The following is a 68,671-nucleotide window of genomic DNA, read 5'->3' on the forward strand; positions in this document are numbered from 1 at the left end:
ACACTGGGAGAAAAACAAAGTATGGCTTAGTCTTGGCAATTTATTTGAATTTATTCCAATTAATATGTACCACACTACAAATGCATATCTATAGTGATTAATATTACTTACCATTAAATAAATACAGATATTAACATGGCATTCTCAGTAGAATGCCATGTTGGCTGTAACAACGACAAGCTGTCAGCTAAAGAAGACGATCAAGCCTCCTCCTTACGTTTATACTGTTGGTTCCTCCTCTTCAAACACCACTGGTGTTTTCACGGCTGTTTCATAATCATAAAGCTCTCCTCTTTGGTACAGGGTGTGTGTGTTTCCTGTCACTGTGGGCTGCAGTGCACAGTAGTACAGAGCAGAGTCTGTCAGTGCAGCAGAGGAGATCTTCAGGTGAAATATTGTCAAGTCTTTCTCATGGTCTACTGAGTGCCGTGATGTATTCCCAAAGAAATCCGAGATTAGAACCTGTGGAGAGGATTTGGGGTGCTGTTGATACCAGTAGAGGCTTGTTACTCTCTCAGAGTATTTACAGGAGAGAGTAACACTGTTTCCTTCTAAAGCCAGGACTGCATCAGACAATGGAGAGATGGATTCCTCAAAGCTTCCTTTATAAAGCAAACCCATGAGAATCATCCACAGCCAATGTTCCATCTCTACAACAGGTTGAAATCAACAGAGAAACTAAGTGATGATCAATATTCAGTCTGCCAGTAGTTTTAAATGACACAATGATCAGTGCATAAACGTGTAATGTCTACTGGATAATGCTGCCCTCTGCTGATGCTAGGAACAGGCTGCCAGCAGTGTACTGGTACTGTATGTCAGCTTAGAAATAAATAGCAGTGTGTAGGTTTTTGTACAGTGTGCGTGTGTTTCCTGTCACTGTGGGCTGCAGGGCACAGTAGTACAGAGCAGAGTCTGTCAGTGCAGCAGAGGAGATCTCCAGATCCACATGTGATTTATTGAAGCTAATGTTCAATCTAAGATCTTCAGGCTGTGCTCTCATGACATGCTCAGTGTTGGGGGCAGAAAGTAGGAGGAATCGAGGTGTTGACCCGGGATACTGACGGTACCACTGGAGGTTGTACACAATGTACAGAGAGCTGGAGCTGGAATATGTACAAGAAAGGATAACTCGGGATCCATCCACACTTTGAACTGAGGTTGTTGTGGGTTGGATCATGTCCACCTGTGAATTGACACCTGGAAAAGATTTTAAAAAGACACATTATTTGTAAAAAAGAAAAAGAAGAAAAAAAAGAAAAAAGAAATGTGTTCTGTACGTGATGTTCTTCGTTTTTAGTACAACAGACTCACCCGTTAGAGCAGAAAGGAACAACATTAGCACGAGGAACATGGTGCTGTTAGCACAATATGATTAGGCTCTCAGTTTGACTATGCAGATGGTGACACTGGTTGATGATAACATCCTCCTTTCAAATTGTGTTGAACTCCTCCTCTTATGTTGCTGTCAAAATTGCATGCACTATATGAACATATTGAACAACAAAACAAATACATTGAAAGAACTATCAAAAATAATTCATCTATATCATTATGATATTATTATGGAGGTTAAAATGTTCATGTTCACCTGGACAGTAATTACAGAGACTTTATGAATAAAAAGGAACATTAATGACATCAGGATGAGAATAGGGGATGAGAATAATATATTATCTTGAAATAACCATCATGTTTGCTCTCTGATGACAAACAATCATTACACCTGGGACATTTTTAATTCATTGTTGGGGTCCAAAAACAACATTAGGAAGTCTACAGACTTATGATCGGAGTTGGTGACAATGCAATTCCAAGTAGATAAGAGGTTACCCATTGGTTTGGATAACAATCCAATGGATAAAAATAAAAAACATTTTTGTGCAGGGTCTCCTCTTTTATCAAAAAGAGTGCACTATTAAGGCTACTAAAAGACCTCGCCGCCATGACTCTTTCTGGTGTGGATTGGCTAAGGTGTTGACCCGGAGTACTGGTGTGCCCACTGCCCAGTATACCTGTGAAACTACTTCTCTAGATTGAGTGATGCCCGTGGGCATAAAACCAGAGGGAGCTCATCTGACTTTGTTCCCCAAAAATCTGGCTCAAACATTCTACTATGCTGCCACCAGCCCACCACACTGTGGAATGCATTACCAAAAGATATTGATGCTACCCATTCTAAAAATCTATAACCTAAAAGAATGGCTGACCTCAAAATACAATTGATTTTAGTTTTCTCAAGCGGCTGCTTGAGAAAACCACCTGAGCGACTGAAACCAGTTCTCTTCATCTCTACATTCAGTTTATAATGACATGATGACCATAAAGTGCATTGTACTATAATTAGCATCTTTGGTGATGCTGTCCTGTCCTATAGGTTACAAGTTTAATTCAGTGATGGTTTTAGGAAAACCCTTCCAGCAGTGCACTGGTATGTCAGCTTATGTTTTTGTATGTGTGTGTGTATGGTTCCTGTCACTGTGGGCCTCAGAGCACAGTAGTACACAGCAGAGTCAGACAGCTGCAATTTCTGAATCCTCAGAGGAACTGATCTTTTGGTGGAATCCAGATTGGAGTTGAATCTTTCCTTGAACTGGTCTGCTATTTTTCCAGATTCATTATTAAAAGAAAAGCGACTTAATACGAATTCAGGGCTGCCATTTGTCTCCTGCTTGTACCAAAATAGATATGCATTTGTAGAGCTGGTGTTATATTCACAGCCGAGTGTTACAGCGTCTCCTTTAGCAGCTGTCACATCTCCTCCAGGTTGAAGCACATTGTCTTTCTGTGCACCGCATTCTGTAGAATGACAACAAATTAATCAATATACTTTTTTTTTTTAAATTGTCTTTTATATTGTTCTGTCTGTTGAGATCTATTGATATTCAGTAGAATAAATCAGTAGTTTCATACCAAAGCACATAGCTGTCATCATTAGTGAAATGAGCAGAAACATCCTAGTTGTACTGTAGGTGACTGTGAACTACTGTAGGTGACTGAGTGTCACTGTTCTACTTGAGTGTAGCTCACTGACTGGATCCATTTGAAGGAGGAGCTTGTTGATTAAGTTTTATATTATATTATTTATATGCGTACCACTAATTTTGAACACACACACACACACACACACACACACACACACACACACACACACACACACACACACACACACACACACACACACACACACACACACACACACACACCCTCACTGAGTGTCCCTACCCCTTGCAGCTCAAAGTAGGCTGCTTCTTCGCCTGGAAAGGAGCCAGCCTAGGTGGTTCGAGTATCTGGTTAGAATGCCTCTTGGGCGTCTCCCTATAAAGGTCCTTGAGGCACGTCTTTTCAGGACTAGAAAGCCTGCAGTATCTATTAGCTTGGATTCCCCATCGATGCCACTGGTGGACGGGTTTCTGAACTGCTCACAGCCCTCCTATGAGACACAGACTGAGTAGGATTTTCTCAAGATCAAGATTATTAGTGAGGACCTATTATATGAAGATAGGTTAAAAAGTGGTGAAGTGGTCCATTAACACATGAGACCGATTCAAAATGTCTTGACAGTTTTCTGAATAATCCATGTTACTGTATATCGTTGCTGTCAGGCAGAAACCTCTTATTTCCATATTTAACATCTGCTATGCTGATATACTTGATCATACATAAAAGTAGCAAATCCACAATCTCGAAATGTGGTGTGTAAAGCGATGCGTTTTGAGCTTATAGGTCTTATACATTTTCTACTTTTCAATTTGAATTCCGACAGATGATCAAATCTAACATGATGTAATTCGCAACACACCTGAAAATATATATTTCTGTTTATTAAAGAGCTGGAGAGACGGGGAGACCACTGTTATTGTTATTGTTACATACAATAAACACTCTAGCGACAATTACTTTCAATATAGGCTAAGGCTTAAATTAAAGCCTCCTCCTTACGTTTATACTGTTGGTTCCTCCTCTTCAAACACCACTGGTGTTTTCACGGCTGTTTCATAATCATAAAGCTCTCCTCACTGTGGGCTGCAGGGCACAGTAGTACAGAGCAGAGTCTGTCAGTGCAGCAGAGGAGATCTTCAGGTGAAATATTGTCAAGTCTTTCTCATGGTCTACTGAGTGCCGTGATGTATTCCCAGAGAAATCCGAGATTAGAACCTGTGGAGAGGATTTGGGGTGCTGTTGATACCAGTAGAGGCTTGTTACTCTCTCAGAGTATTTACAGGAGAGAGTAACACTGTTTCCTTCTAAAGCCAGGACTGCATCAGACAATGGAGAGATGGATTCCTCACAGCTTCCTTTATAAAGCAAACCCATGAGAATCATCCACAGCCAATGTTCCATCTCTACAACAGGTTGAAATCAACAGAGAAACTAAGTGATGATCAACATTCAGTCTGCCAGTAGTTAAATGACACAATGATCAGTGCATAAACGTGTAATGTCTACTGGATAATGCTGCCCTCTGCTGATGCTAGGAACAGGCTGCCAGCAGTGTAATGGTACTGTATGTCAGCTTAGAAATAAATAGCAGTGTGTAGGTTTTTGTACAGTGTGCGTGTGTTTTGTGTTACTGTGGGCTGCAGGGCACAGTAGTACAGAGCAGAGTCTGTCAGTGCAGCAGAGGAGATCTCCAGATCCACATGTGATTTATTGAAGCTAATGTTCAATCTAAGATCTTCAGGCTGTGCTCTCATGACTTGGCCTACAAGCGTAGTGTAGCTGTAGGGGACAGAAAGTAGGAGGAATCGAGGTGTTGACCCGGGATACTGACGGTACCACTGGAGGTTGTACACAGAGCTGGAATATGTACAAGAAAGGATAACTCGGGATCCATCCACACTTTGAACTGAGGTTGTTGTGGGTTGGATCATGTCCACCTGTGAATTGACACCTGGAAAATATTTTAAAAAGACACATTATTTGTAAAAAAAAAAAAGAAATAAAAAAAAGAAAAAGAAATGTGTTCTGTACGTGATGTTCTTCGTTTTTAGTACAACAGACTCACCCGTTAGAGCAGAAAGGAGCAACATTAGCACGAGGAACATGGTGCTGTTAGCACAATATGATTAGGCTCTCAGTTTGACTATGCAGATGGTGACACTGGTTGATGATAACATCCTCCCTTCAAATTGTGTTGAACTCCTCCTCTTATGTTGCTGTCAAAATTGCATGCACTATGAACATATTGAACAACAAAACAAATACATTGAAAGAACTATCAAAAATAATTAATCTATATCATTATGATATTATTATGGAGGTTAAAATGTTCATGTTCACCTAGACAGTAATTACAGACACTTTATGAATAAAAAGGAACATTAATGACATCAGGATGAGAATAGGGGATGAGAATAATATATTATCTTGAAATAACCATCACGTTTGCTCTCTGATGACAAACAATCATTACACCTGGGACATTTTTAATTCATTTTTGGGGTCCAAAAACAACCTTAGGAAGTCTACAGACTTATGATCGGAGTTGGTGACAATGCAATTCCAAGTAGAGAAGAGGTTACCCATTGGTTTGGATAACAATCCAATGGATAAAAATAAAAAACATTTTTGTGCAGGGTCTCCTCTTTTATCAAAAAGAGTGCACTAATAAGGCTACTAAAAGACCTCACCGCCATGACTCTTTCTGGTGTGGATTGGCTAAGGTGTTGACCCGGAGTACTGGTGTGCCCACTGCCCAGTATACCTGTGAAACTACTTCTCTAGATTGAGTGATGCCCGTGGGCATAAAACCAGAGGGAGCTCATCTGACTTTGTTCCCCAAAAATCTGGCTCAAACATTCTACTATGCTGCCACCAGCCCACCACACTGTGGAATGCATTACCAAAAGATATTGATGCTACCCATTCTAAAAATCTATAACCTAAAAGAATGGCTGACCTCAAAATACAATTGATTTTAGTTTTCTCAAGCGGCTGCTTGAGAAAACCACCTGAGCGACTGAAACCAGTTCTCTTCATCTCTACATTCAGTTTATAATGACATGATGATCATTTTTGTTATTCATGTCCTCACTGTATTGCATTACTGCTCTTGTTTTTTTAATGTTTATGCCTTGCTTTTCTTTTTTTTTCTCCATTGCTCTGTAAAGCACTTTGAGCTGCATTTCATGTCATGAAAGGTGCTATACAAATAAAGTTTTATTATTATTATTATTATAAAGTGCATCATTGTACTATAATTAGCATCTTTGGTGATGCTGTCCTGTCCTATAGGTTACAAGTTTTATTCAGTGATGGTTTTAGGAAAACCCTTCCAGCAGTGCACTGGTATGTCAGCTTATGTTTTTGTACAGTGTGTGTGTATGGTTCCTGTCACTGTGGGCCTCAGAGCACAGTAGTACACAGCAGAGTCAGACAGCTGCAATTTCTGAATCCTCAGAGGAACCGATCTTTTGGTGGAATCCAGATTGGAGTTGAATCTTTCCTTGAACTGGTCTGCTATAAATTGCCAAGACTTTTCATATGAAGAAAAGCGAATTAATACGAATTCAGGTCTGCCATTTGCCTCCTGCTTGTACCAAAATAGATCTGGAGATTTATATTCACAGCCGAGTGTTACAGCGTCTCCTTTAGCAGCTGTCACATCTCCTCCAGGTTGAAGCACATTGTCTTTCTGTGCACCGCATTCTGTAGAATGACAACAAATTAATCAATATACTTTTTTTTTAAATTTTGTCTTTTATATTGTTCTGTCTGTGGAGATCTATTGATATTCAGTAGAATAAATCTGTAGTTTCATACCGAAGCACACAGCTGTCATCATTAGTGAAATGAGAAGAAACATCCTAGTTGTACTGTAGGTGACTGTGAACTACTTAGGCTTCGTACACACCTTTCGGACACACAGATCTGTCCGACCGACCACTGATTACATTTTTATGATTTGATGCCTCCATGTCCCACAATGCTTTGCGCGATTTGGGCGGTGCTACGACACGCGGAAATAGATGCACATATGTCCAGTGTAGTTTTCTTGACTGCAGCAGCAGCTAGCGGTAGTTTGTCGAGGCCGTTTTTCACACTCAAAGTTCACTTGAAGGTCCGGATCAAGGACCAAGGACCAAATATTTGCATTTTGATTTTGGTCCGTTTGGTGTTCACACTGGACTTTGTAAAGCGTACCAAATATGTAAACAAATGACACGTGGACATGTTAAGCGAACCAAATAGTGAAAAAAAGAAAAGAGACGGAGGGGAAAATAACATGAGGGGGTTCGGGGAAATCACTGTCTACAATTTTTGGGCGCAACCTTCAGTCACACAGAGAGAAGAGAACAGCAACATGAATCATGATTGCAGGCAGCAACAACTTGAAATTGCATTAATTCTTAATAATTATTTTATTAGCCAAATAAGACAACAGATGAACAGAGGAGCAGGTGTTTGAACAATAATGTGCTTGCTGCTGGTGCATACAATTCACCGGAGACGTATAGCCTACAACAAAGTATCCCCGAATCCCGATAAAAAGGACTTTTCTTCCATGTGTGCACCTTAACCTGATTCGATATAGGCCTATGTTATTTCTGCGCATCAAATCGACGGGCATTTCCATGCCATCTTATGGTTGCATGTCGAACCAATGCTCCGTCGGACCATAGTATGCCTCCCCAGCTGCGCTGCAGTTGACCTATAACACGTCTTTTGCTATAGTGATGTAATCAATTCATCATTTAGGACCACCTGTGTAGCTTATTTAACATTTGCTCCATTGGCTCTTTATGCGTGCGGCCGTGCGCTAGTAGCCTGGTTAATAAACCAGACCGAATCAGCCGTTGGCAAAAAAAAGTTGCTACCGCGACAGTGTTGTGTGATATTAGTCTGGCTTATTAGCCAGGCTAGTGCGCTAGAGCGAGACAGGATGATTTTAAATATTTCTCTGTCTGCGTCTCTCCCATAGAGCTATAAAATATATCGGGTCTCTCCCCCCACATGTGCGCGCGTCATAACTTTGCGTGGTGGCGGTGGCGCATGCTTAAAATAAACAGATCTACAAGCTTACATCGTGTAGCATACCATAAGTACCATTCGTGTCGATAACTTGTACATCTGTTATATTTGCGCATGTGAACCTCGTACGCTGCCATTACATTTCTACTCTAGGCTACTCATAGACATATATGCGTCTACTATTAAAATCAATAGTGATCCCCGTAAAAAAGACTTGCTTTTAGAACTAATTATTAATGCAGCCTCACAACTGCCGAGGCCCGACGGCTATTTTGGCTATCGTCCTGTATTTCTGTATATAGAATAGAACTTAGTACCAGACTGGACTCTCACTGGAGACAGCCCTGCGCAACTTGGACTCTCCAAGTTACGCACGGCCATAGCCAAAAGAAGACATACAAACAAGCGATATAGTCTGTGTCACGTAACTCAGAAGACTACAGCCTAAACCCCACCCAGTGCTGTCAAGAACGGAAGTTCTCTCCTATTAGTTGGCGGTTAAAAACCACCCTTCTGTCCGATCTGAAGTCCCACCCTGTTCGTTGGCTGTTTTGACTACAAGGTGTCCGATGTGTTTGTTGTGCCCTCCGCCCCCACATCGGACAGGTTTGTCCGATCAAACGACGTGACTCCCATTGAAAATGAATTGGAGCAGCAATCAAATAGCAATCAGGCATCGCACACGGACCAAACATTTGTTCTTTAGGTGTGTACGCAGCCTCAGTGTCACTGTTCTACTTGAGTGTAGCTCACTGACTGGATCCATTTGAAGGAGGAGCTTGTTGATTAAGTTAAATCACAAACCTCTTCAAGTTCACTCTGTTAAACACTAAAAACATTTACTTACCTGTGTGAAACTGTGTGAAGATTACGATGATAGAATAATAATGAGAGCATGTCAATTAGCACTCAATGTTTTGTTAAAACCCAAACAAAATGTCTTAAGAGCAAACAACAGTTTTCAAATTGATGTGAAAGTATTTTAAGTATTGGGAATGGGACACTCTTTATATTTATTTTGGATGTGCAGCAACTAGCATCTTTCGAATAAAAGTGACAAGTGATGCAAGAAGAGATTGATGAAATACTTTATTAGTCACAAAATATAAACAACATATATGGTGGTAGATATTAAAACTAAAAGGGGTCCTGGTGAGAGAAGTGATAAGGGGAGGTGGAGTATGTGTGAAGAGGTGAGTGCTAGGACATGAGAGGGATTCTGAAGAGATGAGTGTTAAGCCCAAACCACACCAGTACTCCCGTTTAAATGTCATCCACACCATTGCAACTCAATGAGTTGCATTTGTGTGGTTGACCTTAAAAACTGTCTCGTCCTGTCTCAACCCTTTAGTGTGGTTTGGGCTTAAGGGGCAATAAGGTGGCTTCAGAAGAGATTAGTAATAGCAATACCTCTGAATCGGTGCACCCAGGGCACACCGTGGATTTGTCTATGTCGAATTTGAGTTCTACCTGTATATCACCGTTTCTGGTGCGGAAACCACCATGGGTCTGTAACTCTGAGCATGTACAAATGGAACCAAATGGACCCGCTACGGTTCCATTTGGTAAGTAATCAACAGACTACAGTCGACCCCTATAAAAACTGGTCAAACATTGTCCATGCAGATTGTCAATATTATAAGAAATAGGCAAACAAAATGAAAGAGTTTGACTCCGTGGAACTGAGTCAAACAAAATGTAATGCCTCAACAACTACAATTCCAAGTGCTTAACACACGTGTTTTCTCTTTATTGAAGCCGATATTCAGTCTAAGATCTTCAGATGGTGCTCTGACTACATGCTCAGTGTTGTGGTCAGATAGCAGGAGGAATTTAGGTGTTGATCCAGGGTACTGACGATACCACTGGAGGTTGTACATATACAAGTAACTGCTATAATTACAGGATAAGATAACTAGAGTTCCATCCACACTTTGAACTATGGCTCTTGTGGGTTGGATCATGTCCACCTGCAAGCTGACACCTGAAAAAGATAAAGATGTATGTCAATGTTTTCATCATGAAATGTTCTTCATCAGAATGTATACTGTGTGTGTAGTTTATGACAACAGACTCACCTGTTAGAGCAGAAAGGAACATTAGCTGGAGAAACATGGTGATGTTAGCACAGCTAGGTTCTCAGTCTGACAGCAGAAACATGGTGATGTTAGCACAGCTAGGTTCTCAGTCTGACAGCAGAAACATGGTGATGTTAGCACAGCTAGGTTCTCAGTCTGACAGCAGAAACATGGTGATGTTAGCACAGCTAGGTTCTCAGTCTGACAGCAGATGGTGACACTCTCTTCAACCTGTGTTAAGCTCCTCCTATTATATATCTGTCGATGGAAGTTGCTCAGTGGGATGGATGACCCACATTACACACATGACGTCACTGAACGTCGTCCACCTCCATTAACGTGCTGCAGTTCCACTTTTTTCCAGTAGTGGCAGCTTCAACGTTGGATAGCCTTACTGAGGGCTTGGTCCTGAGTTGACCCACTATTTGGGAAACAGTGTCCTAGTCTAGTTGATTTTGATTCTGCCTAAAATAAATTAGGATAGGCTTCCAGGTAAACAATGAATAAACAACATGTTATCTATAACATTTGGTACATTTGTGGTAAAGAAAATAAATCTACATTAAGAAAAATATCAGGAAAAAGTGATCAAGATACATCTGCATATAGTAAACTAGAAACTAATCAATCGAATAAAGGTGACGAAGGGATTCAAGAAGAGGAAGTGTTAGGAGGTGAAATGTAGTCTGAAGAGGTCAGTCTTCAGACTGGAAACTTTGGAGTGATGTCTGCAATTCTGACCACAGTGGGGAATTTGTTCGATCAAGATTTTGAGAGCCGGGAGGAAAAACAGTTTTGGATGGGTGGAGCTAGCCTGATTATCAGACTGTAGCAAGAGACTCAGTCCACTCAGAGAGTGGGCGGGGTCTTTGGGCTGGATCCAGGCTAGGGTGGAGCATTGTCATGGGAGTTTTAGGAGGATGAGGAGTATAGGATGTGTGGAACGTTGTCCAGGGTAGTTTTAGGGAAGCCTCGCACAGCATTCCTAGGTTAGATGATCTATAGTTAATGTACTGGGTGACGTGAAGCACACAGACAAGTGGGGAGACATGAATGTTTTTGGGAGGTTGAATATTCTTCATGCTATAGTTTTTTTAATGACACAGTGATTACCTTAAAAGGTGAGCGACACCTACAGCCACAATACTAGAGGGAGCGAGAACAACGATCTGGTACCACCCACTTTTAAAACAAACATGGGTAATTTCTCCTTCTACAGCACTGCCACCATGTGCGTGGAATGCCCTGACCCCTTCCCTCAAAAATGCAGATCACTGGCATCCTTTAAAACAGGTCTGAAAATCTATTTTGTGCTATCCAGTGACTCTGTACCGTTTATATTTCTGTCTAATAATGTAATCAATCAGTCAGTCAATCAATCAATCAATCAATCAATCAATCATCTGCACCCAGTTAAATTGCAAGAGACTGGGCTACACCTCAAGACTCCCTCTGAGTTGAGCGCGCCTTCTCCTGACGGACTTGATCCGGTAGGAGAGTTGGAGTCGCCTTGAGCATGTATGTAGGAGCATATCCTACTAATCTATCTGCAACAACATGGGAGTTGCAGAGAATGTTTGTACGGTGTGTGTGTTTTTCCTGTCACTGTGGGCCTCACAGCACAGTAGTACACAGCAGAGTCTGTCAGTACAGCAGAGGAGATCTCCAGATCCACACGAGCCTTCTCTTTAATCACGGTAGCAGAGAGTTGCCAGTTGAGATCTCCTTTAGATGACAACCCATTGCCTGTGATTAAAAGGAGGAACTCTGGGGACTTTCCTGGATACTGGCGATACCAGAAGAAATACTCGTCACCAGTAAGAGTTTGTGAAGATGTGTAGGACAGAGTGACAGAGCTGCTTTCTAACCAGGACTCTTCATTTTTAACTGGAGTCAAGTCTTCACATTGAACACCTGTGATGGATTGATGGGGAAATTCATCTCAGTTAACAGCAGTTGATATGTATTATTTTATGTTAGAACAGAACTCATACAAATTTAACAACTGATTAGATGCAGTACCTGTTGTGAATAAAAGTACAGTAATGAAAAGCATCTCAACAGTAGGAACATACACTGTTGTCACAGTCTGAAGGAGATGTATCTGTGAATGTCTTATCAGCAAATCATTTCATTTCCTTTTCACATTATGCAGAAACCCAATCCTCACCACAAACAGCCTGTTGTATAATCTGAAACTCCTCCCCTAAAAGCCTATTGGATAGATAAATGGTAAGAAGGCCCTACGCTAAAAGCCTATTGGATGTAGTCAGAGCAACCATTCTCTGGACGGACGGATGGACAGACAGACAGACAGACAGACAGACAGACAGACAGACAGACAGACAGACAGACAGACACACACACACACACACACACACACACACACACACACACACACACACACACACACACACACACACACACACACACACAGCGTGCGTTCACATGCACGCGTTCACATGCTCACACACAGAATCAGGATTACTACATTAATGTATTTGAACAACACAGTTTACAGGTGTAAAGCGTTGGGTCTCATTGCAGTGATGCCACAGTGTTAATAGACCCTGTCTGCTTCAACTGTTGATTTATTAAATTGTTTATTGTAGAGTGGAGCACCTTGTTCATATATCACCTATTCCTTTATAGGGATATCACCTTTACTTGGACTAAAACATTACACCAACTTTGGGATGTGTTTGTCTCCCTCTCGTGGACGTTGGTGAATATTGCGTTGTCTGGATTGTTCCTACATAAAGCAAAGGTTTTTGTACAGACTTTAGTGGGTCTCCGTGTGCCTCAGAGCATAGTAGTACACACCCGAGTCCCACAGCTGCAGCCTCTGAATATTCAGAGGAGCTGAATGTGTTGTTGTATTTAAAAAGTGATCAAACATATGTGAACTGCAGGTTGAAAATGCCCTCAGCTCTGAACTCGGTAGAATCTGCACCTGGCTCGCTGATAACAAACTATCTTTACACCTGGGAAAAACTGAATCCATTCTCTTTGGCTCTATTAGTAATCTCAGCAAGGCAAATGGCTTCTTGGTTAGAGTGGGTGACAATGTTATCACACGTAAAGATGAAATTACCTACCTAGGTTCCATCCTGGAGGCTAATCTTTCCGGTGATAAAATGGCCACCAACGTAATCAAAAAAGTCAACCATAGAACAAGATTCCTCTACAGGATCTCCTCACTGGTCAACAAAAACACCTTGAAGACCTTAACAGGAGCCCTTGTACAGGGTTTCTTTGACTATGCATGCACCTCCTGGTACCACAGCACCTCAAAGGCCCTTAAAACCAGGCTCCAGACTTCCCAAAACAAACTGGTCAGGCTCCTACTTGATCTAGCCCCCCGAACCCACCTCACCCCTGCCCACTTCGACAGGCTGGAATGGCTTAGGGTCGACGACAGAGTACAGCATCTTGCAATGGGTCTGGTCCACAAGATTCGATACACCACCAAGATACCCATGTACCTGTCTAGATACTTCCTTAATGTTAACGAAGTCCACACCCACAACACCAGAGGGAGTGCAACGAACCATGTACAACCCAGATTCGGCACAAACAAGGGACTAAATTATTTTCGCTCCTATGCCACCAAAATGTGGAACGCCCTACCAACTGTCATTAAGACATGCGAATCCCTTGACTCCTTCAAAACCGCTCTCAAAGGGCACCTACGGATGGCTGCAATTCGAAACTGGCCCCCGTAAAATCTGAATCCCCCCCCCCCCACCCCCCCCTTTTTTCCCCTCACTGTATATATTTATTTTCCCTTTTTACCTCCTTTATGATGAATTCCTGTTCTGTCTATAGAAGTGTCTATTTGTACGTCTCTAAATGTTTTGATGATTTGAACATGGTGGACCCTATTGGAAACAAGTGTAATGCTTAATTGGGTCGTCCACTCACAGTTAACAGCCTTTGTATTGAGTTTGTGCTTGAAATGTACTGTAATTCTGCAAACTGTTAATAAATTCTTCAATCAATCAATCAATCAAACTCGGCTCCATTCATGCCTGAATCAAATATCCCTCTTCTGAGCACAAACTGAGGATGGCATGGGTTTTAGTTTGTACCAGAAGATGTTTGGTGATGGATCAATGGTCTCATATGAACAGTCGAGTGTTATCTGATCTCTCTCTGAGGCTGAAACGGTTCCCGTTGGCTGGACCACACGATCCTCTGCTCTGCACACTGAGAGAAAAACAAAGTATGGCTTAGTCTTGGCAATTTATTTGAATTTATTCAAATTAATATGTACCACACTACAAATGCATATATATAGTGATTCATATTACTTACCATTAAATAAATACAGATATTAACATGGCATTCTCAGTAGAATGCCATGTTGGATGTAACAACGACAAGCTGTCAGCTAAAGAAGACGATCAAGCCTCCTCCTTACGTTTATACTGTTGGTTCCTCCTCTTCAAACACCACTGGTGTTTTCACGGCTGTTTCATAATCATAAAGCTCTCCTCGGGTTTCTGTACAGGGTGTGTGTGTGTTTCTTGTCACTGTGGGCTGCAGTGCACAGTAGTACAGAGCAGAGTCTGTCAGTGCAGCAGAGGAGATCTTCAGGTGAAATATTGTCAAGTCTTTCTCATGGTCTACTGAGTGCCGTGATGTATTCCCCGAGAAATCCGAGATTAGAAACTGTGGAGAGGATTTGGGGTGCTGTTGATACCAGTAGAGGCTTGTTACTCTCTCAGAGTATTTACAGGAGAGAGTAACACTGTTTCCTTCTAAAGCCAGACAACCATCAGACAATGGAGAGATGGATTCCTCACAGCTTCCTTTATAAAGCAAACCCATGAGAATCATCCACAGCCAATGTTCCATCTCTACAACAGGTTGAAATCAACAGAGAAACTAAGTGATGATCAACATTCAGTCTGCCAGTAGTTTTAAATAACACAATGATCAGTGCATAAACGTGTAATGTCTACTGGATAATGCTGCCCTCTGCTGATGCTAGGAACAGGCTGCCAGCAGTGTACTGGTACTGTATGTCAGCTTAGAAATAAATAGCAGTGTGTAGGTTTTTGTACAGTGTGCGTGTGTTTCCTGTCACTGTGGGCTGCAGGGCACAGTAGTACAGAGCAGAGTCTGTCAGTGCAGCAGAGGAGATCTCCAGATCCACATGTGATTTATTGAAGCTAATGTTCAATCTAAGATCTTCAGGCTGTGCTCTCATGACATGCTCAGTGTTGGGGGCAGAAAGTAGGAGGAATCGAGGTGTTGACCCGGGATACTGACGGTACCACTGGAGGTTGTACGCAAAGCTGGAATATGTACAAGAAAGGATAACTCGGGATCCATCCACACTTTGAACTGAGGTTGTTGTGGGTTGGATCATGTCCACCTGTGAATTGACACCTGGAAAAGATTTTAAAAAGACACATTATTTGTAAAAAAAAAAAAAGAAACAAAAAAAGAAAAAAGTGTTCTGTACACGATGTTCTTCGTTTTTAGTACAACAGACTCACCCGTTAGAGCAGAAAGGAACAACATTAGCACGAGGAACATGGTGCTGTTAGCACAATATGATTAGGCTCTCAGTTTGACTATGCAGATGGTGACACTGGTTGATGATAACATCCTCCTTTCAAATTGTGTTGAACTCCTCCTCTTATGTTGCTGTCAAAATTGCATGCACTATGAACATATTGAACAACAAAACAAATACATTGAAAGAACCATCAAAGATAATTCATCTATATCATTATGATATTATTATGGAGGTTAAAATGTTCATGTTCACCTGGACAGTAATTACAGAGACTGTATGAATAAAAAGGAACATTAATGACATCAGGATGAGAATAGGGGATGAGAATAGCTCATAATATATTATCTTGAAATAACCATCATGTTTGCTCTCTGATGACAAACAATCATTACACCTGGGACATGTTTTTATTAATTTTTGGGGTCCAAAAACAACCTTAGGAAGTCTACAGACTTATGATCGGAGTTGGTGACAATGCAATTCCAAGTAGAGAAGAGGTTACCCATTGGTTTGGATAACAATCCAATGGATACAAATAAAAAACATTTTTGTGCAGGGTCTCCTCTTTTATCAAAAAGAGTGCACTAATAAGGCTACTAAAAGACCTCACCGCCATGACTCTTTCTAGTGTGGATTGGCTAAGGTGTTGACCCGGAGTACTGGTGTGCCCACTGCCCAGTATACCTGTGAAACTACTTCTCTAGATTGAGTGATGCCCGTGGGCATAAAACCAGAGGGAGCTCATCTGACTTTGTTCCCCAAAAATCTGGCTCAAACATTCTACTATGCTGCCACCAGCCCACCACACTGTGGAATGCATTACCAAAAGATATTGATGCTACCCATTCTAAAAATCTATAACCTAAAATAATGGCTGACCTAATTGTAATTGTAAATTGTAAAATACAATTGATTTTAGTTTTCTCAAGCGGCTGCTTGAGAAAACCACCTGAGCAACTGAAACCAGTTCTCTTCATCTCTACATTCAGTTTATAATGACATGATGATAATTTTTGTTATTCATGTCCTCACTGTATTGCATTACTGCTCTTGTCTTTTAATGTTTATGCCTTGCTTTTCTTTTCTTTTTTTTCTCCATTGCTCTGTAAAGCACTTTGAGCTGCATTTCATGTCATGAAAGGTGCTATACAAATAAAGTTTTATTATTATTATTATTATTATAAAGTGCATCATTGTACTATAATTAGCATCTTTGGTGATGCTGTCCTGTCCTATAGGTTACAAGTTTAATTCAGTGATGGTTTTAGGAAAACCCTTCCAGCAGTGCACTGGTATGTCAGCTTATGTTTTTGTACAGTGTGTGTGTATGGTTCCTGTCACTGTGGGCCTCAGAGCACAGTAGTACACAGCAGAGTCAGACAGCTGCAATTTCTGAATCCTCAGAGGAAACGATCTTTTGGTGGAATCCAGATTGTAGTTGAATCTTTCCTTGAACTGGTCTGCTATTTTTCCATATGAATTCCAGTGATTTAATATGAATTCAGGTCTGCCATTTGCCTCCTGCTTGTACCAAAATAGATCTGGATATCTAGAGCTGGTGTTATATTCACAGCCGAGTGTTACAGCGTCTCCTTTAGCAGCTGTCACATCTCCTCCAGGTTGAAGCACATTGTCTTTCTGTGCACCGCATTCTGTAGAATGACAACAAATTAATCAATATACTTTTTTATTTTGTCTTTTATATTGTTCTGTCTGTTGAGATCTATTGATATTCAGTAGAATAAATCAGTAGTTTCATACCAAAGCACATAGCTGTCATCATTAGTGAAATGAGCAGAAACATCCTAGTTGTACTGTAGGTGACTGTGAACTACTTAGTGTCACTGTTCTACTTGAGTGTAGCTCACTGACTGGATCCATTTGAAGGAGGAGCTTGTTGATTAAGTTAAATCACAAACCTCTTCAAGTTCACTCTGTTAAACACTAAAAACATGTACTTACCTGTGTGAAACTGTGTGAAGATTACGATGATAGAATAATAATGAGAGCATGTCAATTAGCACTCAATGTGTTGTTAAAACCCAAACAAAATGTCTTAAGAGCAAACAACAGTTTTCAAATTGACGTGAAAGTATTTTAAGTATTGGGAATGGGACACTCTTTATATTTATTTTGGATGTGCAGCAACTAGCATCTTTCGAATTAAAGTGACAAGTGATACAAGAAGAGATTGATGAAATACTTTATTAGTCAGAAATATAAACAACATATATGGTGGTACAGTAAGATATTAAAACTAAAAGGGGTCCTGGGGAGAGAAGTGATAAGGGGTGAGGTGGATTATGTGTGAACTGTGAAGAGGTGAGTGCTAGGACATGAGAGGGATTCTGAAGAGATGAGTGTTAAGCCCAAACGGTACCACACCAGTACTCCCGTTTAAATGTCATCCACACCATTGCAACTCAATGAGTTGCATTTGTGTGGTTGACCTTAAAAACTGTCTCGTCCTGTCTCAACCCTTTAGTGTGGTTTGGGCTTAAGGGGCAATAAGGTGGCTTCAGAAGAGATTAGTAATAGCAATACCTCTGAATCGGTGCACCCAGGGCACACCGTGGATTTGTCGATGTCGAATTTGAGTTCTACCTGTATATCACCGTTTCTGGTGCGGAGACCACCATGGGTCTGTAACTCTGAGCATGTACAAATGGAACCAAATGGACCCGCTACGGTTCCATTTGGTAAGTAATCAACAGACTACAGTCGACCCCTATAAAAACTGGTCAAACATTGTCCATGCAGATTGTCAATATTATAAGAAATAGGCAAACAAAATGAAAGAGTTTGACTCTGTGGAACTGAGTCAAACAAAATGTAATGCCTCAACAACTACAATTCCAAGTGCTTATCAGGGTGGGAGGTCCCCAGTTCAAATATGATTTTGGAGGGTCACTGCCTGAAAAGGTTAAGAAGCAGTTGCTGGCCTAATGAATATCAAACTGGGGGTCCTTGAAATTAAACAGTTTGAGAATCACTGTAAGTCTAAATGGAACCAGAATCTTCACTGTAAAATCCTCAGAGCATATTTAAAGGGGAATTTCTCCCTAAACCCTTTTTCACATAAGTAAGTTGATAATTATGTATATTGACCAAACAAATATATAAAACAATTAATAAAGATATAGGGGAGCTGGAGAAGGAGCTGCTCCTGGAGGGGTCTAATGTCAGCTCACATAGACCAGGAAGAGTGCAGTGTCAACAATGCATGGAGTGTTGCTGTCACATCATCTAGAACAGATGTAAACAAAAAACAATTGCGCGATTGAATAGGAGTTCTAGCGTTAGACCCCTCCAGGAGCAGCTCCAGCTGCTTCTCCAGCTCCCCTATATATTTTTTTGGTCAATATACATAATTATCAACTTACTTTTGTAAAAAAAAGGTTTAGGTACAGGTTTAAGTGTACAAATGAAACCCTTGTACGGGTTTTGCACACTTTCAGATTTACGGGTAAATTCACGGCCTTTAAGTGTCCACTTTGACCACTTCCCTGTACCCGACTTTGAGAAACAGTATGTGTGTGCAACTGTGCACATCATCCTCATGACATGCACTGATTGATGATTAAAAGTGTTCCATGATCCACATACTCAAAACTTAACCCTGATTTGTATCCAACCTATGAAAAAACAAAACAAAAAATGACATGAATAAAATATTTAAACAATAATATCAGTCTTGCACATGCAATGGCTATTTAGCACCCAATTAATCCAGGATATTTAATGAATACTCACCTCATTATGAAGCATTGTATTCAGGGTGGTAATTAATGTAATCCACAACTGTTGTATGAACGAGGAATCATTTACAATACAATGGTGGCCTCTAGTGGTGCCCATTATAAATGTACCTTCCAGTCTGTGTAAACTCTACACACTGTTGGAATGAAGCTACATCCACCAGTGTCCTGTGAGAACAAATCCTAGTTATCCTACTCTGTCTGCATCACCCTGCTTGAAGTTTGGAATTATTGTCACTTACAGGCCAGGGTACATACAGGGTCCTTCCTACTGTAATATTACTTGTAGGAACTCAAAGGGGTTTTCTCCACATCCATCCATTCACTTCAATGGAAACAATCTCAGAAAATACACTGAGTTCCTGTTTATTGGGGGGAGGGGGCACTTCTATTTTCTAAACTCAAGTGGGGTCAACTTGGCAGCCACTGATGTCTGGCGAAAGGTTACCAAGGTTGAAACCGCCCCCAAACACTAGTCACTACCAAGTATACAGTAACACTGCTTCATAACATCCTCTCGTGGTAGAGCAGTGGTTCCCAAAGTTTTTAGCTCAAGACCCAAACAAATTATATGTTTGCATACATTGTGAGCTTGTAGATCTGCTATTTTAATTATATTTCATTCATGAAATGTTGGGAAACACACACTGCATAGTGCATACTGTACATCCCAGTTACTGCATATTACTCACTCACACACATATATATTACACACACACACACACACACACGCAGTGTACATCCCATCTTTATTTCCAGTGTGAGCAGATACAGGAACTCAGTTCACAGTAACGGTCCACCTGTCCCGACATTCAGCATGACGATGTACAATTCTTTTTTATTTTTCAAAGAAGACAGTTCTAAATGCAACGAGAAAAAGCACAGAATCACACGGAAAATACAGACATGTCATTGTTGAAGTTGGCTTTTAATAAAATGGTCTCCTACGGGAAAATAAAAACATCCTCGTTTTTGACCCCCCTCAAGAACCATGAGTTTAAACGGCTCTCTGCTACGTAGCTTTACACGGACAATATCCTTCCTATGGAGCACCCTGCTTATCACACCGAGTCTCTGTTGCTGGGCTTAACAGACTACATTACCCATGAGTCTTTGTTGTATGCTTATCAGACTAGAATACCCATCGAGTATCTTGCAGAGTTGTATGCTTAACAGACTACATTACCCATGAGTCTTTGTGGTTGGGTTGTATGCTTATCAGACTACAATACCCATTGAGTCGCTGATGCAGGGTCTATGCTTATGAAACTACAAAACCCATGAGTCTTGGTTGCTGGGTTTTAAGGCCAGCACTCTGCAGACTGGTTACCATGGTTACCATTCCCTCCCCCCCCCCCCCCCCCCCCTCTCGTTTAGCAGGTTAGTAGTAAACAGTGAGCTAATTGAGGGTCTATACAGAATAATATTAATAAAATAACGGCTTACGGGAGGACTAACATGGGTGTTTGCGCGAACTGTAGTTTTACAGGAGTACAAATGTGTGGGTTTGAGGGAATTGTAGTTTTAGTGGTTATCAATAAACATTCTCTGAACCGATTCCAAACCAGTTCAGCTCAGTCCAGGCCAACGCAAACCAGCACTATCCGTCTGTCTTTCTGTTCGTCCGTCCAACTGTCTGTCTGTCTTTCTGTTCGTCCGTCCAACTGTCTGTCTGTCTTTCTGTTCGTCCGTCCAACTGTCTGTCCTTCCGTCTGACTGTCCGTCCGTCCGTCTAACTGTTTTATATCACTGAACCAGCAGTTCCTGGACCAGTCTAACTATGATTACTGTTGTACTGGTTCCTACTGTACGACAACCATGAGAGTACTGTAACAGTACTGTTAATAAAACACTGAGCAAGCACAGAGAGAGAGAGAGAGAGAGAGAGAGAGAGAGAGAGAGAGAGAGAGAGAGAGAGAGAGAGAGAGAGAGAGAGAGAGAGAGAGAGAGAGAGAGAGAGAGAGAGAGAGAGAGAGAGAGGCTGTTTAAAACTATTTAAAAAGGCAGGACATTTTAAACAGAACCAAACAGTAACTGCAGGTTAAGCTAGCAGGGATACGTTCACGCTTTTTTTTCCTCCTTTACTCAAAGTCAAGGATGAGAGTAGAAGCCCTACTTTTATCAAGCTAAAACTGCTACCAACAAATCACAAAATACAGTATTTGTTTTTTATTATTAATATTAATGATAATACTACCCCTCTATGTTTTCTAACCCCCGCCCCTCGACCAGTTCAAACCGGTCTTCCTCCAGGTTGCTGCTGGGATGCGACCCTCTGATCGACCAATAGGAAATTAGGATTCCTCTCTGATCGACCAATTGGAAGTTATGTCCCTCTGATCGGACCAATAGGAAGTCGTCATCTTTCCGTTTTTGACCAATAGGAAGTCGTCATATACGTCCGATCGGACCGATAGGAAGTTGATTTCCCTCTGATCGGCAGGAGGTAACAGCAGCTCTTCTCTCGCGTCCCGTGCACGGCTAATGGATAGGCACACGTTAAAAAAAAATAATAATAAACTCCTTAACTTACGTCCTTTCTCCTTCAATCAGCCAATCAGAGTGGTCCTACACATTTCCAGATAAAAACAAACATTGGCTAAGATCAGTGTGTGTTCGTGTGGACGTCGTTCGGGACGACCTCACGGTCGAACGAAAGCGCCACAACACTTCAAAACACGACGAGCAGTTTGTCACGACTCCAACTGTTCCCCCGAAAAGTTCCTCCAATATGGGAGAGAGAGAGAGAGAGAGAGAGGGGTAGAGAGAGAGAGAGAGAGAGAGAGAGAGAGAGAGGACTTATAAGGGCGTCTAGAGTATCTGTGTGTAAAGAGGCGTGGCCGTAGAAGCCAGTGGGCATGTCTAATGACACCCAGTGGGTGGAGCTGGCAGAGCGTCAGCGGTATCTCCTAGTCGCCATGGAGGAAGAGGAGTCTGGAGAAGACGGTGGAAGGAGAAGGTCGCTTCGCCTTCACCGGAACCCCACCGTACGTACGTGCGTGGGCACGTTTCGTTCGTTCGCGCAGCGATTCGATTTCCCGGCTGTCTCGCGTGTTGGAGCCGGTCTGTCGTCAAACGTTTGGTTTGTCTTCCCGCCCGTCACCTGTGGGGGGGTAAGGTTGTGGTTGTCATGACAATGGACATCCCTCCCCCTCCTCAGTGGGGGGGGTTCATGTTGCCGTGACCTCGTTGCTGCTTCTGCTTCTGTTGCATCAGCAGCTGCTCCAGCGCAGACGGACCGGGCTGCATCATGGAACTGGACCAGATGGACTGGAAGGATAACATGCAATAAATACACAACTATCTCATCATGGAACTGGACCAGATGGACTGGACCGACAAAATAGTATGAATAATTGGGCCACCGGCTGTTTAAACTAGAGGGGCCACCCGCCCCTCTAGTCTAGACCAGAAATCACACTGGCTCAGGCAGGCTACGTTGTTCCTGACCGCATCACTGTCATGCCAATAATCACGGCAACACACACCCAATTGTGTAATATTGCGTCATTGTGTGTTGTGTTCTGTATCTTACCTTCAGGCTATCCAACAGGACAGTAGAGGATGAGTCGTCCATCGGCGCGTCCTGATTGGTCCAGGAGGTGGAGGCGGGGCCAGTCTGATGCCAGCTGGGTTCAGAGGTCGCCGAGGACGCTGGCAGGTAGTCCAACCCAAAACCACTCACTGCTCCTAGCACACACACAGTCAGTCAGTCTATATTTCCCAAAAGGAAATACATCTGCGACCAAAGGTCGCATTTACTATGAAAACAAGCAGTAACACTAACGCGTTACGCGAAACCGCATCACGCTCAACACATCACGCTCTTCACACACATCTGGAAAGCGGTGTGAAAGTGGCCAGAGGGGTGAGCCGTGTGCATTTCCACAGTATGTTTATTTGTGTTCCGGCTTGGATCAATGGAACAAACACTAGTTCCCATTTACTGGTATGACAATGAAAACTAATTTTTCAATAACATATATATTGTTTTATATTGTCAATAAAATTGCAGTGTTTTGCCACTAGTTGGGGGCCCACTTAGGCCCACTACAGTATCCTCAAGGCCCGCCAGTGGGCCCCGAGGCACAAGTTCAGAATCACTATTTATGGCAATGATAAGGAATGATCAGAGGGGGAGATATAAAAAGCAGAGGCTTGGATTTAACCCCTGATTAATGTGGTTTTCAATAAGGTTCTAAAGTGACTCACCCGTCTTGTCATTCTTCCATCGGTCCAGCAGGCGGCGCTCTCTGCTGTCCGGCGTGCCGATGGGACCAAAGTTGGAGAAGGGCAGGGAGGCGTGGCTGTGAGTGGGCGGGGACGAGGGCAGGCTGCTGGGGTTGGAGGAGTGAGGTGATTGGCTGGCTGGGGTGGAGTGGTCTGATAGGCAGACAGACAGACAGAACCAAAGATTAGACAATAGAATACACTACAGCCCCATACACTTGGACACAGAATTCTAACCCATTTATATCTGAGGCTGATTCTACAATGTCTTCCAACAGTTTTCTGAAAGAAACGTATGTTTGTGGGTACCGAGAACGGACGTGACCGAATGAAACGAAAATGTCGTTGTCGGTGCTCCATTTTAGTACATAATGGCTGCCTGAGCTGTTCATTTGCCCCATGCTGCTCCAAAATGTACAGTACGTGGCATTCCCCGCCAACACCACCATTTGGTGGCTGAATTGTGTACTGGAAGACCGCCAAGCGTTCATCTCTATGGAGAACCCACTTATTTTGAAAGGCGGTTCACCCGGTAACGGAGAATCAGTGTGATTAATCGGTGAATAATCGCTATGTAACAGGTCCCGCGAATGTAATTTAATTCACCCAAACAGGACGTGATGTAAATTACCAGAGGAAGCAGGAAGTGAAGGAGACCAGGGCGTTCCTTCAAACAGCGAGTAGAGTGAGGGCTCCTGGTGCATCATGGGAGCGTCGGGTTTGGAGGGGGGGGGCAGGTTCTTGCCGTAGGCCTGGCTGAAGATGCTGTTGTTCTGGTAGTTCTCCTGCGCACAAGCACACACATGCAACAGTTAGTCAGTGAACAGTACCATTAACAAAGGTGCTACATTTGGTACGATAGCCCATGCCACTCTTTGCCAATAGGTGTGAAATGGTACACAAATTGTCTCCCGAGTGGGTTGCTGGGACAGAGAGAGGTTGACAAGGTAGATTTTCTAATACATCTTAGGGGCGACTTACACGGTCGCAATAGATTGATGTATGCTTGTTGTATGAGATGTATAGCTGATGCAAGCTCGCAATGCATTTCCAATGGGAGTCACATGGTTTGACACAACATTTGTGTTGTATGAGGGGGAGGGGGGCAGTCGAAACACAGCCGAAAGACTACAGCTTGTAGTCCAAAATGTTGTATCAAACCATGTGACTTCCATTGGAAATGCATTGGGGCGGCCATGACACTTACATCTTGCTTACATCTAGCATGCATCAATGTTGTATGCTAGATGGAAAGGTGTGAGTGAGGCCTTAGTGTCAGAATGTTAGTAAGATTGTGTGGCTTGTGAAGAATGGGTCCAATATTTAGTTCAGTAACCATAGAGCTAAAAAAATCGCTAGACGCTGTGTTCACTTCTCCCATTGGAATTAATACTCATAATATAAATAATAATGAATGTGTTAGAAGCTGTGTTCACATTCTTTAATAGGCTCACCACCTACTTCTGGTCAACTCAAATATTAAAACTGTGAGGTTCTACTTCTCGTATAAGCCCCTCTAGGGTTTCTTACCTCACCAGTCATCTTTAAATCAAATCAAAGGACATCCAACTACATCACACAGATACAGGAAGTATAAGCATGATGCCGTGTCTTGCTTTTCCATTGTTTGTCTTGAGGACCAACCATAGATATATAAACATAGACGCCTCTTCCGGCTCGGGGGCGTCTGTATCTCAACGGAAGGCAACATGGAGGCAACGGGAGGCGATGGCGATGCACATTTGGATTGCATTGGCAAGCTTTTACTGAGATTCCTTTGCGAAGCATACAAGGAAGCTTAGCGGAAGCCAAAGACAGAGTTACGACATTGAGGGGCAAAAAACCGCCTGGTCACGTGGTTCATGTACTCGCGCGAGCCCATAGACTCCAATGCATTCCGTAAACTTCCGGTTGTCCCCATTCAATATAGGAGTCTATGTTGAAGAGCCTGGCCCCATGAAGTGTTGTCGTAACTCTGTCTTACTCTATGGCTCTGGTTGAAGCAGAACGGAAGGGGACGTTCGGTAGGCCAATCAACAGCACTTGTCTTCCGAGATTCCGCTTGACTTCCTCCTCCAGTTGGAGACAGGCCTCTCCAATGAAAGTGCAGCGACCAATGAGGTATCTATATGTTTTAATATCTATGGTACCAACCTGTATAGGGAAGCCAGATAGGGGCAGCAGAGATGATGATTGGCCGATGCCCTCAGGAACGCCCTCCATCCTGCTCTGATTGGACATCTGTAGAGACGAGACATGAAGAGAGACATTATGAGACTGATAGATGGACAAAATAGACAGATAAACAGACGATTGAAAGTCATTTCAAACAATGAGATTGATTTTGATGGAACAAATTTAATCCCATCTGGAGAAGACATGCTTATGCGAGGGAAACTATTCCACATCATGTGGATGACACACAGGTTTCCCTCCTAATAAAACCACCCACACACACCCCATACACTTGGACACAGAATTCTAACCCATTTATATCTGAGGCTGATTCTACAATGTCTTCCAACAGTTTTCTGAAAGATACGTATGTTTGTGGGTACCGAGAACGGACGTGACCGAATGAAACGAAAATGTCGTTGTCGGTGCTCCATTTTAGTACATAATGGCTGCCTGAGCTAGATGGACAAAATAGACAGATAAACAGACGATTGAAAGTCATTTCAAACAATGAGATTGATTTTGATGGAACAAATGTTATTTAATCCCATCTGGAGAAGACATGCTTATGCGAGGGAAACTATTCCACATCATGTGGATGACACACAGGTTTCCCTCCTAACAAAACCACCCACAACACATAATCAATATGGTAATTGATTAGCTCGTTGACAGCACTTTCATACGCACCTGCTCTTAGGTGTGCGACAGGTTTTTCTAAATGGGCTATAATAAAATACTGATATCAAGAACAAGCTGTCATTCACTAGTCTCGTAAATAAACACTGTTCAATGTTTTCATTACAGAAGTTACTACCATGTATAATATATCGGACACTTGGATTCAGGACCTTGCCAACAGCAGTCTTCTTTAAAACAAACTTAGTGGTACACACCCACTCAGTGGGTGTGTACAAATGGAACCAAATTAACCCGTGTACACTCTCAGAGCACTGCACAGTCAAAGTGCAAATGACCAGGTCACTTTTTAGGACACACACACACACACGCACGCACGCACGCACGCGCGCGGAGAACGTCTTCTCTCTTTTGGGTCGAGACCTGAAAAGTTTGGGAAACACTGAGCTAGAGGAGCTACTGTGTTGTCCATCCACTATGCCATTTGAACATCCAATTTTCTTCACTTTTAATAAAACTACTGACAATCAAAATCGCTGTATTCCAGGAACAGTCACAAAGCTAAACATGACCGCTTGCAAAAAGAGAGCAAATATGGGATGGACGGCGTTGCTGCACCACTCTGTCACTCGCAGTGTGTCAGAACAGTCTGGTTGAAACACGTCTTTCAATGGCTTCATCACTCTACCTCTCGTTGTCTCTGTATGTCTGCTTGTCTCTCCATATGTAGGTCAATCCACACACGGTGGGCAAATCACCCAACTAGAAACGTAGCATTTAACTGATACATGTCAGTGACACATAACAAGCACCCGGTACAACATTAAACTTACGATTCGGGATATTATCCACTGAAGCCAAGGGGTAAAGAAGAGAAAGGTCCTGCAGCTTCACTCCATGGTGAGACGATGAACAGAACTACAACGCCATTACCAATAATTTACCATGTCACAATGCAACATGTTGATAGCTTGTACATCTGTTCTTATGCAAGCAACACCGTTGCACGATGGGAGTATAAATTAAGCAAATGCCAAGCATCCGATACACATCTGGAAGTAGGCCTGTCACTATTACATAGTTGTCTAATTGTCTAATCACAATTATTTAAGTCGTGGCCAGTAAAAGAGCAGCTATTTCAGCTTTTTTGTGTCAGAAATGTCTTTGTATTTCTCAGTTATTTGTCATATCTGCCCTGTGCATTTTTTTGATAACCAGGCAAACAGAAATGTATTCTGTATTCATATGTTCAATGCCAAAAACACAGTTAAATCGTTAATCACAATTATTTGTGTGACCATTAATCGTCAACTTAAATTTGTAATCGTGACAGCCCTAGTTGAGGGGGGGGGGGGTGTTCATGGGGTGAAAGGTCATACAGGCTACATACAAAGATGTTGTGTCCAGGAGCCAGAGCCTGATAGAAGGAGTCAGGAGGCTTAAAGAGAAGCTGCTCCTCGTCCTCAAAGTCTGCTAGAGTTTTGAACAGGTCAGGAGGGAGCAGAGGAGAGCTCTTGTTGTCCTGAGAGACACATGAAGAAGAAGAAAAACAGAGGAAGAGAAACACACAGGCATGAAGAAGAACAACAACAAAAAACAGGAAGAGAAAACACAAGACGGAAAGACGAAGTCAAGCGGGAGGACAGATCAGAAACAAGACGGAAGCCGAATTCCACTACCCCAACTTTCTCACTCCCCTCGTGTCCTCCAACCACACCTTAGCCCAGCCCACAGCGAGGAGGAGAGGATTCAAGGATGGAATGGTCGACTGAATGCACTACGCTCACCCAGTGTCATTTCACAGCGACGGCAAATTCCGTGATCACTTATGACTTGTCACACAGCTGGATCACTGGAACCAGAGCCACGGTGGAACATAACCAACAGATGAAAATGTGCATGCATAGAATAATATGCAGGTATGGAATAGTACAGGATAACAGAATAGACAATTCATCAATGTGGATGGCCACATCGTTATCTTTACAGTTTGCTCGTACATGTACACGTGATGCGGAAGTCTTCCGCAAGAAGATATGAAACTCTGCCACTTTGTGTACTGTACACTTGGTGCAAGCCGCCCCAAGGGCACTGCCTCCAAAAAGCTAATTACCAATAGGGATAAAACTATTTCCGGGTCAAGCTGGAGTGACCGAGTTTGAGTGAGCGAGATTTGGGTTACTGGAATTTGGCATATGGTCCAGTTCTAACGTACTGTACCTGAATTACTGACTCACTGACTTAAGATGCACGTTCACATTAAGTCTGTGAGGGCTTGAGGGCTGTCCCATTCGAGAGCCCTATATGAACACGTTCCCCAAGTCACCTCATTGTCTCCACTGTAAAGCACATGTCAGTTGTAATACTTCCTGGTCTGTAAACCAACCACAGGAAGGAGCTCAGCAGCCAATTGAATGTAAGCTAGTAAGAACGGCCCAGAGGGCGGCCCTGTCGGAATCAGAGGTTTTATAAACCACTTCGGCGAGTGTAGAGAGCAGATTCTAGTGGAACCAACTAAGATGAATCCAGCCTCGTGCCAAACGTACGATGAACAACACAGCTCACATAGACCAATGGTAATTATTGATACATAATGCAAACTATTAATAATCAATGAATAATGTGTTATCCATGTGTTGTAACCTGCCTGTAATTGACGAATGTTATGTGTATTTCTGTCTGCAGGTTATTTACCTAACCTAACCTAACTAACCTAAACTGGGCTAACCTAAACTGGGCTAACCTAAACGTACCTAACCAATCACCAACTAACCAAACTAAATAGCTAGTTCATGTGTTAAATGTATGTTTGTGTTAAATGACAATAAAACTATAAAAGACACTTGAGTTATGTTAATTTAGGCTGGAGGTTTGAGTAAAGACGAAACTCTTTGTGTAGCTAAATTTCCTTCCAGAGGGAGTAGCCAAAACGATATGTTATCAACTTAGCAAAGAAATCGTAATAGCTATGAATCTGGACACACACACACACACACACACACACACACACACACACACACACACACACACACACACACACACACACACACACACACACACACACACACACACACACACACACACACACACACACACACACACACACACACACACACACACACACACACACACACACACACACACACACACACACACCTTTTTGAATCGACAAAAACAAGTATCACTGAAGAAAGTCCGATCCCAAACTATTGTGGTCAGGGCGTGACCGTACCCTGCGGGGACCCAAGCAGTTTTCAAACTGCAATGCATCACATAAGGTGGAAGTCAAGTCACCCAGTGGAATCGAGTTGAGCATTTCACAATAAACGTGAGATTATACATTTAGATTGGACAATAGTGTAACTCACTCAGGGTCCCAAATGAACACCCACCAGAACAGCATTTGCCGTCGTGAAACTGTTACAGAACAGGAACGCAGTACATGTGAATGTAGTCTTTGAGTAAATAATTGATGCCATCCGTCACTCTGTGACGGATGGCAGGTTGGAGGGGCTTCTGTCGGGCACACTCTATCCTTAGGACTGTCACGATTACAAATTTAAGTTGACGATTAATTGTCACACAAATAATTGCGATTAACGATTGAATTGCGTTTTTTGCATTGAACATTGGAACGTTACAATTTGTATTTCTGTTTGCCTTTTAGGCTTCGTGATCACAAATTGCACAGGGCAGATATGACAAATAACTTAAATATAGAAAGAAATCACTGCTAGCACATTTCATATGTTTTTCTTCCCAAACAACTTAGCAGAAATAGTTGATCTACAAGCTTACAACACGTCACTTCGTATTTCTGCTATTGTTGAAAAATGTTTTTTTTCAATTTTTCAACATGGAAACTATTGACGATCACGCAAAAATCATTGCGATTATCTCAAATGATTGCGATTAGGCGATTATGTAATTATTGTGACAGGATCAGAGTGAATATCGGCCGATATGGCCGGTCACCGATCGCTGGCCGATTATCGGAGCATCTCTAGTTTGCTGTCACAATCTACTATTCTAGATCCGCCATGCTGTGTCTCATACGGCAGTGATGTAAATAGGTTTTCAATGTAATGAGTCCCGGGATGCAGGGGTGGTCTTTTAGATGAGTCCCAGGGACATTTGATGAGTCCCACTTCAGCGACGTTTAAGAGTCATATTTTGCCATTTTTACAAATTGCAGCATTTAACTCCCATTTCATCTTATATGGTTATAATGTGGTTATATTCATGTAGAAAACGAAGAAGAAATTATTATTATAACTAAAGCTAGCAAAATAAATTATAATAAAAAAAAACCTCTACATTCATACTACATACATATTTCATATGATTTTGGCTATATGAAATCTATAATAATTCTGCCAGTTTTAACTGTTAATAAATCTTTATGTTTTCATGACACATTACACAATACATACAAAATAAAAATGAATGCTACAAAACTAACCTGGAGATTAAGTAGAAGCAGTCATGGAGGAGGTAGGCTGTGCACAGCAGCACACATCATCATCATTAGCAGATGATGATGTTAGATTTAGAAAATAGGGTTGCTAATATTTTTTGTTGCCCTGCAGTTGGCTTTGGCACTTCTTTTTTGGGGGGTGGGTGGGGGCATGTTAATGTGTGGTGGCACCGGTCCACAACGCACAACATACAACAGTGTCGGCGTTTGTTACAGTACACAATGTGTGTTTCCCATTCAATCGGGTCTACTCTGTTTGTCATGCTCAAAAATGTTCGCCTGTAGATGAGAGAGTTGCGACAACCGCGTTCACTGTTTATTCACGGAGCTTCATGAGTCACTGAACGGTATGTTGTCGTCACTCTCTCTCTCTAAACGGCTCTGGTCTCCAGGCTGCGCTCCGCTCAGCGCTCGACTCTGAGCAAGATGGCGGCGCCCGTCAGACTGTGTTGTTGTTAACTTACAAACTAGTGGTTCTACAACGAGTCCTACGTGGATTTTATCGTTTATAACGTAGGATGAGGTCGCATGCGGCCATGCAAAATGATCGTGTCCGTAGATTATTTGTTTTACCGCATTTTTTTCCGCGATTTTTATTTTTCACGTGGATTATTATTACTGTACACTGAGTACAGTAGTGCATCCCGTGGACGCACGCATGTTTTTGAAGTGCGGCCCAAAACTATAAAGTGCGTTTTGGGACGCAAAACGCACCCTATTTACATCACTGATACGGGTTATATAATTGCATCAGCCATTTGTGATCCATGCAAAATATTGATATACAAGTGTTATTCTGCAAAGACATTGAAAGCGAAATCCCACAGCTGATGGGGATGTCGTAGCTTGTCAACTTCCTGAAGTTCAGAAAGTAACTTTATTTCCCACAAAACTTACGGGTATATAACTCTGAGTGTACAAATGGAACCAACAGGATCCTTAGCAGTCTACAATGTAAGGGTCCCAGAGATAAAACAAATCAAATGGGGGTCCGTGGTCTATTGCAGTGGTTACCAGACATTTTAGCTCGAGACCCAAAAGACGTTTGCCTGGGACCCAAGCTACTGAAAACAGCAGGTCTACAAGCTAGTTTAACTACTTCTTAAACATTTGTTCTCTAATGTATGGAATTTCTTTGATTCTTCTTTGATTTCTTCATGGAATTACTCAAAAACAAAACATTGAATTTGCTTTGAATTCATGAAAAAAAAATACAAATTAAAAACATGTGGGAAACGAAAAATAAAGGGACCCATACAAAATGTGTCCGTGACCCACAAATGGGTCCCGACCCAGTGTTTGGGAACCAGTGCTGGTCTCATGCATATCAAACTGTCCTTGAAATTGCAAAAGGTTGAGAGACCCTACACAACATCCCGAACTACAGCACCTACTAAGTAACCCCACCCATTCCCCCCCAACCCCCTCACCTCAGTGGGTGGTCCTCTGGGTGCGGCAGGGTCCTGTTCGTTGCAGAAGCTTCCAGGAGGGGGCACTGGTGGTCTCTTGTTCATACGGTAGGAGGCTTCCCAGTAGAAGTCCTGCATGTTGACGTCTGGATACTTCATCTTCTTGTCCAGGTTGGAGGACCTGTCACCAGCATGGGACATTTCACTGGATGATTCATTAAGCTTGTCCAGGTTGGAGGACCTGTCACCAGCATGGGACATTTCACTTGATGATTCATTCATTGCCACACAAATAATTGCGATTATACAACGGGTAATTTCGAGGAAGCAATCCGATTGGTTGAAATATCCATCTACCTTACCGTGCTACAAACGAGCGTGACCGCACACCTAATCAAAACAAATGAGACGGAGACTTGCAGAGAACAGAGCAGGCCGAGTAGCTAGGCTAGCAGTTTGCATGGGACATTTGTGGTCGTATTGGCTAAATCTGGCATTCAAAAATATTGAACTTCTACCAAATATCTTAGTTACAAAGACATTTAGTTGATGTGTGTTTTTTAAACCGTTCCTGCAGCAACGCTGTCGTGCCAATAGATGGTATGCGCGTGATATCATCAAAACCGAAGTTATGCAGGAACGCCTACTGAGTGGCAAAAAACTACTGTCTGGCCTTGACAGCCCATACATCCAAACAGAAAAGTCCTATGTGATTGCATTAAACAACGTTAAACTCACATTTCCACTCAATTTGCAACTCACTTTATGCATGCGCAATTGCGCATACCATCTATAATCACGCTAAAGCACACCCTTTCGTGTAATATTGCTTAATTTTGCAAGAATTATGCAAAACAATTGCGACTAGGCTGCAATGGTGTTAATACTTATGACAGGCTTACATGCTGTTCTGGTTGGACTGGGCGGCGTGCTGCTCGTACAGCTTGAGGGCATCCTGGGAGGGCGGGGCCATGTAGTAGGCGGGGTTCTGGGGCTGCTTGACGGACAGCTGCAGCTTCTGCTGCAGAGCGGCCTGGTTCTGGTTCCACATCTGACCCGACTGGTCCTGCACCTGCATGTACTGGTGGTGAAAACCAGGACCATACGTTTGTTATTATCATCATCATTATAAATGATAACAACAGTCTTTATTGTCTCCTCAGGGATATTCATCTTCAACAGAAAGACACATACCGTAACCAATATACCGTAACCAATATACCGTAACCAATATACCATAACCAATATACCATAACCAATATACCGTAACCAATATACCGTAACCAATATACCGCAAGCCTTGGTGTCGGATGGCTATCCTCAACATTATTGTATAACTGCACCTCTGTACTTTTTGCAAATTGTTAAAAAGGATCCCTGGCTAATAAGACAAATATGCCTTAAAACATTATACTTGCCCTCTACAAAAATAAAAACACCTTAGATATTTTATTTCTTTTATAAATAAAGAATCTTTCACTCAATAGGAACTGCTCCTGTCGCAAGTTGACGATGTCATATGTCCATATGGTCTAGCCCTATGGAATGCATATGCTAATAAAATCACACCTGTGTGAACTGAGTGGTGCAAGGTCTTATATAGCCTGATCAGCTGTGGTCTGACGTAATGTCAGTGACCATAGTAACCATGCTCATTTTTTTGGGTCCCACGTACAGGTACACACACGTACAGGTACACACATACATAGACACATACAGACAAAGCTGGTTGTTGGAGTGGTTTGCACCACTCAAAAACAACAAAGCAATATTTTAAATACTTTTTATTAGCACGTGCATTCCATATATTCATCCATAGAGCTGGACCACACATGGACATATGACAACTTGCGACAGAAGCAGTTCCTATTGAGTGAAAGTCAAGATTCTCCATTTATGAAAGAAATAAAACATTTAAAGGTGTTTATTTTTTTATTTTAGTTATAGATGGCAATTATGTTTTAAGGCATATTTGTCTTATTAGCCAGGGATCCTTTTAAAGTATTCAATCAATCAAGCCATATGAGTTAAGAAAGTGGTGCATTCTCAGAGCATGTTTAATTTAATTATCAATTGATCCGATAGTGATCTGGCTTGGATCAATGGAACCAAAGTAGTATACTTTTTCTTATTTATTGTATCACTACCCTGGGGTGTGACCTTGGGTTGTGACCCTGGGGTGTGACCCTGGGGTGTGACCCAGGGGTGTGACCCTGGGGTGTGACCCTGGGGTGTGACCCTGGGGTGTGACCCTGGGGTGTGACCTTGGGGTGTGACCCTGGGTTGTGACCCTGGGGTGTGACCTTGGGGTGTGACCTTGGGGTGTGACCCTGGGGTGTGACCCTGGGGTGTGACCCTGGGGTGTGACCCTGGTTTGTGACCTTGGGGTGTGACCCTGGGGTGTGACCCTGGGGTGTGACCTTGGGGTGTGACCCTGGGGTGTGACCCTGGGGTGTGACCCTGGGGTGTGACCTTGGGGTGTGACCCTGGGGTGTGACCTTGGGGTGTGACCCTGGGTTGTGACCTTGGGGTGTGACCCAGGGGTGTGACCCTGGGTTGTGACCCTGGGGTGTGACCCTGGGGCGTGACCCTGGGTTGTGACCCTGGGGTGTGACCCTGGGGTGTGACCTTGGGGTGTGACCCTGGGGTGTGACCCTGGGGTGTGACCTTGGGGTGTGACCCTGGGGTGTGACCCTGGGGTGTGACCCTGGGGTGTGACCTTGGGGTGTGACCCTGGGTTGTGACCCTGGGGTGTGACCTTGGGGTGTGACCCTGGGGCGTGACCCTGGGGCGTGACCCTGGGTTGTGACCCTGGGGTGTGACCCTGGGGTGTGACCCTGGGTTGTGACCCTGGGGTGTGACCTTGGGGTGTGACCCTGGGTTGTGACCCTGGGTTGTGACCCTGGGGTGTGACCCTGGGGTGTGACCTTGGGTTGTGACCTTGGGTTGTGACCCTGGGGTGTGACCCTGGGGTGTGACCCTGGGGTGTGACCTTGGGGTGTGACCCTGGGGTGTGACCCTGGGGTGTGACCCTGGGGTGTGACCTTGGGGTGTGACCTTGGGGTGTGACCCTGGGGTGTGACCCTGGGGTGTGACCCTGGGGTGTGACCCTGGGTTGTGACCCTGGGTTGTGACCCTGGGTTGTGACCCTGGGTTGTGACCCTGGGGTGTGACCCTGGGGTGTGACCCTGGGGTGTGACCTTGGGGTGTGACCCTGGGGTGTGACCTTGGGGTGTGACCCTGGGTTGTGACCTTGGGGTGTGACCCAGGGGTGTGACCCTGGGTTGTGACCCTGGGGTGTGACCCTGGGGCGTGACCCTGGGTTGTGACCCTGGGGTGTGACCCTGGGGTGTGACCTTGGGGTGTGACCCTGGGGTGTGACCCTGGGGTGTGACCTTGGGGTGTGACCCTGGGGTGTGACCCTGGGGTGTGACCCTGGGGTGTGACCTTGGGGTGTGACCCTGGGTTGTGACCCTGGGGTGTGACCTTGGGGTGTGACCCTGGGGCGTGACCCTGGGGCGTGACCCTGGGTTGTGACCCTGGGGTGTGACCCTGGGGTGTGACCCTGGGTTGTGACCCTGGGGTGTGACCTTGGGGTGTGACCCTGGGTTGTGACCCTGGGTTGTGACCCTGGGGTGTGACCCTGGGGTGTGACCTTGGGTTGTGACCTTGGGTTGTGACCCTGGGGTGTGACCCTGGGGTGTGACCCTGGGGTGTGACCTTGGGGTGTGACCCTGGGGTGTGACCCTGGGGTGTGACCCTGGGGTGTGACCTTGGGGTGTGACCTTGGGGTGTGACCCTGGGGTGTGACCCTGGGGTGTGACCCTGGGGTGTGACCCTGGGTTGTGACCCTGGGTTGTGACCCTGGGGTGTGACCCTGGGGTGTGACCCTGGGTTGTGACCCTGGGGTGTGACCCTGGGGTGTGACCCTGGGTTGTGACCCTGGGTTGTGACCCTGGGGTGTGACCCTGGGGTGTGACCCTGGGGTGTGACCCTGGGGTTGTGACCCTGGGGTGTGACCCTGGGTTGTGACCAGTCAACATGACTATAAATTCCTCCCACTAGTCACTCAGTTAATCATCATTAACATATCCATGCATGCTGCAAAAACAATAAGCCGACTCACTAGTTTAATTTTGTCGACTAAAACCAAGACGAAAACTGTTATATTCTCATTAAAATCTATTGTTTTTGCCAATTATTTGGGGGCCAAACTTGCATTATCCTTGCAGTCCACAGGGTTAGGGCCTGATTTATCCTTGGGTTGTGTGTCGCGCACCAAAAATATTGAATCCAAAGACTGAAACCTGAATCCACATGAAACTAACCTGTTGTAAGGCGGGGTGATGCGGAGGACTCTTCCTCATTGGACCCTGCTGCTGCATGGGCTTAGTGGGCGACGCCCCTTGCACCTGTAGCTGCAAAGCCTGCTGGGATGGCACCGAGGGCGGAGCCTGGCTCTGGGGCAGCTGCTGCTGGTTGAGGGGCCCCTGACCGTTGGGCCCCTGTGAGGCCCCGGGGCCTCCCTGTCCAGGGCCCGGTGGCCCCGAGGGTCTCTGCTGGCTGTAGGGGATGTGGGACTGTTTGGCGCCGCTGGCCTGGTTGTGGGAGGGGCCAGGCTGCAGGAAGGATCCAGCCACGCCCCCAGGGGAGAAGGTGAACGCCGGGTTTACCTGCAGGCCGGGAAACGCCACGGGAGGAGGAAGTACATACGCTGGAGGAGGGAACCCTAGAGAGGAGAGAACCAATCACAATGAGGTATACTGCATTGGAGCAAGGAAGCTCTGAGAAGGAAGTGAAGTGGTCACGTGACTGGGCTGTGCCATGACACTTTCATGGGAGCCAAACTACCCGGATGTTTGGCAGAATGCACTGGAGTCAATGAGAGCTCAGTGACCAGCTCATGAATAAACATTATTTATGAACAATTGAGACCTTTTGTAAAGTAATCACTTCTGGAAAATAACAGAAGACATGTAACACATTATTGTCTGCTGTGTTGTTATTTGATGTGTATACTGTGTAATTTTTATAGAGGTATGGTATCTAAAGAGCACAAAGTACCTTTCTGAACGCACCAAATATCGCGAGACCTCCCACCGTTTCCTGTCTGGCAGCCAAATATCACGATACTAACCCTAACCCGGAGCCAGAAACGATACCTGCTGCTGTTTAGATCCTCAGATAAAATGATATACTGTGCACTCTGTGCACATCGAAAAGTAAGTGATTAGAAAACAACCTGTCATATGTCTTCTGTTATTTTCCAGAAGTGATTACTTTACAAAAAGGTCTCAATTGTTCATAAATAATGTTTGTTATGAGCTGGTCCAGCCGGCTCCATTCACTGCCATGTATTCATTGCACTTCCGGTGTGAGTTTGGCTCCCATGAAAGTGTCCATGAAAGTGTCATGGCGCAGCCCAGTCAAGCGACCACTTCCCTTCCTTTTCAGAGCTTCCTTGCATTGGAGGAGAAGTACATGTGTATAGAGCAGTGGTTTTCAACCTGTTTCATGTCAAGGCCCATTATATATATATATATATATATATATATATACAGCATTTGAGTCATGGACCACCCTTTGATGAGATTTAGCCTCTCAGACCCAAACTAAAGAATATTTTGATATCGTTGGATACGATTTTGTCCACAATTCTATGGTTTATTGATGTGGCACTGGTACCATAGGAGAGATAACAGGCAACAATTCTTCTACTTTCCCTAGTTGTGTAGACTTCTTGTAAATTAAGTTATGCAGAAATAATTGAACTCTCAAGAGTTAAAGGTCTAGCTAGGGTCCATTTGGTTACAAACTCTCTATCATTTAGCTGGGGACCACCTGGACCCCCCTCAATGACCACTGGTTGAAAACCACTGATATATAGGCAAGGAAGGAAAATTTAGAAAGGGACGCAAACGTAATTTTCTCTTTCCAGCAATTCCAGCAGGGAGATACGTCGCACTGCGGTGGCAAACTGCAACTGGGAGTTCGATGGAATTTATTGCAGTCACTGACATCCAGTAAAATACTAATAAGGAAAATTAAAGAAAACATACATGCAATGTATTTCATTGAGCTTCGAGTTTGTCACCCATGAACGCCATAGCGCATGCCCGGCGTCCAGCACGTCCCTTCCTTAATTTACCTTCCTTGGCTGGAGGAGGGAAACCTAGAGAGAAGAGAACCATCTGTACCAGGTCTGCTGGGTAAAGGTGGAAAAGCTCCAGTATGGTGTATGGGGATGAACTGGGAGTTGCAGGTCGTCTGACTCTGACTGACTGGAGTCTTCCTCGCCTCTGACACTGGAGTCTTCCTCATCTCCACCTGTGCTTTCACCTGAGCATGCATGCGCACACACGCACGCGCACACACACACAGGCGCGCACACACACACACACACACACACACACACACACACACACACACACACACACACACACACACACACACACACACACACACACACACACACACACACACACACACACACACACACACACACACACACACACACACACACACACACACACACACACAGTATACTGTAGAGTAGTAGACCATGTGGCAGAATAGCACCAATAAAAAATAAGTAAAAAGGTAATTACAAAAAATCTAGATTTAAAATAATTTCAAATACATTAAATTAAGCTTGTATTTCTGCAGAGCATAGAGGGATTAAGTAGTACATTTTCACTTCATGTTTTTGAGGGGCGCCAGCCCCTCAAACGCCATTGACAATGAAGGGAAAATATATATCATAATGTGCCTCATTACGTCATATTGTCTCTTTATTGTTAATGGTGTTTAATGTTTGTGTTGGCACCTTTTGTTTAATCAACAAGAGTTAGACTTTAATATATTCTATATCACTTCTGAGGGACTGATCTTTTAATTAAAGATAGACTTATACAAATAATTATAGTCTCTCTATTTTTATATGCTGATTGTTTATTCTATTTAATAATTTAGCTCATCTTGATCTGTCCTTAGATTATGAGCAATGTATCAATGGTTAAGATATTAACTACCAAAACCATGTATACATCAGTGCACATCAAATAGCCATGTAGACTGCATTGTTTACCTGTTTTCCCGCCTCAGTGGTTTTGTCGTGTCCCGTCTTCTTCACTTCACTCTTCCTCTTTCCTTCCCTCTTCATGTCTCCTTTCCCTGCAGCGGTGTTGTTTCCTTTCCTCTCGTACTCTCTGCTGCTGCGTTCACGCTCGTTCAGCTGAACGTTGTTGTTGCCTCGACTCGGCTGCTGCTGCTGCTCACGAGGTTTGATGTTCTCTGTAACATACACACGTTTTCAACATTAAACTTCAATTCATCAAACATCAAGTCATGCGTTTCCTTTATTTCTTTTAATTGCATTCTCTTTTAATGTTCTTCTTCGCCGTTGACAATTATTGTCAAAGATTAATTTGAAATACGTTTATTTGATTGATGAATGGCCCAACCTACACAGTTACCACTGCCAGTACCTTTAAATGTGACAACGGGTCTCTCTCCGGTCTCTATGCCAGTGTTCTGGGTCTTCCCAGCAGACAGGACTGACTTGAGAGCGCTGCTGGTGTTGTTGTCAAGGTGAAGGGTGTTATTGTGTCCCGTCTGCTCGCCGTTGCTGGACTCCTGGAGGACAGGAGAGTCCTTCTCCTGAGGCTCCTCGATGGCCTGTTCTGGAATGTCGCTGAGGAAGAGGAGGACGCCATCCTCACTGGACTTACACTGGATCAACCTGAGAGAGAGAGAGAGAGAGAGAGAGAGAGAGAGAGAGAGAGTCAGAGGGAGTCAGAGTGAGTGAATTTGGCTGTACTTGACTAAATTGAATGTTAATGTGAGAATAGCTTTCAAGGAGTTCAGGTGATAGCTAGGAGCTCCAAGTTAACACCCCAATCGCCCAGGACGAAGTTCACTGTCCTTTCAATTAGTAACACCCAGCGCCCATGACGAAGTTTTATCCAAAAGACGAAGATTATTGATATCACAACCGATCGCATCATTCCACAGCCTAGGAGCACCTGTTGCGCAATACTCGATGTTGCATAACAGTGGGACGTCATCGGAAATGTTCCCCCCCGTTTAGCCGACGAGACTAAAAATCTTAAAACGTTAAATAACTCTTGACCTATATCATCCCGTCCAATTCTAAGAAAAGATCATGTGTTAGACGGCCCACCGTGGTCCCGTCGCTAGTCGCGTTAGATTTAATCATACCTCCCGTTGTTGTCGATTGGCTCTAGAGTGTTTTGGCTACATTTAGCTGCTACATCCACATCCGGGATAACATCGGGTCCGTCGGTAAAAGTGCTCCGCTGCTATAAATCGCTGGGCGCTATGATTTAATGGATTAAATAACCCCGGGCAATCGGAGTGTTAAGCTATGCGTTCACATAGACTGACAGTTTGTTATTGATTAGTATTGATCAGTACTCACCCCGGCTGGGTGTCTGCCACCCATCTTCCCAGACTGATGAGTCTCTCTTGTCTGGTATGAACTGGAACCTTCTCTCTGTCCACCATGATGTCCTGGTGTCCTTTAGTGAAGTCCAGAGTCCTATACAGTAACACAACAATACTATGTAACACAATATAACACAACATGATGTCCTTTAGTGAAGTCCAGAGTCCTATACAGTAACACAACAATACTATGTAACACAATATAACACAACATGATGTCCTTTAGTGAAGTCCAGAGTCCTATACAGTAACACAACAACACTATGTAACACAACAACATGATGTCTCCTGAGTGGTAGAAAACGACACAAGTTACAGTTGTATCCACAAAAAGCTTTTTTCTTTTTCTTTTCTGCAAGTTACTTCATTAATTTATATGGTAAAGAAGACACACTGGAACACTCCTACTACAGCCAGACTTGAGCCAACGTTCAAACCTGCGACGGTGACGCCAACGAATTTGAGATCCTAGCAGGCGTCCTACAGGGTGACATGCCCTGAGACTCGCAATCAATGGCAGAGAGGAGGCACTGGGGTTCACTCTGGTCCCGAGGAAGTCAAGGCAAGTACACCTCATCATGATTACTGACCTTGACTTCACAGATGACATTGCCCTAATCTCGGATACAGCAGAGAAAGGAAGGGAACTACTATTGGCTGTGGAAATGGAGTACAGGAAGATCAGACTCAAGCTTAATGCCAAGAAAACAAAGAAATGGGAGAAGACCTCAAGAGGCGGCTGTTCGTAGCTACAGTGGAGTTGGTACTGTTGTATGGGGCAGAGACATGGACACTCACAGCACAACAGGAAAGAGCCCTGGATGGAGTCTACACAAGAATGCCACAAATGGCACTAGACGGACAGACCACATCAGAAATGTGGACCTCTACGGGGACCTACCACAGATCAGACAAAGTCAGAGAGAGACGGATGAGGCTGGCTGGCACTGCATCAGGCACCCGGAACTAGTGGCAAGCAAACAGACACTGTGGCAGCCAACCCAGGGCAAAGCCAGGAGGGGCAAGAAGCACAACACCTACGTAGATGCACTACGGCACGACAGCTTAGCTAACAACACTGTAGAGCTCAAGACCCTGATGTTAGATAGGAGAGTGTGGAGGGCAGCCATCCAGGAGTCCCGAGTTGGTGTTGGCTAGACCTCACTCTCACATCACATTGGAGCACTTCTTTCTTTTGTGCAGAGCACCATGGGCCCTTCAAGCTGAAAATAGTTCAATGAGCAGAGCTCTTCTTCAATAGCTCTGCTCATCAATGTTACGTTTGATGCTTGTGGCTGTGTGTGTCCTTTACCACCCGACTTTAAATCGTCACTATAACTATGAGAGGTCTTTGTTTGTACACGTTGTATAATGCTTGAGCACAGCAACGGTTGATAGGGTCAAACATTGCAGGCATCAATATAACGTTCAGTGCAAGAAATAAGCGCCAAGTCTAGACATGATATCCAAAAGCGCTCCTCTGCTCATAGCCATGCCCCCTTACACAACACAACACAAGTTACACAACTGTGTGTTTGTGTGTGTGTGTGTGTGTGTGTGTGTGTGTGTGTGTACCGTAGAGCTGGTCTGAGAGCCAGGAAGCCCTGTAGTTCAAACTCCTCAGGCAGTGGGGTCACTGAGGAAGAAACAGACCACAGGTCAGTGTTTCAACAGTGACAATAACATTATGTACAACAAAGTATAAAATAGGGCTTACAGGAGACTCCTTCTTCAGTGACACATGGTATATAGTATATACAGTATACGCATAAGGCTCAATGTTGATGTTGTGCTGTGACCTTTGTCCTTAACCTTTAGATGGGATTTTCAACAGGAATTCAAAGGTTAAGGCTTTCCAACTAATCTAAGTTTGATCCAAACCTGATCAAAACCTTTCATCAGATTCTTTCCACATGGTCATTGTCACAGCTGAGTCCTGTGCGTACACATACAACGTGGTGTTGTTGAGGGGGACCAGCATGAGAACTCCTCAGAAGAACTGGCAGGTTGTTTACCTGAAGAGCTTCCATCGTTGTGTTTCGGCTGGAAACTGTTGAGTACAGACACCAACCAGGGCCAGATGCTGGAGAGAAGCACAGACAGACACACCACGCATCAGAATAGTCATTGTAATAAAACACAGCTCAACAGTCCGACAGCAAAATGCATATTAACAATATTTAAACTTAGATCGTGTCAATATTATCAGGAGGTGATATGGGCCACGGTCGTACAATGGAAGTTGTTCAGTGTTTATACCAGGGAGAGTGCAATCTATAACTTTTATGATCTAACCAGGACTTGAACTCAGAGATCCTTCACATGAGCACCAACATGTCTGCCTTTGAGCTAAGACATAATAAAGTCTGTTTGGATAGGATAATTTGATGTTAATACCTCTTGTCAACCAGTAGGTGTCCTACCAGACCACAAGATATAAATGTCCCAATAGTGGAGCAGGTAGACCAACTACAATCACTACTAGTGGTTAGTGATACAACAGACTAGTCAAAATAACATGGTATCCACACCAAAAGGTTATAGAGTACAGCTTTATTACCAGGCTAATGTAATCTGGATGAAACAGTTTAAATCAAAATGGAATTTTGGTAGAGGTTTGGGTTGTGATTGTGAAGTTACCTTCTCATATCTTCAGTTGTTGCTCAGAACATTGATATTCAAAAACGATATTGCACAGTGAAACATTTCAGCACTGCATTGTTATTTGATTTGTTTTTTATGTCAACTTCCGGTTGATTTTACCATTTAGTTTTGTAATGTTATACATTTGCAGAATCTGCTTTCTTTGTGCTAAAAGAGTAACTTTGAGAGCTGTTTCACTGTGCAATGTAAGTCTATAAGGAGAATATTTGGGAATATCAATGTTCTAACCAATAGAACAATTGAAGTCCAATAGCCTATTTGAAGTTACATCATTACAAGGTAATTACAAGGTAACCTCAAACAAAGAGCCATTGTTCTTTAACATCGGGCTGGGCAGTGGTTCTCAACATGTGGGTCAGAGCCCCCACTTGATTTTGGGGGGGTCCCCAGATGACAGTGATGTGACAATTTAAGGACATTTAAGACCTTTTTTAATTAAAAACATCAACAAAATATCCTATAAAAACAGGTCAAACAGCCAATTTGTCAAATAATATAAGAAAGAGGTAAACATTGTGAAAATAGCAGATCTACTTATCTGTCGAACCATGTCAAACAAAATGAAATGCCTCAGCTCTACAATTCTAAGTGCTCATCAGGGTGGGGGATCGCCCAATGCAAATTAGATTATTTTGGGGGTTCATGGCCTGAAAAGGTTGAAAACCAGTGAAGTAGAGGGACACTCACTACTGGCGTTTGTCCACCACGCTCTCATGAAAGACGCTGGGTCTGAGTCTGATCCAGTCCAGAGACACCTTGATGGCAGGAAGAGGACATTCTACCATCACCTCCTCTGCTCTCTGCTTGTTGAGCAGGACACGACTGCACATCACACCCAGGAAAGACACTGTAGAGACAGCAGGACAGTCAAACAGAGAGAGAGAGACATACAGACGCAATGAGTAATTATAAATAAACGTGCGCGTGCGTGCGTGCGTGCGTGCGTGAGCACACACTAAGCGTAATTTTACTTTTTTTATTAGAGCCCTGTGGGTTTTCCTGCTTTGGGGTCCCATGTACCCCAACTCTAATCATTCAGAATAACCAACCAAGGACTGTTGAAGAACAGGTCACACACGGCATGGTTTCTACTAGTCTTTAGCAGAGGGTGTTAAATGGATCTTTAGGGAACAGGATCAGAATAACACTTCACCGAGTTTGTCACCACCCCTCCCCTCTGTGAACAGTCTGCTGAAGGAGGGGCTTCAATCAGCCTTTCATTTCATCACTTCCTGTCAGGCGTATATCTATTCTACGTCCGAGCATAGACATGGTAACGCCCCGCCTGCCTCTGATTGGCGTACAGACACTGCCGGCCGCACCAGACTTTCCTCCGAGGTGGATAGCTATATGCTGGATAGTCTGATGCAAGGTTACTCCGTTGTGGGAAATAAATAAATAATACAAGTACGATATAATACAAGAGAATGACAGCTTGGCACAAGCGACAGTAACTTTTATGCTTTGTAGGAGGAAAACGAATAGGCTATATTGTTTATGCCGTACAGTGTACACTGGAAACATTATTGTACTGTAAAAAGGTATCTTTTCCCTTGATCTTTATCTTTTTTAGTATAATAGTATTAGTTTACTATAATTAGATTAATACACGATAATCAACACTTAATTTAGAACACACCCAAATCAAATCATACAAATACGTGTTCAATCAATCATTGTTAGTTTGCCTCTTCTACAAAAATAAAAGTTACAAGTTACTGTCGCGCGTGCCAAGCTGTCATTCTCTTGTAGGCCTACTTGTATTATTTCCCACCACAGAGTAACCTCGCGTCTCAGAGGACAGTCTGGCAAGACGGGCAGTGTCGGTAGGCCAATCAGAGGCAGGCGGGGCGTTACCATGTCTATGCTCAGACGTAGAATAGATACACGCGTTTGGCAGACAGTACTCAAGACCACCCCCATATCATGTAGGGAGTTGTATAAATGCCGGAGGCTAACTACTGCTACTATCTACGTAACATTAGGGGTTTGTTTAAAAAAAAAAAACAGCACTTTTAATTTTACCACATATCCTATATCACTATGTGTCTGACATTTGTAACAAACCAAACCACATGAAAACCGGTTGAGAATTCAGAGTTATCATGGTTTTAATAGACCTCCTGCTTCAATAGACATGGGGCATACGTGCATTAGCCCATTTAGACCTGAGGCCTTCTAAAGCCTAATATCACATACATTTTCTGGGAAAATAATAATAATAATTATGTTGCTACATGTATAGCACTATGCAGTGCACGAGGATGCTTACGCACACCAAAGTCCTTGTAGCGGTGCCGTTCCACAGGAGAATAAACTGAAGAGGGACTCTTGAAAAAACAAGAAAGTGGCCGCACACGCTGATAGTGAAAGCAATGTTTCGTTCCGTTAAGCCCTGATGAACGGCCGAAACGTTGGTTTCATGTCTTAATCTGCACTACATGTACAGCAACAACTAATGAGACACTGAGGTAGCTCCCGGATTGAAAGGTATAACACTGTATAGTATATAATCAATCCAAAGGCTACATCCGGTCTGCATGTGGAATGCATTGAAGTCATTGAGAGCCGGATGGAGAAGCTTTTGAATAAACCCTATGTTTGAATGATTACTCTTGATCATATAATATTTGTACGCAGGCAACATGGCTCTGTAAGTGTATATATGGGGGCCTCATATTTGGTCTTGAAACGGGCCTCCAGATCCCTAGGGCCTGACTCACACCTTCGCAACAGATTGATGTATAGCTGATGCATGAGACTTATTGACTGATGCAAGCTCACAATGCATTTCCAATGGGAGTCACATGGTTTGACACAACATTTGTGTTGTATGAGGGGGTGGGGGGCAGTCGAAACACAGCCGGAAGCCGTACAACACAAATGTTGTGTCAAACCATGTGACTTGCATTGGAAATGCATTGGGGCAAGATGTAAACAAACCCTTTCATACATCTAGCATGCATCAATGTTGTATGCTAGATGTGAAGGTGTGAGTCAGGCCTAAGGCTGCCCCTGCTTATGTGTGTGTGTGTGTGTGTGTGTGTGTGTGTGTGTGTCTTACTGAACAGTCCCAGTAGCTGGCTCCAGCAGGTCTGCTGGTCTACAGTGTAGTTGTTGTGCTCTACGTCAGTGTTCAGGTCTCTGAGGTGATGCAGCTCAAACAGGTTGATGACGGTGATGTGAACCAGCTGCTGCGAGCTGAACGCCGAACGCACCACAAGCCTCTGAAACCCAAAGCGCAACACAATGCTGAACGCACCACAAGCCTCTGAAACCCAAAGTGCAACACAATGCTGAACACACCACCACCAACCAACCACTGTGTCTAGGTGAGACATGACCTTTGACACAATCTAAAAAATGTCTCAATGGTATTATGTAAAACCAGCAGTACTAGAGGTAAGGTAAGGTAAATTTTATTTATAAAGCGCCTTTCAAAACAAATGTCACAAGGTGCTGTACAATAAATAAAATGAAATAAAACAAGAGCAATACATAGATCATCAATAAAACAAAAACACAATGACAGAGTAATAATACAAATATATATATATATAAATAAACATGCAGTAGACAATATTACAGAATAAAGTGTTTTTGAAATAAATGAGTTTTTAGCAGCTTTTTAAATGTCTCGACAGATTCTGCCCTCCTTAGGGAAAGGGGTAATTCATTCCATAGGGAAGGGGCTACAACTTCAAAAGCTCTATCGCCTTTGGTTCTCAGTCTTGTGTTGGGAATTTTGAGCAGGTCTTTACCTGAGGACCTCAGTGTTCTCACATTTAAAATGGGGAATAAAAGTTCAGTAATGTACATGGGAGACAGCCCATGGAGAGCTTTAAAAGTGATTAATACAATTTTAAAAACAATTCTACAGTCAATTGGAAGCCAGTGTAAAGCAGCAAGTACAGGGGTGATATGAGACCTTCTAAAAGTGTTTGTTAAAAGTCTGGCAGCTGTATTCTGCACCAACTGGAGGCGATGTATTGATGAGCGACTGAGGGTAGTAAATAATGAGTTGCAATAGTCCAGCCGGGAAGAAATAAAAGCATGAATGAGTTGTTCCAGATCTCGAGGGGTTAAAAGCGACTTAATTTTGGAAATGTTTCTTAGCTGAAAGAAACAGGTTTGAACCACTTTTTTGACATGTGGCTCGAAATTAATTTGCTGGTCAAATAACACACCTAGGTTTTTTGAAACTTTTGTGAAGTGTGCTGATGAAGGACCCAGGGACTGCTTTATGTCATTGCATATAGTATCGGGGCCTATGATAAGGACTTCAGTTTTGTCCGGGTTTAATTGGAGAAAACTTTCTGCCATCCAGTCTTTAATGGAAGACAGACAATTTTTTAAAATAGACAATTTGCTAAGATCAGAGGGTTTAAAAGCAAAATACAGCTGGGTGTCGTCAGCATAACAGTGGTAAGACACTTGATTAAAATTACTGATTAAAACACCAAGTGGAAGCATGTATAAAGAAAAGAAAATGGGACCAAGAATGCCATGTTTTAATTCTGCAGAGGAAGAGACATGATCATTAATGGCCACAGCAGCACTCCTGTTAGACAGGTAAGAGGCAAACCATTTTAGTGCAGTCCCCCGTATACCTACCCATTTCTCTAATCTATTTAACAAAATGGTGTGATCTATAGTATCGAAGGCTGCACTTAGGTCCAGTAGCAGCAGAACCGAACACTCCCCAGAGTCTGCACGCATCAGGATATCATTTGAGACCCTGAGGAGTGCCGTTTCGGTGCTGTGCTTTGGACGAAAGCCTGATTGAAATTTATCAAATATATTATTGTTTTCAACTGTTAAAAGTAATTGTTCGCAGACCACCTTCTCTAAAATTTTGGCAATGAAAGGGAGTTTGGAAATTGGTCTATAGTTAACAGGGAGTGACGCGTCAAGGTTTTTTTTTTTTTAAAGTGGCTGGATAACAGCATGTTTAAAATAATCGGGGACACAACCAGAACTAAGGGAGCTATTTACAATGGACAATACATGTGGACCTAAGGAGTTAAAAGCATCTTTAAAAATACTGGTTGGAATCACATCAAGTGGACTGGAGGAGGAACGCATTTTAGACACTGTCTCATTTAATTTTTCAAGGGAGATTTGGCTGAACTCGTTTAAAAGTGGTAGAACAGCTGGACAGTCAACTGTAGAAGTAGTGGGAGGCAAAATTGTGTTTCTGATATTGGTTATTTTATTTAAAAAGAACGCTAAAAACATTTCACAGTCGTCTTTTGAATAGACTGGGACAGGGACAGGAGCAGGGTTGACCAGTCTATCGACTGTAGAAAACAGTGCTCTCGGATTATTCTTATTTTTGTAAATAAGATTAGAGAAATAAACATTTCTCGCCTCCTTCACTGTCTGATTGTAAGTTAAAAGTAAATCTTTCATCTGTAAATAATGTACCTCCAGTTTACTGTTTTTCCATTTTCGCTCGATCTTTCTGCATTCTCTTTTAAGGCCACGAATGATATCATTAATCCAGGGAGATGTGTTAAAGGAGGGGATAGACTTAGTTTTAAAAGGAGCAACTAAATCAATGGATGACAAACATAAATTGTTAAAAGAGTCAACTAAATCATTTGTCTGGGTGGGCAAAGTTACGGCATTACTGAGAAGAGTAAATGTATTGGTGAATTTTTGAGCAGAGTGGCTATTGAGTAAGCGGGATCTAATTGAGCGTTTTATGGGTTGTGTGTCAACATTAAAAACAATATTAAAAATAATGGCCTTGTGGTCAGACACAAACAGTTCATTTATACAGAGTGAATTGAGGTTTAAACCCAGGGTAAAAACTAAGTCCAGTGTGTGGCCATGCGTGTGAGTAGGCCCAGTGACATGTTGAGTTAAATTAAAAGACTCAGTCAAATTCAGAAAGTCTGCAGCAAATTTGTCGGACTCCACGTCCACGTGTATATTAAAATCTCCCGATATTAACAGTTGACTATATTTAATTATCACCGAGGATAGGAACTCTGCAAATTCTGTTAAAAAGCCACCATTAGGGCCGGGAACACGATAGATTAAAATGGAATAAAATGGGTTTGAAATGCCAATTTTAAATAAGTGTACCTCAAAGGAATTGAAGGTACCAATATCAATTGAACGGCAACTGAACTGCTGGTTGCAGACAGCAGCTAAACCACCACCTCGACCTGAAGGTCTAGGGTCACTAATGTATTTGCAGTTTGTAGGACAAATAGCATTCATAACCACGTTTTCTGCACCTTTCAACCATGTCTCGGTTATAAAAAGGAAATCTAGGTTATGGGTGGTAAAAAAGTTGCGTAAAATAAATGTCTTATTTCGCACTGACCTTGCATTAATCAGTGCCATTTTTAAAATGACAGTTTTATTCTCTAGAGGTCCTGGTAGGAGATAAAACCAGCAGTACTAGAGGTCTTGGTAGGAGATAAAACGAGCAGTACTAGAGGTCCTGGTAGGAGATAAAACCAGCAACACTAGAGGTCCTGGTAGGAGATAAACATTTTTTTTTACCTGAAACTGTTCCTCCAGTTTCTCTCTCAGGAAGCCCAGCTTGTCCAGACTCTTGCTCAGGTAAACGTGTCCGTGGAACTTAATGAAAGCCTTGATGAAATCTGAAACACTCCACTTAGTCTTCACCTCATCACGACTGCACACACACACACACACACACACACACACACACACACACACACACACACACACACACACACACACACACACACACACACACACACACACACACACACACACACACACACACACACACACACACACACACACACACACACACACACACACACACACACACACACACACACACACACACACACACACACACACACACACACACACACACACACACACACACTTTATTTTGAGCAAAAACACAGCGTCAGTCTACCTAGAGAAACAGACGCGTTTCGGCACATAAGCCTTCATCAGCGTTTCAAACTTTCTTGAGTATGAAATGCTGAGGAAGACTGATGTGCCGAAACTGCGGATATTCCTTTCACTGTGTAGCTTCAATTATCTGCCATTCTAAGAGACTACTCCTTAAGACTCCCCCTTAGTTGAGTGAGCCTTCTCCTAATGGTTCTTGATCCAATGGGAGTAGTCAATAGTCATATCCCATGGATCTCCCAGCGGATATTGTGTACCTCTCCAGAGCTTTAGATAGAGCTTTCTGCAGGTTGGTGGATGCAGCAGGGAAGGGGAATTTGACAGCGATGCTGCGACAGTAATAGAAGATAGTGGTCAGGTGATCTCCTTTAGATGACGCCAGGATGGCCAGCTGGTTGTATGGTTGTCCTGTTAACACACACACACACACAATGTGACTTCATTTACCCTGTTTTTGACTAGAGTTCCTCACATTTTCTCATTTTTCTAAGTCACTCTGTATAAGAGCGTCTCATAAATGACTATAGTGTGTAGAAGCTCAAATGTGGTCTGTCAGACACAAAATGCTAACCGGTTGTCTTGTACTTCATAAGATTTAGATAAGATTATCATCACTAGCCAATCCAGTATTATATCCATCACTATCCAGCTACCAACATGAATAACTTCGATATTTAGTGATATCGGATGACAATATGAAGATGATTGATGAGGCATGTAGAAACATTGATCCTGCTGAGAGATTATTGATGAGTATGGATCTATAGTATGGATGATGACAGACTGACCATTTGATGGAACTAATTGAGCAGCATGTCTGTAGTAGGACTCTGCCTGGCTGGTCTGGTTACGATAACGAGCTGCAAAGACACAAAAACATTACAATTATGTATCTATAAGATACAGAGCTGCAATGACAAAAACAATACTACAATCATGTATCTAGTCAACACAAAACATTACAATCATTTATCTAGACAATTTTGGTATAAAATGTATAAATTCATAATAAAAAATAGAGTTTTGGTCCACTGACATACAGTAGTGAGAAAATGGCTTTGAACCAACATACATCATATAAAAGGCTGGAAGCATTTATTGTAAAGTCGCAATCTGTTTTTAAAGATACATTCCGTAACTTTCAGGTCCTCCACACGAGCACCTAAATGTATACTGCTCTGCTGAGACAGAACACTTCATGAGACAGCTTTGTGCAGTAGCTAGTAGTACTACTTGTTAGCCAGTAGGTGTCCTACCAGACCACAAGATGAAAATGTGTCAATAGAACTTTGTCTCTATTATAGAAGAGACATTCTTGTATTGACAAAAAAATACTGCAGTTTGGTTTATTATATGGAAATTAGCAAATTCGTTTCATTCACAAAAGAAAAGTTGTGGAATTCAGTTTTAAATGGCTTCCCACTTTTTTATGTATTTGAAATGAGACTCAACAGAATACTTGAACCCTATATACAGTACATATTTGGCCATGGTCCCCTAGGGCTCTGTACTAAGTGAGCTCCTTTTTTTCCCCTTGACACAAATCATCTTCACCAGAAAATAGAAATAGCTGATCTACAAGCTCAAACCAATGAGAGCTTGTAGATTGAAGGATGACCAATTTTATTCTATATATTAGCAGTAATGTACAATAGCACAACATGAATGTGAAAGCAGTGTTATGTTTAAGAGATATAGTGCAATCAAGATTTGGGTCCCAGAGATAAAACATATGCATCAAATGGGGCCTGTAGCCTAATGCATATCAAACCTGGCGTACTTGAAATTGAAAGGTAGACATTACTTATGTCTCTTAGCTGGACCAGAGTGACAATACTAGTAGATGTTACCTATGTCTCCTAGATGCACCAGACAGTGCTGGCAGATGTAGGAACAGGAGCTGGGTTGAGGGGTAACAATGGCAGAGCCGCTGTTCTGTTTGTTACTGATGATCCCCAGTTGAGAGGACTTGACTCGACACGGTAGATCCACGTTGAACACCATGCATAGCTCCTGCAATAACTATAACACACAACATCACATTACATATCATTGTAATCATTGGGCATTAAACAAACTGCCCCACCAATAGGATGGTTCTGTATACAGTGGGGACCTCATGTTTTGTATTGTCTTGGTGATATATGTTTTTCTGTTTTATGTGCTGTTTTGTTGTGAGTGTTGAACAGACTGTGAAGATGAATATCCTTCGGGACAATAAATATTATTATTAGGTTGTTTGTTTATTGAACAATGAAACGTTACGATTTTGTATTTCTGTTTGCCTTTTAGACTTCGTAATCACAAATTGCACAGGCCAGATATGACAAATAACTTTAATATAAGAAATCACTGACCCATTTATTCGTTTTTATTTTTCAAAGATATTTGAAAATGTATCATTTTTCAACATGGAAACGATTGACGATTCAAATCGATCTCAAATAATTATGATTAGGCGATTATGTAATAATTGTGACAGGCCTACCTGTGTGTAGAATCCACTGGCAGCCTCCAGGAACAGTGACAGGTTAGCTTGGACCTCACTGCGGTTGGGGTTGGCTCGGTTCTTCGCTTGACTCTGTAGAGTTGTGATCTGGTTCTTGAAGGCGTGGTTCCACCTTTGGGATTAAATAACCACAAATGTTAGTTATTCTGCATGGTTCCACCTGGGTTAAAGAAATCCAAACATAGCCGTTTTACATTTTAGATGTGCATATAGCACATTGGTTTTTGCCATTCAAAAATAGCAGATGTACAAGTGTACAAGTTTTTGAGTGGTGCAACCACTCCCTTACGGAGCTATGTGTGTGTGGGTGGCTGGCTGGGTGGGTGTCTGGGTGGGTATGAGCACGAAAACAGCATGGTTGTTTTTCACCACCTGTGCGCAACCTAACACACACACAAACACACGCACGTATTAACTGTATATATGATGCTTTCGGGTGTGCCAGTACAGTACAGTGACAGTACAGTACAGTAGAGGGTACAGTAGAGGGACCACCACATGGTAACTCTGGCCCGGCCCCCTGGGCGCGTTTCTGGGGGTCTGAAACTTATTTTGATAGGATACAAAAAGGTAGGAATGTGATCAACTAGTTAACACCTTGAGGGCTCGGGCCTATTTAATCCATTAATAAAATGTGCCCATCGTTTATAGTGCCCGGACCACTTTTACCGGCGGACCGGAAGTTGTTGTGAATGTCTGTGTAGCAGCTAACAATAGCCACACCACTCTAGAGTCGATCGACAACGGGAGGTAAGAATAAATCTATCGCGACTAGCGACTGGACCGCGGAGTGCCGTCTAACACAGGATATTTTTTCATAATTAGACGGAATGATTTAGATCGCGAGTTATGAACGTTTTAAGATTTTCGTTGTCGTCAGGCAGGGAACATTTTCGATGACGTGTCACTGTTGTGCAACACCAAGGATTGGGCAACAAGCGTTCCTAGGCTGTGGAGCGATGCGACCGGTTTTGATATCAATCTCCGTCTCGGGCAACTGACCGTGCACATTACGTGCAAATAAAAAACTAAACTAAACTAAACTTGACGGTGATCTCCGTCTTGCGCCTCCAAGGTGTTAAAAGAGCAACTAGTTATGTTATCGCAAAAAGTAGTTGCATTACAGTAATGCACCACTTTGTTTCTTTGTAACGTGTTAGTTGCAACATTGATAATAAGTTGCATGATACTTACAGGTCTTGTTCTACTTTCTTGTCCAGGGCGTACTCCAGATCAGTGACCAGCATCTTCTGGTAGAGATCCTGCAGAGCCTGTCGAGATGTCCACACCTCTGCTGCCCCTAATTTTGAATCTAACACACAGATATGCACTACATTCAACTGCCGTGTGTATTGATGCCGTTTCATTATCATAGTCATATAGTTAGGAGCTTCCCAGTACTACAGTCTGCTATAGTTGGCCACTGAGCAGCCTCAATGTGCCTTGCTCAAGCACTATTTGACTTGAGCTTGTGGAGTAAGTAAGTAGTAAGACTGTCACGATTACAAATTTAAGTTGATGATTAATTGTCACACAAATAATTGATTTAATTGTGTTTTTGGCATTGGAAAATCATGAATAGAAATCATAATTCTGTTTACCTTTTAGATTTTGTGATTGTGGAAATATTTTTCTTTGTATGAACATTTTTTTAACATGGACACGATTATCACAAAATAATTGCGATTACCTTAAATAATTGCGTTTAGATGATTGTGACAACCCTGGTAAGTAGTAGGCGGGGTGAAACCCACAGCAGTGCCTCAGCCCTACAACACTACGCCGTACACCTATTCTACAGGTTGGAAGATGCAGATGGCATATAAACAATGGCAAATTTGATTTTGTTTTTGATTTTTATTAAGGATCCCCATTAGCTGGTGCCATAGCAACCAGCTAGTCTTCCTGGGGTCCACATAAGAATAAACATTCCAGCATTCCAATCGTAAAAATGTAACTGTAACTGCCATAGACAAATCAATTTTCCCTGTGAAAGCCGGTCATGTTTGACACATTGCTGGCAAGGGCTGGAATCGAACCAGGGGCAACTACAGACTATTGCTCCACAGGCTGGCTTAATCGTTCTGCTTAAAACTGGTGGAAAAGCAAGCCGGTTTGCAGCCCGTTCTGTGAAAGGTTCCAAGAATCTAGAACAGAACAGTTCTAGAACCAAAGTTCTTTCAGTGGAAAAGGGGCCACCGTGTCTCAGAGGAGGGCTGTGGACAGTTCATAGACCTGCCCATCAGTCAGTGACATCATTGATGGGGAATGGGGATTTACAATGATGGCCTCCGCTGTTATTTCACAAAACACTGAATCAAAAGATGCACTGTACGTGTTGTTTTAAATCTGTTGCTGCCACTCGCATCTCACCCACTTTCTCATGGAAAACAAAACCCTGACAGACAAGAGAGAAAGAGTGAAGAAGAGAGCAAGAAGGCCAAAATGCTTGCCACGTAATCTCAATAAAACAAAATTTGTTAAGCGAAACATAGCTATAGGAAAGACAAGAGAGCAGGTATGGGTGGGAAATGCATGTGCGTAATCTACGTACAGTATATGCATAAAGTCGTGTTTTACCCAGTGCGGCCCGCTCCCAAATATGCATTTGACAACCTTGACCTAGACTCTCCTGGCTCCCAGCTGTGCTGCTGTGGACTGCCCTCACACCCAAACCACCCCAGTCAGGAGTCAGGACTGCAGACTCATTCCGTCTGGGCCGTAGTGTGGAAGTTTGGGGCTCAATGACAATGTGGAATCAATTAACAATGACGCTGACCTTGATGTTCTACACGCGAATGCTGAGCAGGAGTTTCAACAAAGAAAGACCACCACAGAATAAAGAGCTGGGTACAGCTCACTGTACCAATAGAATACTCATACAGAGTTGGACACAAACAGCTATACCGCTAGAATAAACATAGCATCAGGGTTGAACTTGAAATGTTCATATTTGTACTGGGTCACAGAGGGAACAAAATGCTTATGAAATCAGTCAAAAAAAAGGATATTATCGTACACATACCTGTCATGTCTGCCTTCAGGGCCTCTGCCTGCCTGCTCACATGTAAACATAAGAGATAGAGAGAGACTGATTAATACACACAAACAGAGAAAACTACTGCAGGTTTATCAATCTGTGTAAAAGTGGAAATAATTTCATCAGCTGTATTCTCTTTATAAAGAATCCATCAGAAGTTCAGAACCAGCTGAGCTGAGTAGCTGACACACAGCTCTCACTGTCAACAAGTGTGATTCACTAATATGGTTTCTACTAATGATGTAACTAAAACCAGACCGATTTAACAGTTTGGTCGATATAACATTATTTTTCAGTATCTGACTGCAATTATGCAGCCGATGCGTACTTTTAACCACTTTCAATCTGGCATCCATGTTTTTGGCATGTGGTTACATTTCCAGAACGCCACGGCTGTCACGATTACAAATTGAAGTTGACGATTCATTGTCACACAAATAATTGCGATTAACAATTTAATTGCGTTTTTTGCATTGAACATTGGCAGATATGACAAATAACTTACATATACAAAGAAATCACTGACGCATTTAATAATAAAGATGTTTGAATACTTTGAAAACATAGACATTTTTCAACATGGAAACAATTGACGATTATGCAAAAATAATAGCGATTATCTCAAATAATTGTGATTAGTTATGTAATAATTGTGACAGGCCTACAGAACGCTTGTGAGTTTGCAGATCGGCTAGTTATGTAATAATTGTGACAGGCCTACAGAACGCTTGTGAGTTTGCAGATCGGCTAGTTATGTAATAATTGTGACAGGTTATGTTCACCTAAAATGACATGGCCAAAATACGGACACCAGGTTGAAATTGGTTAAAAATCATTACACACATAATAGCAGAAATATCGGTCTGGCTCTATATGACTCAACCAACCTCTTAGACAAACACTCTAACCTCAAGGCCACTGAGCATCATGCAATGACACCAGCTCTAACCCAGTAACCTCAAGGCCACTGAGCACCATGCAATGACACCAGCTCTAACCCAGTAACCATGCAATGACACCAGCTCTAACCCAGTAACCATGCAATGACACCAGCTCTAACCCAGTAACCATCAACATTCAACAACAACCCAGTAACTATCAAAAACACTAACCATCAACAAGCTCCTGAATTTGGAACATAACCCGCCCCCCCTCCCCGTCAAAAGACTTGGCACTCACTGTGTAAAATGTAGCGCTAAATAAAACAGAATGCTATTATTTGCTATTGCTAATCCTTTTTGACCTATATTCAACTGAACAAACACAACATTTATTTTATTACCTTCTAACCTAGCTTTTGTAAATATGTGCTTATTACGAATTAGTAAAATGTATTTGTAAAATGTCACAGGTAAACTATTTAAACAAGTTAGTATCATGATTCAGGGTAAAAGGGGTGTTTTAGAAAGGATCAGTCATTCATAAGCAAGGATGGGGCTGGGGAGAGATTCACTGTGTGAAATCTCTGCACATAATTGTAAGGGCAAGAATGGTGAAAAACAATACTTTCAAAAGCTGGTTCTTTATGGGCAAAGCTTTTCAGAAATGTTAAAAGATAGCAAACATAGCCGATCTACAAGCTCACAGCGCATTACGCGAGCTGTAGAGCTTGCAGATCGGCTATTTTCAGTATTCAACCCAATGACGTATATACTAGGGCTTTAGTGGTTAAAACCCCACACAATTCTGTCCATTATGCATACTAGTAATATCATGGGCTCACGAACACTTCAGAAAATCATCCAGTCTAAAATGCCAGTTCAGACTATCAAGCTAAGTGAAATCAATCTCCACTAACACAGTACACTTCTCTGAGTTTGTGCCTGAGCAAACTCAAACTGACACAAAGAGGACAAGTATTGGGCTGCATGACAAGTCAACATTTATAATAGTTTTTTGGATAATAGGGATATTGTGTCCTCCTGGTTCCAGAGGAAAAGGATGATCCAGATTTGGGGCGCCGAAGACAGAGTGGTTAATGTGCGTACCACATAGGCTCTGATGCCAGACAGAGAGTCCCAGGTTCAATTCCCGAGACTGGTAGACTTAAGTTGCTGCATGTCAATCCCCTACTCTCCCTGTTTCCTGTCTCTCTGTATACAGTGTACTGTGTACTATTAATAAAAGGGAAAAAAGCCTTAAAAATGACTTAAAAAAAGACGATCCCGTTTAATAATGCAGTTCAAACACCAGCATCTGTGGTGGGGCATGGGGGGTATCACTGCCTATGGCATCACGGCTAACTGTATGTTGAACTAATGCCAAATACACTGGCCGTCTGGCTCAGATGTTTAAAATAGTCGTTTATAAGTTATAACTAAAAATGAGATCCTTGTGCAGTGTTAGCATATATATTTATAAGCTAGGAATAAGAACATCACATACGGTCAAACTATTCTTCTCCTTGATTATTCCTTTTGTGTTCATTTGCCTTGTTGTTGCATATGCATTATTTATTTTGTATTTTTATATTGATGCTGCAACAATGTCATCATGGGAAACCAGAAAAGATTATACTCAGGACTCATCTCTCTACCTGTAAAATCGTGTATGCAAATTTGCAATCTACGCATGGATTAAATCAAAATAAAATCTCCCCCCAAACTACTAGCATTGTTTCCTCAAAAATTAACACAATATGTAAAATGATGATGTTTTAGTAACATTGTTCCTGCTGTTCTATAATCTATATACTGCAAACCAGGTGAATAAATCACAGATCGAGGCTGTAAACCTTTGCTTTTATATGACAAAATCCGAGACTAGTATTAAGGGGTCATCATGGAAGATGTTCTGAACATATTTGACCACTTCAAATGCTGTAAACGTATCTAAACCTATCTACAGCGACGCATTGACAGCTTTTTTAGATCATCTATTTGTCGCTGCGCAACATGCTTTCATAGAAGACAAGAAGTGCTGGCTTCTATGGACTCCAAATGACTGAAATCAGTCTGAAATCACTCAAATCAGGCGAAAGAGAACTTATTCTGTACTGTGGACAGCTTGCACAGAGAAGACATCAGTAAGGCGGAAAGCTACACACAGTCATGTAAGTAGGTTTTCAATGGGTCCTGGGACCCAGGGGTGGTCTTTTAGATGGGTCACAGGGACATTTTATGAGTCCTACTTCAACAACATTAGAGTTAAAAGTACAGTACTGAGTACAGTATTGCATCCCAGGACCCCCGGAGGGTGAAATGATTGTGGAGGGGGGGGGGGGGGGGGGGGGTGTTTGTTGAACATGTTATACAATAATAATAATAATAATAATAATAAAGGAAACAAAAAAATAAAGGGACCCATAAAAATGTGTCTGCAACCCACAAATGGGTCCCGACCCAGTGTTTGGGAACCAGTGGCCTAAGAGGAATCAAAATCAGTTGTTTGACCACTTGATGTATACTAGGGTTATTTGTAAATGGTTGATCTACAAGTGAGCATTTCAAAAATCTTGACAACACACATCCGGACCCCCATCTGAAAGATTTGGTGCCAGGGACATGGGACCCCCAACAGGCACCAAATGAGATGAGGGTCCACAGCAGGTACATATACATAAACACATCATAGACTGCTTGGCAGTCTATAATAGCTTCTAGCTGGCCAGTGGCCACCAACAAAACATCAGATTAACACATCCACTGTTTAGGAAATTGCCAAGATGCCCCCATGATCACCACGAACAGCACAACCCCTTCCCAGGTGTGTGTGGGTGGAGGGGATGATGAGGGGAGGTTCCCCTCCACCCTCACTCTCTCACACACACACACACCAAATAGCAAATCTACAAGCTCACAAGACATCTGATCACTAGTACCTACGTGATGCGTTGTGATCTTGTAGATCAGCTATTTTTGGCGTTGATGTACAGTGTAGAAATAATACAGGGACCGACCTGGGTTATTTAATGGTGATGATTGGCCACTACTAGTCAGATTAAGAACCCACTGTTTAACAAAATTACTAAATAAACCCACTGTTTATCAGATTCAAATAATTAATGAACACATTCATTGATTATCAGATAATCACATCGCCACGATTTCAGAGTAATAAACACAGCCACTCTTAACAGATTGATGAATATCCGATTAACAATCGGTAAATCATGTCAACACAATGCCAGATTAATAATCTACTGTTTGATGATAAACAGTTGATATCTGCGTAGAGATGCTGATAGCTAGATGCTTAGCATGCTAACGTTAGCCAACACAATCCAACACACATTAAATAAAAACTGAATCCAACATTAAAAACACACACAATGAACCGAAAAGCCGTTGCAAGCAGACATTATATGACTGATATTATTTAATGACGTTTTGCTCATTATTACGAGCGCTGGGACTTTGTTGTTTACGTGATGTCAACTAGCAGGATGCTGCTAGCTGGCCACCAACAAAACAACACGACTCGTTAATTAACACACACGCGGACTCATTAAAAGCTTCAAACGGGCCGCATAACGAGGCAAAAGCGTTTAAATTAAACGTACCGTAAATAGGACGCGCAGAGGTTCATCCTGGCGGATGTTGTTGTGTTTCACACAACGAGCGACCCGCAAGCTAATGCTAATGCTAACCCCGCCGCCATGTTGTTCCTCTGTCTGTCACTCTGCGGGAACTTTAATGCCTTTGAAGTTTTAAACACATATTATTTTTATTATTATTATAATTAATTGAGGTTATAACATGGGCAGCTGTGCAAAAATACCTGGAAAAACAAATAATTGTGAAGTTGAAAAATGTTTTATAATAAAAGTGTTTCAGGAGGAATAGCTTCCTTTAATTAATAAACTTAACAGGGGCAAAATAGACACCCTATGCCAGGGCCTCTCCAGTCGAGAAATCAGAGGGAAGCCGAGAAATGCCGAGTGACGCCGAGTGACGGTCAAGTGACGCTCTACAACTGTCGCGCGAAACGGGCGAACTCCACCACTTCTGCGTTAAAGCCTCGGAAACCCTAACTTGCCGCAGCCTACTAGTACTTGTGTCTTGTGGAGTCAGTGTATAAGTAACTAAGTACATTTACATTACTCAGTGCTGTACAATTTTGACGTAGGGTAGGCTTTTGCTTGAGTAGGCTACATTGTCCACTACAATTATTTAAAAACATAAATTAAACCAACTTATTTATGCTTAATCTCTAGAATATAAAAAAAAGAAAAGGAAAATATCTACAAACACTGTATGTGTAACATGTGTTGTCTTTTAGAGAAATTATGAGACATTCTGCACATTTCTTTTTTCTCAAATTATGTATGCCATTCAAGCAGCAAGCGAAGCGGAGGCCGCAGCACCACCTTCTCGCTCGGGTGGAGTCTGTGGAACCATTGCCCACCACTCCTGAATGAAGTGTCTGGTGCTGGGACTCTGGTGCAACGCACAGGTCCTGGGCCTGGTGAGAGCAGGAGTGGACCTGGTGAGACGTAGGAGGGGCCCGGACAGGAGTCAACCCACAGAGCCTAGTCCTTCCATGCGCCAGAAGCCCAGAAGCCTACCTCCCAGCCCTGGCAGAGTAGTTCTGGAGTAGTTCCAACGGATTGTGTGGCCCTGGTTTTTCCCTAATCATTAGGGAAAAACGTACGACCCAGTAGCTACCTTCGATCAGTCCCATTAGGGCCTAATGGGACTGATCGAGGGTAGCTACTGGGACGTAAGTGGGGACTTGATCACCCCGGCTGGGTCGCCTGAGTGAGGGGTATGATGTTCGAGAGACCTGAAACCCCGATGACCTTGGGATACATCACTGAGGATATTAAAACAAAATATTACAAAATGTAATATGAGCTATATTTGATTTCCAACTAAATCCAATGAGGGAAAAAAAGGAAAGGAAACAAAGACAAAAAAACAGAACCCACATTCCCTCTCACCCTATACTGAAAAACAAAAAAACGACACTTGAGACAGTCGACAAATGGTATGCTATCAGGCCGGTTTTAATATAGGCCTATAAAATTCGGCCACGCGCCTTTCCCAGGCTGAATTAGAGGCCAAATCACTGTCACAGACTCATTGTTCATCGGTTAGTATTTGGGTCCGCGCCGTCGGAGGGCTTCACCTCTTCAACTCCATTACCAGGCTGAATTAGAGGCCCAGTACGTCCCTGCTTACAGGTAACAAACAAGGGGCATGCTAAACCTTATCAAATTGTTTGTGTACATTCTGCATAGTAGCCAAGGAGGTTACTTTTACTTTGGTACTGTAAGTATATTTAGATTATTGCGACCGAAGGTCGCCGTTAACTATGGAATCGTGTCAGTGTGTTGGTTATGGTGCCCAGGTCTCGTGACATCATGTGACATCATCAGGGATGGAGATGTTATTAGTGCATTTCACCTGCCAGCCGGCGGGTGAAATGGCCCACCTGTCCATTCAAACTCTAGACGGGTCACAGGCCTGCCCCAAAGTTATTAGTGCAGCCGCGCCCGGCAGGTAGCGAAAACTGGAGTTCTCAACAGGCCCGAAAATTAAGGCCCGGCCCTACCTGGGCCCTCATCAAACCCTGTACAGTGTACACTCAAGAGAATGTCCCCGCTACCACCCTTAGATCTCCATATACTGTATGGAGCTGACCTGTTCTGACATTCCATCTGACCTCATCAAACCCTGTACACAAGCATGCTCCTTATATGGCCAGTACATAATTCATTCCATGTTGATCTGACCCCCCCTCGTCCATCAGTCTGCCGTCAGCGTCAACGAGGCGGATGCGTGCACGGGCGAGACGCGAGGTCGAGAAGGCATGCCCTCAGGCGTCTTACTGGTTATTACTATTTTCTTTTGCACGCTAGCCCCTCCAACATCTGTTTTTTCAGACATGACGTCATGTGGCAGCCAAGTCTATGGACTCGTCTTATTCATGCACCCCCAAAAATCAGCAATCCCCCAAAAATCAACAGGCCCCCACTCGTGATGTCATGTCGCAGCCAAATCTATGGACTTTTTTGTTTGCTTTAAGCAGTGACATCATTAGGCATGCAGCCAAGTCTATGGATTTTAAACAAACATTACCATGCAGGCACCCCTCACCCGACACAAGTGTGATTTTTACTTTTAGTCAAGTAGGCCTTTTACTTAACCGAGTTGTGGTATCTATACTTTTACTTAACTAAAAAGAGTATTTCTTCCACTACTGGGAATTACACATGCAAAAATGTGATAAATTTAGTGTCATTCCAGATACTGCAGTGCATAGAATTTATATTAAGAAACAATCACAATAAATATTCATATTTAATATGATTCACTCAGTATTTTTTGGAATGAATTGGAAATGGGTTGGAACACCAGGTTTTTCTTCTGTTGTTTGGTCTGTTTCTATTTCTAACAAAAGGGATCTGCGGCTTGTCCCACCCTGGTAGGGGAGGATTACCCAACAGGCCTAGTGGACCCAGGACCAGGGACCCCTGAGCTAGGGGGGTCCCTGATCTTTATCATTGTAAGTATATTTTTTGTATTAACAGTTATACTGTATATACTGTAGTTCTTGTGATTTTTTACAACAAATCAAACATCATGTAACAAAAATGCGTAAAACTTTATTTGGCCAATGACACATCTCAAAGTAAAGCAAAATATCACATTTCTTATAATGAGGATGTACATGCATGTAGCTCATATACCACATTGAAATGTATGTATCAAATAGTAAAAAAAAACTTTTAAAATAAACTTTGGATCCCTATATTTACTTAAAAAATACATCTTCTCCAATGTATATTTTAGAAATGTACTATGACATGTTAAGTACCGTTGTTCAACTAAATATTTCCAGTGGTCTGACATCAAACAAGAAAACAAGGTGACAGTTTCAAACTAGCAACCTCCACTCATTCAGTAGCATCATATGACCTGAGACTTGTGTTAATACAACTCATATCAATTAATAGCATGTATTCATTTGTACATACTGTATATGACATTGTGCAGAAAGATTAACATCAGCTACTACAGTATGTTTTGTTAAAGGTGCTGTATATGATAGTTTTGGTTTAAACGTTTTTTGTTAAAATCTTAAAGCTCTTTTTTGAGGGGCGCTAGTCCCTCCTACAGTATGTCCAGCTTTTAGTGTGTGTTCAAACACAAACTTTGTCCTAACACAAACATTAAATTCCATTGACAATAAATGGACAATTTTTAGTGTTTGTGTAAACACAAACATTGCGTAACACAAACATTGAAGACGAAGGTGAGGACGCAAATTCTCATTGGCCGGAATGAGATGATGTATGATGATGTACGATGATAAGTAAAGTAAAGTAATAGTATGTGATACTAGTAATGCTAGAAACTGGCAATACGTTGCTGCCCAACACTGGTTATCACAAACAAAAATCACATCCATGTTTGTCTTTTGTTTTGTCAAAATTCATAACAAAATATTAAAGCCCCTCCCTTCCCCGCAGACGTACACGTGCGCACATGTAGTACCAGTAGACAGGTACAGTCAAACATAAAATATGTAATGCTAGTATACAGGTTAATTGGATTGCAACAGGTTCTTGATTTGTTTGGAGGTAGACTCGTCGTTTAGATGTTTGGTCGTGTACCTGAGAAGAAAACACACGTTTTCATACAATCTACATTTGATTTGTAAATCATTTAAAACACTCAGATAAGATTTGATGACACATGAATATTGTTCACAGTGAAATAATAATGACTCTGTATTCAACAGAGCTGTGCATAGAACTGCCTAATGTTTATGTCAGTTTTATATTAATTTAAGAATCTTCATGAAGGGCCAATAAATGGTTTCAAATGAAAATATGATTAATTATTGTGTTATGCTATGTGTTATGTTATTGATCTTACTGACCATCATATTTTAAACATGAAGTTTGCTGACCTTTCTGTTGTGATTTGACGATAATACAGTGTACTGAGTCATTACACACACCAATAGTTTTATAACAGTTTATAATAATCATAAAGATCTGTGTTTGAACCTGAGAGCGTTGAGCAGAATCTCCACACTGTTTGGAGGTTGTTCCTTCAGGACCTTGATGCAACCTTTCATCTGAAAGAAACACATCACACCTCACATCAAAACACACCTCACAGCAGTGAACAATTTGTAGATACTGTATTTGATCTTCATTTTTATCAGATACGGCCCCATCCTACGTATATAAATCCATTCCACTTCAAACTCCATTTTAACCAGTTCAGCCTCATTGAAAACACATGTTCCAGCTTCTGGTGAGTGATATATTACTGGGTATTGTTTTGATTTGTTATGTTATTATGTAAATATGTCTGTATAGTAATGTTGCAAGTCCATGCAGATACATGCATGAAATCCATGCATGAAATAACTATGTGAAAATGTTACATCTTCACTGGATGTAACATTGATTTCTCCATAGCACCCAGACTGGCTAGACAACATAATATAATTATGACAATGACATCCATGTTCAGGTTATAAGTATTTGGCTTAAGTCTATTGATTACTGTATCCTAGTTGTTTCAAGGATTTACAAACTCTTTTAGGGTTCGTTTTTTTAGGGTTGATACAGACCGCTGCTACGAAGAACAGACCATTGCTTGGACAGAGCACCTCAATCAATCAATGTTGCTTGTGTTTTTGGTGCTTGCATGAAAACAAACACACAATATAATTTTACAGCCAAACAGTACACTCAAGAATGTTTGTTTGTCAAGGCTGGGGGTTAAGGGTCAGGCTAGGGTTTCACGGTCAGATGGAGGTGAAAGGTCATGGCGTGACATACGTACATCTATATTGGACGTTTTGACGAAGGCTCCAGCAGGATGGACGTAGTCGTACAGAATGATGACTCCAACCATGACCCTGAGACAGAACAACACCGTCTCCTCACTGGTGAAACGACTCCTGTACTCCCTGTCGACACATCATCATCATCATCATCATCATCATCATTATTCAACGCAATCAGTATTTTGTAATATTTAATATTGCATTAAATCACTCGATTCATGCCAATAAAGCCAACTGAATTGAAGAGAGAGAGTGAAATGTCTTTCACCCATGCACTGTAACGCATTTAACACATACTCCAAGACCTGACATACAACAGACATTACACTGCCAGCTCCTTTTGAGTAAAGTCTGTGTAATAATGTCTGATTCAACCCAAACAGCTCAATGTGTGAATGGACCAGGCGATATTCCGGTAAATTTACATTGATTGAGTGTCCGCTTTTATTGTCAAGGAGAGAGGAGTCTCCCCGATGTGTTTGGAGAGAGAGAGTGTTTAGAGAAAACAGTTCATTCATTCTGCTATTTTTTAAATTAGTGTTAGAGTTGAAATTGGAATGATTGATTGATGATTGATGAACAATGCCTCTTTGCTGTCATAGGAATGCAACAAAATACGCCCTAGTTATTAATAGCTGCATGTTTAAGATGAACGCTCTTCATGTCTTTTTTTCATGATGAAATAAAATCCTGTGTGTGCATTACCCCCAATGCAAGTCAAATCATTACGGTAATTATAGCTGTTTGTTATGCATGGCTGTGTCAAATTTGCGGAACATTTCACACTGTGAAGTAGGACTAGCTAACATATACAGTATATCTACCCAGACACTGGCCCTCGCCTAATAAAACAGACTATGTACAGTTACTGTATATGAGAACGCATTTGAAATGCACAGTCTCCTGTTGCGTGCTACCTTGAGAGTGCATGCGTGTCCGTGCATAGAGGAAGTGAGACAAACAGAAGAAGGTATTGAACTCACGGTGTCTCCAGCATCACCTTACACACACACGCCATGGTGCTCAAACAGTCTGTGGTGTTTTCTACCGGAACATCTGGATTCTGGAACACACCATACAGTACAACCACAGTCCGTTACTGTTGTACTGGGAGCTGACCAGTACAACCACAGTCTAATGCTGTTGTACTGGGAGCAGACAGACAGACAGACAGACAGACAGACAGACAGACAGACAGACAGACAGACAGACAGGCAGACAGACAGACAGACAGACAGGCAGACAGACAGACAGACAGACATCTTACATCGGCGACAAACTTGGTCGTCGCATCGCTGAGTGTTTTCAACATGGGCGTGGCGCTGGCGTAGAATAGAGACATCCGATTGGCTAGCTCATTGTTGACATCAAAATCAGCCTCTGACTGAAAAAACAACAATAACAATATAGCTGTCAAGAAACTGATGGGTTTTGTTGATTTGCCAGATTTCAATGACCTCTCCCACCAGACAGGAGTCCAGTTAAAATGGGCCTCTCTAATGGATTAATTACAGACTGCTGTGTGGCTGTAGAGGCTACTCTCACCCAGCAGGGGGAGACATTAGACTACACAAAGACACAACTAGAAGGGTTCTTACTTGCTCAATATGACACAGACCGAGGCCAAACAACATTGGTGTGGACTTCCATTACAGGGAAAGTTGGCCTGTGTTGATTTTGCTGATCACTCTCGTTCACAATGCATGTCTAAAAACTCATTTACACCCAAAAATGGGTAATTTTCTGCATTTATCATTCCAGCGTGACTTTGAACTTTGACGTACACCACGCCAAATCTCACGTTTGGTCAGGAGCTGTCGTATGCTTAGTTTTTCGGTCGTAGACCAGCGGAGCAGCATTGTCTGACCAGCTGACAGGCATCTAAACACAAGTTTAGATGCTTAATCAAACAGTGCTTTTCTGGTTCTGTTATAAACAAGCGCATATGTGCGAGATGATTTTGACCATGGGAGCGCATCGTGACATCAGACGCCTATAAATAATCCCTGTGATAATAGGCTATAACATTTAGATTTTGGCATAAATGGACATGCATGCCTATTTTATTTCCAAGTTACTATTTGCAATGGTATGGTGTTAGGGGCTTAATCATATCACCCATTTAAATTTAGTGGCAGCGGTGGCCGAACGGATTGCAGAGCGGTCTTGATACCGGAAGGTCGCCAGTTCGAATCAGCGGTCCGACACGTTAAAATTACCACCGCTGAAGTGCCCTTGAACAAGGCATTGAACCACTACGATGAAATGTGTTCTATGAGCAGGGCCTGGCTGGAAACAAGTTCTTGAGCTTAGCCCAGATACCCTGGGTAAATATAGTAATCATTTCATTTCACAAGTGTTTTAACAGTCATTCAGATAAATTGCAGATCTGGATCAGATAGGCTGAGCGCTTATGCGAGATCATTTTTGGGAGTCGGGACTGCTGGCACCGCTGTTTAAATCTTTTCATGGACATCCACCCAGCACACACCAGCCTTCATCCATATGTTTATGCATTCATTCATCAATCACTCCATAATCGTTGATTATGACTGTTACTGCCTTGCCAGGCTATCACTCACAGGCTGTCACAGCAGTCCGACTCACGGGGATCGCCTACATGACTGCTTTAACGTGCACTAGCACTGTTTCTTTCCAGTGTGTGGTGCACTGTGCGTGCGACATGGTAGGCAGCAAGGGGGAAACTCCTTTCTTATTGGATTTCCACATATTTGTTTGGTCGTATTCCAGTTGTTTATGTCGGGGGTTAGGATGTTCTCTAGAATATTTAAGGCTGTGTTATTTAAATGACGTGACTTTGATGTGAGCGTATGCCAAAACCCACGCTCGAATTATAGTAATTACACTCCATTGATAAATGAGGGCTCTAGAATCCGTTACAAATTAAATTAAAAACGTACATACATTGCTGGACCGTATTTTGACGTGTGTGTGTGTGTGCACGTGTATGCGTGTGTTGATTCTTACATTGATATTATTGATCCTCATGCGGCTGATGGTTCGTCTGTAGTAACTGAAGTCATTCTGGATGGCTGGATT

The 68,671-nt window shown here is 42.6% G+C and overlaps 2 protein-coding genes across 5 annotated transcripts in view; both read right to left on the reverse strand.

Annotated features, from left to right (window-relative positions):
* Positions 1–20,072: 20,072 nt before the first annotated feature.
* smg7 (SMG7 nonsense mediated mRNA decay factor) lies at positions 20,073–60,483 on the reverse strand. 3 transcript variants are annotated; one of them, XM_079529622.1, is made up of 24 exons: positions 60,360–60,483; positions 55,844–55,875; positions 54,013–54,130; positions 52,798–52,930; positions 52,160–52,331; positions 51,098–51,169; positions 50,567–50,717; positions 49,920–50,055; positions 46,465–46,627; positions 44,088–44,247; positions 42,752–42,819; positions 42,312–42,372; positions 40,711–40,830; positions 39,758–40,011; positions 39,358–39,563; positions 38,468–38,609; positions 36,599–36,999; positions 33,173–33,351; positions 32,292–32,451; positions 25,725–25,811; positions 24,202–24,355; positions 23,553–23,723; positions 22,876–23,030; positions 20,073–22,610 (listed from the first exon to the last, which is right to left on the reverse strand). In XM_079529622.1, exons 1-24 carry the CDS (start codon positions 60,383–60,385, stop codon positions 22,497–22,499), a joined length of 3,435 nt encoding a protein of 1,144 aa, XP_079385748.1. In that variant the 5' UTR covers positions 60,386–60,483; the 3' UTR covers positions 20,073–22,496. The 3 variants fall into 3 exon arrangements, with proteins under 3 accessions (XP_079385748.1, XP_079385747.1, XP_079385746.1); XM_079529621.1 differs by having other exon boundaries at positions 22,876–23,024; positions 32,292–32,511; XM_079529620.1 differs by having other exon boundaries at positions 32,292–32,511.
* A 2,904-nt stretch (positions 60,484–63,387) lies between these two features.
* LOC306943170 (CYFIP-related Rac1 interactor B-like) overlaps positions 63,388–68,671 on the reverse strand; it is an 18,637-nt gene continuing 13,353 nt past the window's right edge. For both annotated transcript variants that reach the window (XM_079529372.1, XM_079529371.1), the window contains exons 6-11: positions 68,600–68,671; positions 66,879–66,995; positions 66,595–66,674; positions 65,608–65,734; positions 64,818–64,888; positions 63,388–64,418 (exon numbers count right to left, since the gene is read on the reverse strand). The exon at positions 68,600–68,671 is cut by the window's right edge and continues 6 nt beyond it. In XM_079529372.1, the coding sequence (XP_079385498.1) occupies positions 64,349–64,418; positions 64,818–64,888; positions 65,608–65,734; positions 66,595–66,674; positions 66,879–66,995; positions 68,600–68,671 (537 nt within the window). In that variant the 3' untranslated portion in view covers positions 63,388–64,348. The remainder of the gene's footprint in view (positions 64,419–64,817; positions 64,889–65,607; positions 65,735–66,594; positions 66,675–66,878; positions 66,996–68,599) is intronic.

The sequence above is a fragment of the Electrona antarctica genome (genome assembly GCF_951216825.1).
Source record: "Electrona antarctica genome assembly, chromosome: 19".
NCBI lineage: Eukaryota > Metazoa > Chordata > Actinopteri > Myctophiformes > Myctophidae > Electrona > Electrona antarctica.

Excerpts from the sequence above, each read along its gene's own strand:
- smg7 (XM_079529620.1), bottom strand. The coding sequence starts at position 60,385 with ATGAACCTCTGCGCGTCCTATTTACG. Across the intron at positions 51,170-52,159 it reads GGTGCATCTAGGAGACATAG|CTCGTTATCGTAACCAGACC; the intron begins GTAACATCTACT and ends GTGTCTTTGCAG. Across the intron at positions 22,611-22,875 it reads TCCTGTTGGATAGCCTGAAG|TCCATCTGGTCCAGTTCCAT; the intron begins GTAAGATACAGA and ends TTATCCTTCCAG.